The sequence below is a fragment of the Capricornis sumatraensis genome, chromosome 9 (genome assembly GCF_032405125.1).
Source record: "Capricornis sumatraensis isolate serow.1 chromosome 9, serow.2, whole genome shotgun sequence".
NCBI lineage: Eukaryota > Metazoa > Chordata > Mammalia > Artiodactyla > Bovidae > Capricornis > Capricornis sumatraensis.
Genome location: NC_091077.1, coordinates 68,185,392 through 68,255,409, shown reverse-complemented (window position 1 = coordinate 68,255,409; position 70,018 = coordinate 68,185,392). Strand labels below are relative to the sequence as shown.

At 39.3% G+C, this 70,018-nt stretch overlaps 1 protein-coding gene and 1 pseudogene across 1 annotated transcript; both read left to right on the top strand.

The window, feature by feature from the left end:
* Positions 1-12,185: 12,185 nt before the first annotated feature.
* On the top strand, positions 12,186-26,144 carry HAVCR2 (hepatitis A virus cellular receptor 2). Its single transcript, XM_068981430.1, has 7 exons — positions 12,186-12,240; positions 13,200-13,538; positions 14,390-14,473; positions 19,892-19,932; positions 21,344-21,470; positions 25,047-25,083; positions 25,985-26,144. Exons 1-7 carry the CDS (start codon positions 12,186-12,188, stop codon positions 26,142-26,144), a joined length of 843 nt encoding a protein of 280 aa, XP_068837531.1.
* Positions 26,145-30,276: 4,132 nt separating this feature from the next.
* On the top strand, positions 30,277-37,049 carry LOC138086340 (plexin-A1 pseudogene; annotated as a pseudogene).
* The last annotated feature ends 32,969 nt before the right edge of the window (positions 37,050-70,018 follow it).

The following is a 70,018-nucleotide window of genomic DNA, read 5'->3' as shown; positions in this document are numbered from 1 at the left end:
AAATGGCAACCCACTCCAGTATTCCTGCCTGGAAAATTCCATGGGCAGAGGAGCCTGAAGGGCTACAGTCTGTGGCGTTGTAAAGAGTTGAACATGACAGCACAATATAGCACACAGGGTATTTACCCTCTGAAGTCGAAAATGAAGGCCCATGCTAATTCTTTCTGAACCTTGTTCGTCCCCAAGCAACATACTCAGGTTTTAGGCTTGCTAGTCATCTGTGAAGAAGCATCTGATCTGGAAGGGCTGAGTGGGTGTCAGAAAGGCTTCAGTGGTGCATAAGCCTGGGGTTCTGACTCATTACTACCTAAAAGGAAGAGTGGCTAAAAAAGAGGAAGCCATAAATAATGAGCAGAAATGAAAAAGGGACATCACTATAGATTTGATAGACAATAAGACAATAAAATACGGATAACTTTATACCAACAAATTTGATAATTTAGGTAAAATGGATAAATTCTTATAAAACTATCCGGGCTTAAGAGTAGGAAACTTGAATAGCTTTCTAATGATTAAGAACAAAGTTGTCAAAATCTTAGAAAACTTTAAGTTCAAATAGTTTTGCTGACAAGTCCTATCAAACACTGTTAGAAAAAAATAAATACAGACTTGGAATAGAAAAAAGGGAAATAGAAGAGTCCCCAGTTATTTTTATGAGACCACAATAAGTAAAACTAAAATGTGATCTTTATGGTCAATCCATGTTTATTTTAAAAACGTAGAATAGAAAATGTAGTCTGTCGCAAAAAATATATAAAATTTAGTATCCATTCATGAGAAAGAAAAAACTTAGAACACTTAGGAATAGAAGAGAACTTTCTTAATGTAATAAATAGTAGCTGTATAAAATCTACAGCATGTATTATACCCAAGGTGAAAGGTGAAACTTTTTCTTTAAGAGCTGTAATGAAACAGGGATGTCTGCTATCAAAACTTCCATTAAATATGTACACATTGCCTAACATTTGGTAAGAAAAATGTAGGGTTGAAGAAAAAACTGAACTGTCATTATTTGCAGAAAATTTGATTGGCTACATAGAGAATTCAGTATAATTTACAGATAGTTGTTCAGTCGCTCAGTTGTGTCTGACTTTTTGTGACTCCATGGACTACAGCACACCAGGCTTCTCTGTCCTTCAACATCTGGAGCTTGCTCAAACTCATGTCCATTGAGTCAGTGATGCCATCCAACCATCTCATCCTCTGTCATCCCCTTCTCCTCCCACTTTCAGTCTTTCCCATCATCAGCGTCTTTTCCAGTGAGTCAGTTCTTCGCATCAGGTGGCCAAAGTATTGGAGCTTCAGCTTCAGCGTCAGTCCTTCCAATGAATATTCAGGACTGATTTCCTTTAGGATGGACTGGTTGGATCTCCTTGTAATCCAAGGGACTCTCAAGAGTTTTCTCCAACACCACAGTTCAAAAGCATCAATTCTTTGGCACTCAGCCTTCTGTGTGGTCCATCTCACATAGCTTAGACTATGGTTTTATTAATAAATTATCTACATGTAAATTATTAATTGCCAACAAAGGTCCATCTAGTCAAAGCTATGGTTTTTCCAGTAGTCATGTATGGATGTGAGAGTTGGACTATAAAGAAAGCTGAACACTGAGGAATTGATGCTTTTGAACTGTGGTATTGGATAAGACTCTTGAGAGTCCCTTGGACAGCAAGGAGATACAACCAGTCCATCCTAAGGGAAATCAGTCCTGAATATTTATTGGAAGGACTGATGCTGAAGCTGAAACACCAATACTTTGGCTAGCTGATGTGAAGAACTGACTCATTGGAAAAGACCCTGATGCTGTGAAAGATTGAAGGCAGGAGGAGAAGGGGATGACAGAAGATGAGAGGGTTGGATGGCATCACTGATTCAATTTTTCTAGTAAGCTCAGAGAGTTGGTGATGGACAGGGAAGCCTGGCGTGCTGCAGTCCATGGGCTCACAAAGAGTTGGACACAACTGGGTGACTGAACTGAACTAGTCATTAATAAAAAAGTTCATTGGTTGGAAGAAAAAAGCATTCAAAAATAAAGTGCATTTCAGAATACCAGCAACAAACAAAAGTTTTAAATTAACACAACATTGTAAGTTCATTATGTGTCAATAAAATTTAAAGATTAACATAGAAAAAAGAAGATACTATGAAAAACAGCATCTATTGATAATAAATGCCCAGGAGAAAACATTAAGAAATCAGCTGAAGACCACTAGGGAGAATATTTTAAATTTTTATTGAGGCATTAAAGAAAATCTAAATGTAAGCAGAGATAAAGCATGTTTATGGAATGGAACACTCAATGTAAAGAGATCAAATTTCCTCCACATTGATCTGCAGAGTCAATGCAAGCTAGTCAAATTTTTACCAGTTTTTTTTTTTTTATTTTGTTTTGTTTTAATTTGATGTGTGTGATGGTTCTAAAATGTGTAGGAGAAAAGTACAAGAGACCCAGATAGCCAAGATACTCTTGATAAAAGAACTAGGTGGAGGATTTGCCTTATGGGACATCAACATGTCCCATAACGCTGCAATAGTTAAAATAATGCTTTATACTGACAGAAGGAAAGACAGATATACTATTGGAACAGACTTGAAAACCAAAAACCAGATTCATGCCTATATGATTTTTCAAATATAACAGAGATGGCATTGCAAAGTAGTGGGAAAATGCTGGAATTTTCAATTAATGGGGCTAGGACAAAAATATACAAATCAATTCTGGCAAAATTAAAGGTCTACCAGTAAAAAACAAAACTATAAAGTTAGGCGAACATTTTCATCATCTCTGGATAAGAGAAGTCTTCTTATATAAAATACAGGAAACATAACCCACCAAAGAAAAAGCTAGTAAATTTTGCTACATTTGAATTAAGAAATTGTATTCAAAAAGCATACCATTAATAAGTGAAAAGCCACAAAGTGGGAGAACATTAATACAGATTAAACCAGCAGAGAACTGGTATCCTGAGTATATAAATTACTCATATGCATCAATAAAAAACTGAGAAACCCAACAGAAAAAATAGGCAAAGACCCACATAATCATTTGTGCCCCTCCACTCCCTAGATCCATGTGGTTCATAAACCAAAGAAAAAATGCTCATTAACCTTGTTAGTGACTATTTCTCTGGTGGCTCAGATGGTAAAGCGTCTGCCTGCAATGCAGGATACCCAGGTTTGATCCCTGGGTCTGGTAGATCCCCTGGAGAAGGAAATGGCAACCCACTCCAGTATTCTTGCCTGGAAAACCCTGTGATTGGAGGAGCCTGATAGGTTACAGTCCATGGGGTCCCAAAGAGTTGGACCCGACTAAGCAACTTCACTTTTCACTCACAACCTTGTTAGTAATGAGTATAATGCAGAGTAAAGCTCTAGTGAGAGGCCATCATATCCTTTACCAGTTTGGCTAAAAAAAAAATCTCTCAATACCAACTGTTGAGAAGGATATGGAATAGGAGAAACTCATACACTACTGGTAGATGTCTTGGAAACAGGCCTTATCTAGTATGGCTCAAAACATATATACCCTCTGACCTACTAATTCCACTGTCAGAAGAATGCTCCAGAGAAGCTCCTGTGTGTCCACCATGAATTCATAAATGAGAATGTACAGGGTGACATTGTTCCTGAAAACTGAAACAAGATGAAATGTTCATTTTGAAATTAATAAACAATTTGAGACATATCCAGTTCCAGGAAAACTATTCAGTAATAACACCCCACAGAGATACAAAGCAGCATGAATGGATCTCACAAGTACACTGTTAAATGAAAAAAGCAAGATGCAAAACCTATAGACAATTTGATTTCACTATATGATGTTCAAAAACAAACAAAATTATACATAAAACTTTAGGATGCATTACCTAAATGGTAAAGCTATTAAAAACAAGCAATTACTGAAAAATTTCGAGTAGCAGTTACCTATAGGACAGGAGGAAGGTTTTGTGCTTGGGAAATGAGTAGAGGTCAGAGGACTTAGGAGATTGGCTATGTTTTATTTTTTGTTTTGGGTCCTGGTTACTTGTGTGTTTGCTTTCTAAGTATTGGTAAACTGTAAATTTAAGTTTATGCAGTGTTCTATACATCTTTACTGTTTTCCATTAAACAGAGCAGTTTAACCTTAAAGCCATACTGTGACATCATCATACACTCAGGAAAAAATTAAAAAGTGTGACAGTCCTGATATTGTCAAAGACGTAGGGCGTTAAGAGTTCTCACTGCCAGTAAGAATGTAAACTGGAATAAATACTTCAGAAAACTGTTCAACATTCTTGTGTGAAGTGGATGCCCATGAGATGAAAGAAATGTGATTGTGAGTCAGAGACAAAGTGGGGAAATAGTGAAATAAAATAAGAGAGAATCCTCACTGGGACTGATGAAGAGTATGTCTGTTAAACTGAGAAGTATGATTAGCTTTAGTGTCTGAACCTGGAGCAAAAAAATAGTGAACACAAAGAATTGCCATATTGGAGAACATGCTTGGGGTGAGCAACCACTCACCACTCCCCCACCAGCATCACACTGGAGGAGACTGGGACTGGCATTTTCAAGTTGAAACCTCAGATAAGAGTTCCCACAGTGACTCACACGTAGCTCAATAGAATTTTCTTGATGGTTTTCATGCTTTTCAGTTTCGTCACTGGGGGCCTTGATGAGTTATCAAGGGTTAATTATTTCACACCCCTCCCATTTCCTCCTCTCTGAAGAGGTTTGATTACCTGCGCAGGAGCAGCACTGAGCTGACTGACATTAGTTTGAGTGTGACCGCAAAATCTCTCTGGCACTCATCCAGTTACTAAATATAAAAACTCTAGAGACAAGAGAGCTCTTTAGCATCTCCCTGGGGTCGTGAAGAATGTGTCCTTCTTAAGTTAAAAAACACTAGAAAGTGAAGTCGCTCAGTACTGTCCAACTCTTTGCGACCCCATGGATTTTAGCCTACCATGTTCCTCCGTCCATGGGATTTTCCAGGCAAGAGTACTGGAGTGGGGTGCCATTTCCTTCTCCAGGGGATCTTCCCGACCCAGGGATCAAACCCAGGTCTCCCGCATTGTAGGCAGATGCTTTACCACCTGAGCCACCAGGGAAGTCCTTAAAAAGCACTATGTTATTAAAATACCCTTTTTGTAAGAAAAAGAGCCATCCACATTTGGAGGATCAAGGTTTCTTTCCCCATCTCCCCACCACCCCATCTCTTTCTGGGAAGCATTTGCTTCTGCTATAGTGGATATTTGCTTCTGCTGCCCAGCATCCATTTCTCCTGTTAAAATGCACCACACTTTTTTCTTTAGGGTCACCACCCTTCTCTCACTTTCAGAGCATGAGATTTGGTGACCCAGGCCTTACCCAATTAGTCCTTTTTGACCCTATGGACACAGATTGTTCAAGAATGAGTCTGTAACCCAGTTTTGGTGTTTGAAGGAATGTGCATCCGTGGGCTTGTGGGAGAGTGGCCAAGAGATGTTCTTGGTGTGCAGATATGTGCTCTGAAGGGACAGGAGAGGGACACTGTAGGATCTGCAGAAGGCACCAATGCCAGGACAGCTAGAAATGAGGTCCCTGATGTTTTCACTGGGGCCATCGAGCCAAGCATTGCCTGAAGTTAGACTTTTCAGTAACATCAGTCAATAAATCTATAGTTTAAGCTAATTTGAGTTGCATTTTCAGTCATCTGCAACATAAGTAAAGTATAGGGTCTTTGGTGAAAGAAGTCTTTGTTGGCAAAAGAACACCAAGATCATGCTTTGAGAGGTGGGCAGTAGCAAGGAAGAAATTTGCCTTGTAGCTAACCCTAAGAGACCTGGATGAGAGAGATGAAGTAGCTCTGTCAGTGCTGGGACCAGGTGCAGAAGGCAATATTGAAAGCACTTTGATGTGAGTGAAAGCACTAAGACCACACAAATAAAAGTAAAATAAAAAGGCTTTCATCGATGCAGTTTGTAGACTGCATCTCAGATGATGCAGTCTACAAACAGATAGGTGATTTAATGGGGAGTTTTGTACCTTTTCCTGGCTCCCAGTGAATTCAGGATATTCACAATTGTCCATGAGTAAGACTTTCTGAGTGGTGATAGACCTACCAGAGGTACGGCATTAACACATTGTATATATAGAAAGAGAAATTTATAAAAAATATATGAAAGGAGAAAAACATTACTGTTATGGTGATAGTGGATATTTCAAGGTACCGGGGTCTGGCCTTTATTTTATTTATTCTTATTTTTCACAGTTTTCTACAGTGACTATGACTTATATAATAAAAGTTTTTCAAGTATTGTACAGACACATAAGGTTATAGTCCCTTTAAAAGGAAGTCACATGGCTAGCTGTAATCTGTAGGTCAAGATCAAGTTCAGAGTTGCTTAACTTCTTACCCTTTATATCCAACCTTAGTGTCTGCCTTTGCAAAATTTTGGCACTAATGGTACATGGAAACTAACTGAGATGCTGTGATTTAAATGAGAGGATTTTTGATTCAAACTCAGTATGTATAGGATTCCAGTTCTCGTGGGCATTACTATCTCCCCATTATCTAGTCAATTGCAGTTCTCCCATTGTATAGGGTAGATTCTAAGTGAACTGAGTTTTCCAGGTTTATCTCTCTCACCCATGTTTTCCTGTCTTCTGACCTGAGTAAAATTCTCTCATTTCCATTTTATAAATTTTGTCAAGTGGCCCCTTGTCTCTTGTCATATGTCTGATTCTTTTGCAACTCTATCAATTGTAGCCCACCAGGCTCCTCTGTTCATGGGATTTCCCAGGCAAGAATACTGGAGTGGGTTGCCATTTCCTTCTCTAAGGGATCTTCCTGACTCAGGGATCAAATCCATGTCTTCTGTTTTGACAGGTGGATTCTTTACCACTGAGTCATCTGGAAAGCCCATCAAGTGGCCCCTTAGTTGTCTATAAATGTGTAATTCTAATTACACATAATTCCAGTGTTTCCATTTAGTGTTTGGAGGATATCTTCAAGGAGTCTGAGATTTTCTGCCACGTTTCCTGCTGATAGAGGGAGAAAACAGAACACTTCTACAGTAGTATCATATGTAGTAGTTTTATTTTGTAGTTATCCCTCCATGTAATTATAGCCAACTCTCAACAAGCCCTTAAGAAAATTCATGATATGAGTTTTTATTAATAAACAGAATATAGAAAATATTACAATATGGAAGACTTCTTTACCAAAAATACATTCAATGGCTCCTTTCAAAAAGCAAACTTCTCTTGTACATAATTAAAGAATCATAGATCTTCATGGGTCTTTTATGGTCATCTTTATAAATAAATTGAGACATGCTGTATTCCTTTCAAAAGAATAATCATTATTTCCACCCAGTGTTTTCACCTGATAAGATCTATGTTGCCATAATAAAGAACAAGAACATTCTATATGAGCTGAAATGGAGAAATGCTCAGAATATAACATGAAGTTGAAAAAGAAAGATACAAGCTAATTGATCTTAGCATCTCTAGATGTGGCACAACCAGACAATTGTGATGGAGTAGCACCAGCTGTGTGTTCTTGCCAAAGAATTAAGCCTAAATCTAACCAAATCTCTAGAGCTAAGTTACATTTATAGGAAATACAAAGAAAAGAGGAATACTTTAAAAGAAGAGACACAAGGAAACAAACCCAGAATGTGGAACAGCACATTGTTTTGTACAACTTGTCAATGGCAGGGGGAAAGGAGGGAAGACTGGCCTTAATTAAAAGAAACTTAAGTGTTATAACCTATGGAGGAGGAAATGGCAACCCACTCCAGTATTTTTTTTTAAAGGTTTTCAGGATTTATTTAAGTGTATTTTTGGGCCAGTACGTACCATTGCTGACTTATTTTTATCTTGGTGAATGACACCCTCATTCATCTTGTCACTGAAGCCTGAAACTTGAATGTTATTATCCACTCCTCCCTTTCACTCACCCCTCTGGTCCCATCTGGTCTTGCTTGTTCTACGTCTCAAATAGAGCTTGGAAGCAATTTTATTCATCTTCATGACTGTGTGGACCACAATAAACTGTGGAAAATTCCTAAAGAGGTGGAAATACCAGACCACCTGACGTGCCTCTTGAGAAATCTGTATGCAGGTTAGAAAGCAATAGTTAAAACTGGACACAGAACAACAGACTGGTTCCAAATAGAGAAAGGAGTACGTCAAGGCTGTATATTGTCACCCTGATTATTTAAATTTTATGTAGAATACATCATGAGAAATGCCAGGCTTTATGAACCTCAAACTGGAATCAAGATTGCTGGGAGAAATATCGCTAACCTCAGATATGCAGATGACACCACCTTTATGGCAGAAAGTGAAGAACTAAAGAGCCTCTTGATGAAAGTGAAAGAAGAGAGTAAAAAAATTGGCTTAAAACTCAACATTCAGAAAACTAAGATCATGGCGATCTGGTCCCATCATTTCATGGCAAATAGATGGGAAACAGTGGAAACAACAGTGACAGACTTTATTTTTGGGGGCTCCAAAATCACTGCAGATGGTGACTGCAGCCATGCAATTAAAAGACGCTTGCTCCTTGGAAGAAAAGTTATGACCAACCTAGACAGCATATTAAAATTCAGAGACATTACTTTTCCAACAAAGATCTGTCTAGTCAAAGCTATGGTTTTTCCAGTGGTCATGTATGGATGTGAGAGTTGGACTATGAAGAAAGCTGAGTGCCTAAGAATTGATGCTTTTGAACTGTGGTGTTGGAGAAGGCTCTTGAGAGTCCTTTGGACAGCAAGGAGATCCACCCAGTCCATCCTAATGGAAATCAGTCCTGAATATTCATTGGAAGGACTGATGCTGAAGCTGAAACTCCAATACTTTGGCCACATGATGCAAAAAACTGACTCATTGGAAGAGACCCTGATGCTGGGAAAGATTTAAGGCAGGAGGAGAAGGGGATGACAGAGGATGAGATGGTTGGGTGGCATCACGGATTCAATGGACATGAGTCTGAGTAAACTCCAGGAGTTGGTGATGGACAGGGAGGCTTGGCGTGCTGCAGTCCATGGGGTAGCAAAGAGTGAGACACGACTGAGCGACTGAACTGAACTGTACTGCCACTCTTATTCAAGTTACTGTTATCTCTCACATGGAAATCTGTGAACACTTCTTAACTGGTTTTATAATGCAGCAGCTGAAGTGATTAAAAAAATTAGTGTATTTATTTTAATTGGAGGCTAATTACATTACAACATTGTGGGGGTTTTTGCCATACATTGACATGAATCAGCCACTGGTGTACATGTGTCCCCTATCCCAAACCCCCCTCCCACCTCCCTCCCCATCCCATCCCTCTGGGTTGTCCCAGTGTACTCCAATATTCTTTCCTGAAAATTCCCATGGATTGAGAAGCCTGGCCTACTGTAGTCGAAAGGGTTGCAAAGAGTCGGACACGACTAAGTGAGCACACAGAGCACAAGGATTATAACAACCAAATGCAGTGTAGGGTTACAGCAACCAAAAGCACAAGGGTTATAGCAACCAAATGCAGTGTTTAGATCTGGACTTAAACCTATTATAAAAGGACATTTTTGAGATAATCAGGGGAATTTGATTATGGACTGAAGAATCAGGTGCTGCTAAGACATCATTATTAATTTTGTCTTATGTGATAATGGTAATTAGCAGAATGTCAATTTTTAAAAAATAAGATGCACATTGATGTCTGTAAGGGTGAAATAACATGACATCTGGGATTTGTTTTAAAAGAAAAATTTGATAATTTTGAATATGTGTATTGAGAGTGTGTACTATTTTCTCTGCTTTTGATATGTCAGAAAATTTATATAAAATAGTAAATGGAAAATGCAAATTGTAAAATGTGTTATATGTTTTTTTGTCTGAAAAAGGAGAAATAATAATATATACTTTATTTTCTTGTGTTTGCATTGGGAGGATACACAAAAGATTTAAGAAAATAGAAACCTATAGGGTGGGTGGGGGAAACTGGTGAACTTGAAGGGGTGAGAATGAAGCTTCTCAATATAAGTTTTTTATATTGCTTTAAACTTTAGCCATTTGGATGTGTTGCCTAAACAGTTAAAACACCAAGAAATAAAAGTTAAGTGAAAATGACAATATTCAAAAAAAGTCCTGAATGTACGGCAAAACCAATACAGTATTGTAAAGTAAAGTAAAAATAAAAATTAAAAAAAAAAATCCTGTATACACAAAGAAAAAGAAAGGGGTTAGAGTAGATTTCTAGGCACCTTCATGTCTAGACTTTGATGAATTAATACATTGTTAATTATTTTTTAAAGCCTCACTAGTAAGTAATTTCATTTTAAAAATAATTTTATTTATTTATTTAGGCTGTCCTGGGTCTTTGCTGCTACATGTGGGCTTAGTCGTTCCACAGCATGTGGGATCTTCCTGGGCTATGGGGATTGAACCTGTGTTCCCTTCATTGGCAGGTGGATTCCTATGGAAGTTCCCATTGTTAAACTTTTATTAAGCTGGATCCAGTAATAATTCTAGAGATGGATAGAGGACAGAGTAATAATAATAAGAAACAAAACAAACCAAAATCAGAACATAATATGTGAGGCCTGAAACTTTTAAGAGTTTTGCTTGGACTCATGCATGCTGTTAGTAAATCTAACCTCTGACCCCATGTTTAATCAAATCTACCTTACACTTGAATATGTACATTTGCTTGTTGTTATTAGGTATGTGGGCAGACATAGTAAGGGCAAATATGAAATTTATAAAACATAGTTTACAGTGGGAAAACAATCTGGTTCTTAGGGAAACTCGTGTTCTTGCTTGAAATGAACAGTCATATACCTTTGGGCAAATTGGTCTTTTCAGGCATCAGTTTCCTTGTCTATACCATAAAGAAATTGAACATGATCTCTTGAGTCACCACTAACTTTGTGGCACTATAAAGGTACACACACAGAATAAGCTGGATATTTATAATAAATGCATTTAGTAACATTTAAAATGAATGACAAGGAAATTCAGGCAGAGAAGACAGAGGAAGACCACAGGGTTTTCAGAAACTATTCCATCTGAGAGCTCACTTCCCTTTTATAAATGGATGTTTGCTTTTAAGATTTCCAGACAAAAGTCATGCTCCCAGAGTTGAGAGTGTTTGAGATGTTAACCTCAATAATGGAGAGTGTGGATCAACACTTTCTGACAGTTGATGCCCAAAGCCCCTGAGATGGAAGGAAAGGGGACATCTAGTGTATATGAGAGGAAATAGAATATCGAGGTGCCTTCGGTTCCCCCAGCAGGAGGGGGAAAGAATCATTGCAGGAGGGAATGCAGTTTTCCTTGGCGGAAGAGTCTGAAAGTTCAGGTCAAAGTCATGTTAGAGCAGCTGTGCTTATGTCACCTAATACAGGTTCCTCATGTTATAGATTTTATAAAGCGGGAGGCCAGCCTAGGAAGCTTACATGGCATGGCTCAGTTTGTATTAGAGCAAGGCTAAGAATTAGTTTCATGATTGGAGTAGAAAGGGCACCTAAATGTGAGGATAAGGAACAGGCCAGGGATTTCCCTGGCAGTTCAGTGGTTAGGAATGCACACTTCCAGTGCAGGGGGCATGGGTTCAGACCCTGGTCAGGGAACTAAGATCCTACAAGTCACATGGCATAGCCAAAAACAAAAACAAAAAGAATCAGGCCATTCATTCATGGTGGTATTTCCCAGCTCCTAGTCCAGTTCCTGACAAATAGTAGATGCTTCATAAACATTGGTCACAGAACTCACCAGCTGACTGACTTGACTGAATGGATGTATGAGTGATATATTTCTACCTGTGTTCCCAGTGAACACTCTCCATTTCAGACAGAGGACTATTATTTCACTGGAGATAGTAGAGGGCTCACTCTACTTGCCAAGAGACACTTGACAGAGTAACACTGTTCTTCCTCTGAGTATTGCTTCCTCTTTGATGATGAGGACAGTGTAAATGTCAGTCTTCACAGGATGCGTGTGGTCTAGCATGAGAGAGAACTGGTATTTCCTTTGCTGTCATCATAGATGACAGTGTTAAGAGAGGAGTGATTGGTAGTCAAATGCCTGCTGTGCTGGGCCAGCAGTCTGGAGAGTGGCCACTGCTCCTGTGACTTGGGAGGAGAGACAATTGCAGGAAATACTCAATTTGATTGGGGAATTGAAACTGCAACCTAAACAGAGCCATTGTTTGACTTTCTTCTTCAGAACCCATGTTTTCACATCTTTTTTTTGACTGTGTCCTGCTCATGCTGCTACTGCTTACAAGTAAGTCTGGATTTTTGCCGTTGGATAGTGCAAGATAAAGTTGCAAGGATGGTCATTGTAATAAGCAAAAGTTTGGCAGCAATCTAAATGTCCACCAGCAGAGTAGTGGGTAGAGAAATTGTGATATATCCATGATACAAATAGCAAAGCTGATGAAACATAATGATATGAGATGTCTTTAAATCATAATGTTAATTGAAGAAAGCAAGGAGCATAAAAATGGATATATTGGACTTGTTTTTGTGTGTGTCACAGGGGAGTGGAAATACATGAATGCTTCTTTGGGAAAGGAAGCTGGAACATGGAAAAGAGCAGGGTATGGGAGAGTTGTCATATACTTTTTATACTGTTTGAATATGTGTTATATTAGTGTGTAGTTTATATAAAATTTAAACCTCAGAACAGCCATACATTAACTTCTTATTCAGCCAAGGGTTTTTATTCATTATGTGACTGGTGCTTGGTTAAAAAAAAAAAGGAGAAAGAGTTTTGTGTTAGGATAACTGCCCTGAGTTTGTGAATAGACGACTAGCCTAGATGGGTGAGCTCTTTTCCTGGCTGACAGTGACCGACTGCTGATTATCTGTTTCCATCAGCAGTGCCCTTCGATGTTCACAGGACCAGGCCACGATTCTCTCCTTGGGCACTGGTTCTCAAAGTGAGGTTCTAAGATGAACCATATCCTGAGCGTGTCCTGGGAACTTGTTAGAGATATAATTCTTGGGCCCCACCCGAGAACTGTTGAATGGGAAACTCTAGCAGTTGAGCCCAGCTCTCTCTGTTTGAACAAGGCTTTCTGGTGATTCTGGTGCCCCTTGAGTCTGAGAATCATTGCTATAGTGAACTGTTCTCCAAGCAGGACAGCAGCAGTGGTTTCCTCTTTATTCTGCAAAGCATTGCTTGCAGTTTTCTTGAAATGGACCAACCTCTTTCACTGCTCTCTTTTCCTCTTTATGCAGGTTCTTTGAAAGGGGCATATGTGTCTCAGGTGGGTCAGAATGCTGATCTGCCCTGCACCTACTCTCCAGCTACCACTGAGAATCTCGTGCCTGTGTGCTGGGGCAAGGGACCCTGCCCTGTGTTTGAATGTTACAGATTGGTGCTCAGGACTGATGGAAGGAACGTGACCTATCAGACATCCAGCAGATACCTACTAAAGAGGGATTTGCACAAAGGAGACGTGACCTTAACCATAAAGAATGTGACTTTAGCTGACGGTGGTACCTATTGCTGCCGGATCCAATTCCCAGGTCTAATGAATGATCAAAAATCAAACCTGGAGTTGATCATCAAACCGGGTGAGTAGACTTTTGCATACCTTCTTTCTGAATGAGATTTGCCTGTAGATCATATTAAATACACTGACTGATCTCACCTTTGGTCTTCCCAATTACAGCCCTCCAGTTGGGTCCCTAAGACCTAAAGTTTAACGGGTACAACTGTGTTTAATTCCCTCCATCTATTTTGAACCTCATGGCCATAGAATGAAGGAAAGTGCTAGATCAGTGGTCTGAGTACCTGACTGGTCATTGGAATCACCTGGGGAGCCTTTTGACTTCCACAGATGCTTGGGCTCCAGCCCTAAACCAGGGAAATCAGCATTTCTGAAGGTGGATGGAGCCTGAGCATGGGAGTTTTACAAAGTCTACTCCCAATGATTCTCCCCCATCTGTAGCCAGGATTGAGAACCACTGGACTCTGCGTGTGTGGGGAAGAGGGGGCATGTATGCATTCATGTTTTAATGCTTATAGAGTGTGTGCTTAGTGGTTGATGGAGCTAAGTTCAAATTTGACACTGCTTCTTACCAGCTGTGTAATCTTGGTCAAGTTATTTAAACTCTGTGACCTCTTCCTCTATAAAATATAATACTACCTACCCTAGAGGCCACTGGAAGGATTTTATGAGATGTTTTGTGGAAAGCATTTATTGTGCCTGTAAGTTTTATTATTAACAATTAGACTGTGATAATAATGATGTAACACAGCTCTGTCAGACATCCTGAGTGTCATATACTGTCAACGAAGGTGTTCAGGTAGGTTTGGAAGTTTAGCATGTGTTTCTCTTCTATTGTTGTGTTTACAATTTTTTTCTGTTGCCACTTTTCTGCTGTCAGAGAAGCCTCATCCTTACGTTGGTTTCTGACTTTAGCCAAGGTCACCCCAGCTTGGACTCCATGGAGGGACATCACTACAGCCTTTCCAAAGATGCTCACCACAAAGGGACCTGTCTCAGGTAATTACATATGGTGTATAGGAGGAAACCTTTAGTTGGTTTCTTAGTTCAGAGGATTTAAAATATGGGGGAAATATGAGAAAATAGTTTGAGTGGAGGCATGAATATTTCTGTGCACCCAAGATAGTGACAGGGGTAAGGAAGGTGTGAAGGTAAATTTATGCTGGGAAAAAAGAGCCCTAAGCTAGGATTCTGAATTAGTCATGAGTAGACCTCTACCTGAGCCAAAACCTTTCACTTCTGATAGCATCTTCTTCTTCTGTCTGAGGAATGAGTTCAGAGACTTGGATTTCACCACCCAATAATTCCTGACTCCTGAAAAAGATTTCTGATGAGCTTCGTATTTTGCCAAACAAGGGAAAAAAAGATTTCTATATTGACATCCCTGTGTGTTTTTTTTTTTTAAAGAGGATACTCTTATATAAGTTTAATGAAAAACTCATTATGTTTCCTTATTATTTTCTGACTTATACTCCTGTACTGATGATGTTTTGTCATGTATTGGCCCCAGTCCATGTTTGGGATAATTTGGATTAGGCTATTTCAAGAGTTCCTTCTAATTGGAATAAAGTCCATCATCTTCCTCAGATTCTTACCTTAGAAGGAGCAGCTAAATCCTTCAAGTATTTCAACAAGTATTTTTCACAGTGCTCTAGAAAGAAGATAAGGTTGACAGAGCAGACCTCAAGTCACATTGATCATGGAGGAGTCCTGGTCTCTCTAAACTCTCCAAAGCATAGTCTTTGATTCCGTAAAATGAGGTTGTTATTGTTGTTTAGTTGCTAAGTCATGTTTGACTCTTTTGCAACCACATGGACTGTAACCCATCAAGCTCCTGTCCATGAGATTTCCCAAGCAAGAATACTAGAGTGGGTTGCCGTTTTCTTCAAGGGAATCTTCCAGACCGAGGAACTGAACTCACGTATTCTGAATTGGCAGGTGGACTCTTTACCGCTGAGCAATCAGGAAAGCCCTAAAATTTAATAATAGGTAAATTCCAATCCTAATCTATTAAATCTCTCAGGTTTAAATAAGGAAGTGTGTCTAAAGTGCTTAGCCCAGAGTCTGATCATGGTACATACTCAGTACATGTTAGTTATTGTCATTTTCAGTAAGATCTAGAGGCAGAATGAGATTGCAGTTAAGTACTACTTCAGTGATGGGTTTCCCAGGTGACTCTGTGGGTAAAGAACCTGACTGAAATTCAGGAGACACAAGAGATGAAGCTTCAATCCCTGGGTCAGGAAGATCCCCTGGAGAAGGACATGGCAACCCACTTCAGTATTCTTGCCTGGAGAATCTCATGGACAGAGGAGCCCGGCAGGCTATGGTCCATACGGTTGCAGAGTTGGACACGACTGAAACAACTGAGCAGAGCACAGCACTTCAGTGATAGGCAGAATGGGTTCTAATGTCAGCTTTTTGTGTTAGTTTTATAAACTCACTTTTGTTGCTCAAACTCTGTGAGGCTCAATCTCCTTACCTCTATAATGAGGTTAATTTCCGGTGCCTATGTCATAAGACTATTGTAAAGATCATTGTGACGGCATATGTACTAAGCATAATGCATAATGCCCTGCCCAGAGAAAGCACTCAAATGTTAGTTATTTTAAATATTAATGTCAGTTCTCTAGAGGTTGAATCGTTTTGTTTGTTCTTTAGTCACTGGATACCAACATCTCTCATGCAGTTAGTAAGGAAGTTAAATATGGTAGAAACAGATGATCACCCAAATAGTGAGCTAATCAAATCATACCAAGTGTTTATCATATGTTATTGTTATATTTTAAAGAATCCCACGACCGTAGACCTTGAAGGGAATGGTGGGAATCCCACTTACCCATCATCGGTTTCAGTGCTCTTTACATCATGCCCAAGTGGACATTTGCTGTGTGACCACATACCTTCCCAGATAGAGAAGGGGCTTCCTCACAAGGCAGTGCACATTTTTTGAGGTGTCTGTTCCATAACCAGAAGTGGACTTCATTTCAGATTTTACTTGTTTGTTCCTTCCCTTTAGGGCAACAGAATGGGGCCATCTTTTGTACCTGGGAATATAGGCAGAGTGCCTACAGTCTCTGAGCTTTTCAAAGGCCTAAGAAAATACTTAAACAAAAAAAGGCAATGGCTCCAAACTACAGAAATAACATGAAAAGTTGAAATTAATTAGTAAAATTAGTTAATTAATTAGTATTTAATGGTATGACTATAATATGTAACATTATACCAGTTAATTACCTGCAAGTCAACTTGTGTGTAGTTGTACACACCCTTTCTTTAATGTGGAATGTGGGTACATATAATATGCTTGCTATGAAGTGGAGAGGAGCCTTTACAAGTAAGACTTCCAAGGGTCTTTGAGATTCCTAAACCAACTTTGAACATTAGACAAGTGAAATCTCTCTTCCACCTGAAGAAGGCAGGACTGGATCACGGATGAGTCCTTAGCTCTGGAAGTAGACTTGATTTGAATCTTGGGTTCTCCAGTTAATAGCTCTGTGATCTTGGACAAAATATGTCTCTGAGACTTCTTCATTTGAAAAATAGGAAAATAATAGTACTTTGCACACAGTGACTGCAGCCATGGAATTAAAAGATGCTTGCTTCTTCAAAGAAAAACAATGACAGCTCTAGACAGTGTATTAAAAAGCAGAGACATACTTTGCTGACAAAGGTCTGTATAGTCAAAATGGTTTTTCCAGTAGTCATGTATGGATGTGAGAGTTGGACCATGCAGAAGGCTGAGCACTGAAGACCTAACTGATGCTTTCAAACTGTAATATTGGAGAAGACTCTTGAGAATCCTTTGGATAGCAAGGAAATCAAACCAGTCAATCCTAAAGGAAATCAACCCTGCATTTTCATTGGATAACTGGTGCTGAAGCTGAAGCTCCAATACTTTGGCCACCTGAAGTGAAGAGCTGACTCATTGGAAAGACTCTGATGTTGGAAAATATTGAGGACAAGAGAAGGGGTTACAGAGGATGAGATGGTTGGATGGCGTCACTTACTCAATGAGTTTGAGCAATCTCACAGAGATAGTAAAGGACAGGGAAGCCTGACGTGCTGCAGTTTATGGGGTTGCAGAGTTGGACATGACTTAGTGACTGAGTCAGAACAGCATTGTGGTGAAGGTGAAAAGATATTGTGCATGTAGAGTACTAAGCATTGTGTCAGGCACGTAAAACATGCTAGATGGTAAATGTTAAGTTTGTAAACCTTCAAGATCATTAACCTGCTCCACCAGTCTTGGGTCCTCTAGGAAACACACTGTAACTTCCTCCATATGTCCCACCCACAGATTGGTTGATGTCAATCTGTGTGAAAATAAGCTGTGATAACCCAGTAGTGCTCTAGTTTATTGATCATTTTCACTGTAAAATGAAGTTAAAAAAAAGTTAGAAGTCAGACAGTCTTATCATTTAAGCCAAGAAAAGTAATTATATGGAAGCAGAAACTAGATTTACAGTAGAAAATATTGTATGTGTAGTTTACTCAGTAGTTCCACCAGTGTGGTTTTTAAATTCCTTTTTGTAATAGGAGCAAAGGTAAATGGGAGATAACGTCTTTCCTTTTCTTAAAAAATAAACAAAACTTTAGGCTGAGAATATGCTTTTATATTAAAATCAGAGTCTGTATGCCAGGAGTTTTGCATTAAAAGGCTTAGACTTTGAAGCTTGCAGAAAGTGACCATGGCATTTAGGAAGTTTCAGAGCCTCTGACTCAACCAGAAAAATGAGTTTGCATGCTTAATCTTCCCAAGGCTGACGATTTGTTGGTTTTTAAAATGCATTGTTTATGAGATAAGGGCCTGCGCCCATCTTGTTCACTGTTCTGTCCTCTGTGCCTGGCATAGTGTGGGGATGTAATATATGTTCATTGAATGGATAAGCAGATAAATAAATAAGTGCCTAAAAAGGAAAGAAAGTGAGCTGGGATCTGGGCAACATGATGAGCTTAGTAATCACAGGGCTGATGTGAGCATTGTTGGAGGCAGCATAGTTAAGACTGTGTACTTTAAGGCCACGCAGACCTAAATTGGAAGCCCATTTCTGTTATTCGCTAAGCTGTATGACCTTGTATAAATCATTTAGCTTCCTAATTCTCAGCTTCTTCCTCTGCGTAATGGGACAGATAGTCCCTACTTTAAGATAGTTGTTTTGAGTGCTAAATGAGATACTTCACTTGAAGAATTTAACACAATGCCTATTCATAGTAAATTATAGTTATAGTTATTATTATTTTCATTTTTTAGGGAATAAAATACCCTCTCTCTTAATGAGTAGATGTTAAATGGTTTTGAGAAAATCAACTTTCCTTACCTTTCAGAGTCTAATCATGCCACATCTTTATTTGTTGATGGACATGTATATAATGGAATATTACTTAGTTATAAAAATGAAATAATGCCATTTGCAGCAACATGGGCGGACTTTGAGACTATCATACTAAGTGAAGTAAGCCAGACAGAGAAAGGCAAATGTCATATCATACTGCTTATATGTGGAATCTAAAAAAGATTGTACATATGAACTTACTTACAAAACAGAAATAGACTCATAGACATAAGAAACAAACTTATGGCTACCAAAAGGGAAAAGGGTGAAGGAGGGATAAATTAGCAGTTTGGGATTAACATATAAGAGGCATCCCAGTTGGCCCTAGTAGTAAAGAATCCACCTGCTAATGCATGAGATTCAAGAGATGGGGTCCAATCCCTGGATCAGGAAGATCCCCTGGAGTAAGAAATGACAACCCACTCTGGTCTTCTTGCCTGGAAAAGTTCCATGAACAGAGAAGCCTGGCAGGCTACAGTCCATGGGGTCTCAAAGAGTTGAACATGATTGAGCGACTGAGCACACAGATATATAAAATAGATAACCAACAAAGATCTATTGTATAGCACAGGGAACTATACTCAATAAGTTGTAATAACCTGTAAGGGAAAAGAATCTGAAAAAGAATATATATATTCTGAATCACTTTACTGTATACCTGAAACTAACACAACATTGTAAATCAACTATATGTCAATTAAAAAATGAACAAAGTAAATATTAAAGAGCAGTCATTTGATCTAAAAAAAGTCTAATTATAATGCCTGCTTGTGTATTGTCAATTTTGCGGACTGTTTTAGGTCCTACGAACACAACAAACCACGTATTCAAAATATGTCTTCCCAGAAGAAGTCTCCATTTCGTAGAACATAGGTAGTTTGGTTTGTTATCTGGGTGAGAAAACGTCATCCTAGAGTTGATTTGTAACTGTTCAATAAATTCTGTTGGTTTCTCAGTTAATTTTTGTGGAGTATGAAGTAGAATTAATTTCAAATAGAATTATAGGCAGCTTAAAAAAAAAAAAAACCTCATATAAAAGAGAGTTCCTAACTGTTTTGGCTATTTTTCTTCTTTGTGGTAGAGACACAGACACTGGAGGCCCTCCACGATAAAAATCAGACAGTAAGTAACTGTGTGTGTGAGCTGAGCTCGTGCTCAACTCAAAGGAAAAAAGCATGGCTTTAGACTTCCTTCCTGTCCACTCTTTCCTTGGGGAAAAATACCTAATCTCCCTTGGCTTTGGATTCCTTGACTATAACATGTTGCTGATAACAATTGAAACTGCAGAGGCCTGTTGTAAGGATGGAATGAGATGATGCATATAAAAGTGCCTGGCACATAGTAGGTGCTGGAAAACCTAAAGGAAGAAGCACTAGCATTTTGTTCTGATCCTGAAATTTCATAACTGTATACCACTGTGGCGGGTTCAGACACCCTGCATCTCCTGAGAGTAGTGTTTTTCCTTGTTAACATTTCTACCCTAATGAGAAAGATTGTTTGTTTGTTTAAATTTATTTATTTATGACAAGTCACCAGTCAGGAATATTCTAAGGTAAGAACTTACATATCTAACCAAAAACAAAGCAGTATTTCAATCAACCACCATTTTAATGTCTCCCACCTTCTCAGAATGGAAGGGAAAACCACTAGAAAACAATCTGATAGCAGTGACTGGGAAATTGTTTGAGGACATACCCGGGAGTCTGCATTCATTTGACTCAGTCTGATTCACTCTCAAGTATTTTGTGTTTGTCCTGTGGTCTTTGCAATCCAGGACTGCCTTTTAAATACATCTTTGTGCCACACTGCTTAGGGCACATTTGCACAGTGCACTTGCAGTAAATGTGTGTTGAATAAATGGAGGACTTAATTACTTAATGTTGTTTTAAAAGTGTTCACTGTTACTATTTTTAAAGGGGGAACATGAACTGAAATTTTAGAAGCAGGATGTAGAGCAATAGCAATAAAAGCTACCACTGACTGAACATTTATCCTGTACCAGGCTCTTGCCAAGCGTTTTCTGTTTTTTGTCACTTAATTTTCTCAATAACTTTACAAGATGACTCTGCTGTTTGGTGACAGAACTGGGATTTGAACCCAAGACTGTCAGGCTGCAAATTCCTAGCTTTTAAATCACTATCTTTCTGTGGAAATTGGGGTTTCATGGTACAACACAAAATTTAGACCTCTCTGAAACTCCCTCCGGACACACGAGGGAATCTTATATAAGTAGGGTTCCACTTTAATGTTCATTTTTTGTTGGGGAAATTGGGAGTCCATTTACTAAGGCTACTTCTCCACCCACAGCACAGACAAGCATATCTTATTCTCTTGCTAAGTCCAAAACTTCAGCTAATCTCTTTCTTTGGGTGCTTTGAAGCTTGTCTAGAAGGGGACAGATCATGAGTCATTTCAAGGTCCCTGCATTCCTGGGACACTGTGAAAGGGCTGTTCTGATGCATAAGTCGTGAGATTACCTGGGCAGACAATGGGTTTCTGGCCATTTGCTGTAATTCTGTTTGCGTTTCCACAGGAAATATCCACACTGGCTACTGAGTTACAAGACATGGGTGCCACCACCAGAACAGGCCTCTACATAGGAGCAGGAGTCTCTGCTGGGCTGGCTCTGATTCTTATCTCCGGTGGTTTAATTCTCAAATGTAGGTCATTTGATGGTGCTTCTCTCTCCCTCTGATAAGGAACTGTTGATATAAGAATCAACCCTAACCTAGACATTATAATTATAAGGTTATATTGATTAGAATGAATACTCTTTAGTCCTTTCAAATCACAGGATTAATAATAGCTTGTTTTTATTTAGTGCTTACCATGTAACACACTTGTTTTTATATTTATCGTTGTCATCCATCTTATAAGGTAGGTAGTACTGTTATCCCCATTTTTTATAGCAGAGAAGAGTAACACTTAGAGATGGTAAACTTTCAAGGTTTTCTCAAGGTTTCAGAATCGGTAAGTGGCAAAGCTGGAATTTAGATTCAGGCAGATTAGATTCTAATCTAATTAGATTAGATTTTGATTCTAGTACCTATTTTCTTATTTTGTAAAGAACATAAATATTTTAAATTCATGAATCAGCAATCTCTTCCTTCTAAGCATTTTCTATCTTATTTATCTCTTAGGTGTGGTTCTTTAAAGAGGGATAGCAGGTTCCTTTAACACTGGGTCATGGTCAAGGTTGCAGCATTTGTTATTTTCCTCCATTGTGGCACTCAGCAAATGTTTTACTTCTAAGTTGCTTATGTTTATTAAAAAAATAAGTATAATTTATATGCGATAAACTGTATATGTAAAATGTGTTCAGCTTAATGAATTTTTGTAGATGATTTCACTCAGGAAACCATCACCACAATCAATATCCAAAAACTTCCATCACTCCAAAAGCCTCACGTACTTTAATAATTGTGATATATTCTCTTCTCTTTGGGGCAGAGGCCAAGGCCTTATACCTCTATTATTTTAGTAGCCTTTCTTATTCATCTGTAAACATCAACTGTGTGTAGGATTATAAACCATTCCGAAACTTCCCAGGACTGAAGTGGTGGTGGGGGGGAGGTCCGAATATGTGGGTTTTCAGTGCTAACACTGGGACAGTCCAGGGAAAACTGGGATGAGCTGCTCATCCTGTGTGGCTTAAAGCTTTCAAGTGCTTTATGTGCATTAAATCCTCATAATTACCCTGTTGAAAAAGGTACCAATATTATTCTCATTTACCAATTGGAGAGCCATCGTGTTGAAAGGTTAAGTAACTTTTAGTCCAACGTGACACTGTTAAGTGATAGAGGATTTGAAACCAGGGCTATTCTGCTTACCTTTTTGTTATTCTGGTAAATGAGTTGTTCAGAGGAAGAAGATACTCACTCCCACTTACCCGAGTTTATGGAGAGGTAGCAGTGGAGTTTGGGAATTGACCACATGAATATGGAGTCTACAGGTTGACAAGGAGCAATGATAGCACCCACATTTTTAGTTCTGCCAAGGCCTGGATATTAGGGACCACTATGGTTTGTGAAAAAGGGTGTGGAAAGAGGTTGAGGAGGAGTGGGAGAAGTCATGTTTTGTACACACATATGATTACTGCCAAAACTCCAAACATGACTACTTAGAAGAATAGATGGGAAAGTTGTGTACAGTTTGCAGTCTTTTCCCTAGAACCTGCTAGAGAAAATCACACAATGAGGGTGACAGGTTTTTAATCATGACATCAAAGCCATAAATTGGCACTCAGAAGTGTGCAGCAATCTTGTATCTTCCTGGTGCAGTGTCTGAGATGAGCATCACATATTTCACTGCTGCTCAAGCCTCCCTCCCTTCTCACTGCACTGATGAAGTATTAAAAGCCTGTTTCAACTACTTTGCCATAGCCATGACTTCCTTCTTCCTTTGATTGCTTTCTCCAGAATCATCCCTTTCTCCATTCCTATTTACGCTTTTTCTATTAGCATAAAAATAAGATCTGGTTCACACATTTCTCTCCAGCTACTCCCGTTTCTCTCCTCTCCTTCACAGGCATATTTCAGATGAGTTATTCCTACATTTCATTCCTCTGTACTCGTCAAACACCCCCAGCCCCATTTAGCTTCTACACCTGAATTGCCATGAAAGTAGTTTTAGTTCAAGCTCAGTGATCTCCATTCTGACAAACCCAGTAGATGCCTCTGTCTTCATTGCAGTACATCTATCTTTCAGTAACATTCAACTAAGCTGACCCTCAGTCATTCCAAAAATGTCTTCCTTCTCTTGACTTCTGAAACACCACTCTCATCTGACCACTCCTTTTCAGTCATTTTTATTATTTTCTCTTCTTCAGCATGATCTTTAGGTGTTGAGATTCCCAGAGCTGATGTTTTTTCTCTCTCCATACCCCCTGGATGATGATAACCTATACTTCCATAGACTTCGATGTCATTCTTACTTTCTGTCTTTAGCACTAAAGGGTGTTGGTACTGACTGTCCAGCTCTTCAGGTGTTATCTCCACTTGCTTGTCTTCCACCTTGCTGTGTCCAAAAAGGAGCTCTAGAGACTATATTCCACCTTTTAAAACCCTACCCCACCTCGCTGGGTCTTCATCCTAGTGTTTCACTACCATCCAACTGGTTGCCTGAGCTAGAAGCCATCCTTGAATTCTCTCGTTCTTCACTCCTAACACACAATCCCAACTACACACAATCCAGCTTCACTTCCTGCACTTTTCCCAAAACATATCTAAAATCCATTCATGAGTCTGTGCCTCTCTGTCACTACCTTATTCTGAGGCAGCTCATGCCTTACCTGCTCTTTTTTTCATACCTCCTTTTAGTTTATTCTCCACATAGGAACAAAGTGATTTTCTTGAGACCCAGTTATATCATATTTCTGGCCTTCAATTATTTCTTATGTCTTAGGATAAAACCCAAGCTCCTAATTATGACTTCTAGGGTCCTATAGTATCTAGCCCAGGCTCCGCTTCAGATCTTATCTTGTGCCACTCTTTTATTCCAGTCATGCTTTCAGTTTCAGCCACTTATCACCATCTTTACCAGGGCTCTACTCAATCCAGAATGCTCACCCTGGTTCTTCATTTGGCTGAGTCATTCTCTTCTTCAGAACTGAGCTTAAAGATCATCTTAGTGGTATCTATCGGTTCGTTCCATACTCCTAATTTATGTCTCCTCCCCTCTCCCCTTTGGCAACCATAAGTTTGTTTTCTGTGTCTGTGAGTCTGTTTCTGTTTTGTAAATAAAGATATCGGTGTAATGTTTTTATCTTTCACATATAAATGATACCATATTTGTCTTTCTCTGTCTTATTTCACTCAGTATGATAATCTCTAGGTTAATCTATTTTGCTGTAGTACTTTTCTTTCTGTCCCATCAGAGTTTGAAGTTATTTTATTTTTTCTATTTACTTTTTTTTCTTAAATGCCTCCCCACTGGAAGATAAGCTTAATGATGTCAGGGCTCATAATTCATTTTTTGTGTCCCTGGTGCTTAGCATACTACCAGATATGTAGTAGGCACTCCCTATAATTGTTAAATATGAAAATACATCTTTATTACTTTCTACCACAGTTTATGTAATAAACCAAGACACATATCAGTGGTTTGATGTAATTCAGTCTTAACCAGTAGACCAGATTTCCCTAAACAATCTTTGCCTCCAGTTAGCCCGTTTTGTTTTTTATCTCATTTATTTTATTAAAGCATTTTAAATGGACTTTTTTTGCCTTTCTACTTAGGGTATTCTGATAGGAAAAAGAAGATACAAAATTCAAGGTAAGAATCATGAGTAGGGTAGGAGAAGGTGGGGATTTTGGGTGACCCTTCAGCTGATTGAGCACCTACTCTACCCAGGCTCTAGGTGGCCATTGGTTACAGAAGTGAACAATAAGCTCAGCATCTACTCTCAGAGCTTTTCATAACCCAGCCTGGTTCTCCTGAACTCTGATTGCCTGGTAGAATCACCTCGGGCACTTAAACATATTTGTCTACCCCAGAGCAAATGATTAGAATCTTTGGGGATGAGATCTCATCATAGTGAAAAAGTGAAAGAGTTAGTTGCTCAGTTGTGTCCGACTCTTTGTGACCCCATGAACTGTAGCCCGCCAGGCTCCTCTGTCCATGGGATTTTCCAGGAAGGAATACTGGCATGGGTGGCCATTCCCTTCTCCAGGGGATCTTTCTGACTTAGGTCTCTTGCATTGCAGGTGGATTCTTTACTATCTGAGCCACCAGGGAAGCCCTTATTCTTATAAAAAGTTTCTAGGTAATTGTAATGTACAGAGTTGAAAACTGCTTGCCTGTCATATTGCAGAATTAGTCTCCATTCCTAATTCCACTACACTACACACACACAAAGCCTATATAACTTTTACTGGGTTTCTATGACCTTTGGGACATGGGCAGAATGAAATATATTTTAAGAAAAAAATGATTCTGTCCACTGAATACTATCTGAACCACTAATAATTTTAGACTAAGTCTGGGTGGTGCTAGTGGTGAAGAACCTGCCTGCCAGTGCAGGAGACATAAGAGAAGCAGGTTCACTGTGGGTCGGGAAGATCCCCTGGAAGAGGGCATGGCTGGTTGCTAACTCTTCAGCAAAGCCCGTTCTCTCAGCTCTATTACATGATGTCCAGAAAATGCTTAACTCAACTGCTATACTTTATTTCCACAGCCTCATCACTTTGGCCAACCTTTCTCCTTCAGGGTTGGCAAATACAGCAGCAGAGGGGATGCACCCAGAGGAAAACATCTATATCATTGAGGAAAACGTATATGAAGTGGAGGATCCCTACGAGTATTACTGCTCCGTCAACGGTGGGCAGCAATCCTAACAACCTCTGGGCTGCTGTCACCTTTCAACGCCACCAGATTCAACCACTTCATTTTGGGGCTTGGTGTTGTCTTCTTTGAAAACATGAGATGGCTCAGCTGACTGATTTGAGAAATTCTGTCCTTGGCCACCGAGCAGAGTTTTTCCATATTTTAAAGGTAACTAGCTCACTCGAGGATTGAGCTGGGACCTGTGTGGTAATACACAGGCACTACATTGCCTCTGCGTTCCATCCACCCAACTCAGAGACTGCTAACTGGGACATTAGAGCTCAAGTAGGCTTTTATAGAGAGTAAGAATTCTTAATATGGGATCTCAGGAATTCTAGATATTCGATTACATCGTGTGTCCATGAAACTCCTGAAAACACAGGGGAAATTATGTGCTGAGATACATGTGTGTCTTTTTCAATACAGGAAGTTTAAAGGGGTCACTGATTCTCAAAGAGCTCCGTGATACACAGAACAGGTTAGGAAACTACTGGGGTAGGACTAGATGGTCTTGATTCCCTAAAAGCCTCAAGGTTTATACTTCTTTGAATGTTGAGTTTGCAACAGTAAGTGCCAATGCCCAGCTCTCCTTGGCCTCAGTTAAGAAGATGGCCCAGCAAGGCCTGTGGTGTGGCAGATGCTCCTGGAGAAAAAGGAAGTATGCTCAGTGTGTGTTGACCAGTTTTGCTTGGGGTGTACTCAAAGGGAAAGATCTCTAACCGACTTCTCCATTCATGGAAAGAAATGGAGCAGTGTTTTTCATAAAAGAAGAAGCAGTGACTGGGACACAAATTCTGTTCCCTGGTGGAAAGTAGGTGAAAGTCTCTAGCCATCTTTATTTTTCAGAGTCAGATTCCTTCGTGCCTTGACAATGGTCCTTAAGCTTCAGTGCCAAGATGGTGAAGAGTAGGTCCATCTTGCCTATTTTTTCCCTCCCCAGTTATGGCACAACTCTGACACATAATAGAGATTTACTTAATGTCTTTGGAGTGAAAAAATTAAACAAGCAGAAAGGTAAATTTCTGGGAAAACTTTTCCATTGGAGAGTTCAGATAGAGCTCTGTACCTTCACCTTGTGGGGAACTCAAAAATACTCTTAATCCTCTGTTTCTGGTCTTGTCTAGCTCTTAGTTTCTCAGCATCTTCTTCCAGCTCAGGCCCTGGAAGTCTATTACTCTCCTGTCTTCTTTCTCCTTTCTGCTGGATGAACCAACAGTAGAGACTTGCCTGACACGGCCTTCTCTGGGTGATGACTAAAGTGCTACTGTGTTGCATGCAGGAGTTGTTGGTCACTGAGGATGCTGGCAGCTGGTTTGTTACACAGTTCAGGCTGCATCTAGACAGGATTGGGAAGCATTGGTTTTCTACTGGAGATTTGAAAGGGAGATCATTTTGGAGAGTTCCAGGCAGTGGCTTTTAAACTAATTGAAAAATTAATCTTAAGTGTTTTTAATTTATGAAATTCTAGAGGGAAGAGGTTTCAAACACGTTTAAACCAGGTCAATGATTGCCCCACAAAAGGGATTCTTATCCTAAAAAAATCTTTAAATAGGATATATATATAAGAACAACTATTGCAACAGTGTTTGTGAGAGACTTTTTCCATGAATTGGGGAATAGCTGGTTAGGTGGTATTGCTAACACACTGGAACAGCTAAAAAAATAAAATTAGGTGGTTTCATCATTGAGTTGTTTTGCTAGTTCAACAGATACTAAGTGCTTACCTTGTGCCAGGTACTTTGGTGCTGGGATCACAGAGACCAAATAGACACATCCCTGACCTCATGGAATTTCTCACTAATCTGACAGGAAGGAGGATTTCATTCATTCATTCAGTGAACATTTTTTGGCACCTACTTTGTGCCAGACAGAGTTTTAGTTCCCAGAAATACAGCAGTGAAGGAAACAGACAAAATCCCTAGTCTCAGAGAGCTTGTGTTACTTGTCAAAGGAGAAATCTATGTTGCTAATAAAAAAAAAAAAAAAGGTTCTAGAATAGTATGATTTTCTTATTTTACTGTAAAATATTCCAGAAGCATATTCTAAATATAGTTATTTCACAGGGACAAATAGTGAAAAGAGTTTCACTTTTTCCTTTTATGTGCTTCTATAACTGTTTTAATCATTTTTCCATATTTTTGTAATAAAGAAATTTAAGTATGATCGCAATGTTTTCTTGTCCACCCTCCTTGTCATAGAGAGAAATGAAGACTTTGGATAAGTTCAGGGTCACAGCCAGTGCTAGTGTGTAGCATCACTCTAGATGTGTCAGGAGTGGTTCCAGCAGGGATTGGGACCCTGGTTTTCAGGGTAGGATCAACTCTGTATCAGTGATTTGTAATGAGGAAGATGGCAGAAAGATAACAAACTATCAAGGAACCCCCAAAGTGTCTGGGTGATGACAAGTGGTAACTTAATTAAAAACAATATAGAAAGATTGGATGTGTTAGAAGTGCCTTAGAAATTTTCCTAGATCTCTGCCATAGACAGCCACAGGGTCCGAAGAGGTTCCCTGATCTTTTCAGACTGAAAATTTAAGATCTTGCCACGTTTTATCTGCCTGTCACTTTTAGTGTTAGAATTCCCAAGGCAGAAATTCCAAGTGGTTTGACTTGTCATTCATTTATTTGGGAACATCCCCTTATGCTTATTCCCATTTAAATTTGACTTTCATATAAGTTTGCATTTTTTTAACTGAATACAAATTAATTTTGTCCCCAGATTTCTATTGAGAAAGTCTTTCCAGAGGTAAGTAGAGATGCCCTAGATCTGTAATTTTAAAGATTTTCATCATTCTTTTCTGGAACGCAGCTGGAAAGGGGAAAAGGAGAGAGGCAGCTGGGAGACTGGGTTGGAGAGTTCTCAAGCTTAAGGGAGCTCAGATTTTAGCCAGTTTTCAGTGGAAAAGCTGTGTAGCAGAGAATGCGTTAGAAATGTGACTTTCAAGATTCTAGATCCTCTACATCTTTTTTTCAGTTGTATTGCCTGTAATTATAAAGGTCACTCATTTACATAGTAGCAGTTTTCTTTCATAATTCTTAGTCAAGCTCCTTCTGCTTATGGTGTGACTCTTTTTCCAGAGAAAGTAGTGATGTTTAAAAAAATTATTTAAGTTTTTCAGGTGTGGTTGTGATGGTAGAATGTCTGTTTAAATATCCACATTATTTTTAATATAATTGTTTTGTGGGTGGGTCACCTTTGGAAAATATTTTGTTACAGCTTTATAGTCTATACTTAACAAGATGCTTTATGACAATCTGACATGTTGTCTTTTGTGATGTCTACATTTCATGCCTTTTAAACCTACTTCATAAAATGAAAGTATTTTACACTCCAATGCAGTGTTTAAATTTATCTTCATTTGGCCAGTTCTTAAATAACCATATACCTATATATCTATATCAAATCTGTTTTAAATTTTGTTATCTAGTTTTACCTGCCATTCCTACTCATTTGCATGCTGAGTTTAGTTCTTGTTCTAGAAACGTTTAAGTATAAAGTAACACCTGTATAAATATAGGTGAAGGTTGTTATACTAATAATACTGATTTTTGATTCATTTTTTAAATCTCAAAGTTCATGATGAGATCTTAGCAAAAATCTTTTGACCTTAGTGTTCGTTTAGTCTGAGGGCTGAAGCAAAGGAGCCGATGAGGGAGCAAGGAGCAAGCGAAGGGGCTTTGAAAACTTCTAGCTGCTCAGGCCTCAGTGAATTCCTTGGAGAGGTGGCACTTTTCCTGTTCTCTGAGCAAGCCTCCTACTCCAGCAAAAATTCCTGGTACCTAAGCAGCAGCCTGGTACCTAGTCACCAAAGGAGAAGGGAGTTTTCTGAACTGATGGAATTTCAGGTGGGAGCTAAGGAATATGATATTTAGTAATCCTAGCTGCCTTGTTTCAAGCAAAGCTGTTTACAAGGAACTGTGGGTAGGTGAGTTACTTTATAGTAAGTACTTTGAGACTCCAAGTAAGAACCTCTAAGCAGAAGATACATCTTGTTAGAGTGCTTGTTTCCCTCATTTTTTTCTTTTAGGTTTTTATTTTGAAATAATTTGAGATTTCCAGAAAAATTGCAATGATAGTACAGAATTCCTGTATTCAGCAGATTTTTGCTTTTTGTTTTTTTGGTTACCAGCTTACATAACCATGGTACCATTTGTGAAAAGTAAGAAATTAAGACTGACCCATAATATTGACTAAACTATAAAGTTTGCTTGGATTCCTACTGTGATTTTTAAAATTTTAAATTAAGTGCTTTCTGAAAGTAATTAAAAGTGGAAATGCCTATTTCCTGTCCTCTCCATCAAAAATTTTCCCCAGTCCTACTTCCCAGGAATAGTCCTAGGTCAGCACTGTCCAGTAGAAATGCAGTGTTTTGTTTTTTTTTTTTTTCCCTTCATTATAGGTCTTCACAGTTCAGTGAGTATTTTCCATTTAGAGGACATCTACATTCTGACCAGTTACTTTTTAAGTGCTCAATAGCCACATGTGGATAGTGGCTCTAGATTTACCAAAGTTCTGGGTTATTCTCTTATTTTCTGTCTCTCTCACTCATGCACACACATGGTAACCTAATTTTTTCCGTTACTTACAGAGGCTCATTCCCTGTGAGAATGGGACAGCAGCCTTTACTTAGACAGCTATGTAGTATTACATAGAACAAATGTGCTTAATCTATTAAGTCACTTCCCCACACATAGATGTTTAGTGTTTTTTTTTTCTTCTGCATTTCAAATATACCAAAACCTATGTGCATTTGTATACTTCCAACATTTATGATTGTGGACATGGAATTGTTGTGTCAAAGGATGTGATTGTATTTTAAGTATCATGACAATAGAACAATAGTATATTTTTAAAGAAATATACCATTCAGCATATTACTAAATGTATGTTTTTTTCTCAAGGCAGTCATTTTTGAAAGCAATTTATTTCAATAGTGTTCCTTTCACTCAAAATAATTCATTTTTGATTTTTGACATTTGAAGTTTTGAAATTTTAAAATGTCAACATTCTTTAGCAACATAGGTAGTTACCAAACAGAGGGTTCTGTTGTCAGTGTGGTAAGTCCCAATGCTCACTGCAAATGCAGTGCCTTGACAAAACTTTTGACAACGCTCAGCATACATTTTGAATAACTTCTACTAGCACGGGAGTTCAACTGGTGCCCGAGTCTTGCTGTGGGCTTGGTTTGGAAGAGTACTGAGTCCTTCAGAAAATTCCCTTAACTTTATCTGATGAAAGCCCAGTGCTATCATGTATTTTTGTTTTCTGATCCACCCATCTTCCCTAAAATGGATGCAGAGGAAATGACTTACAATCATGTGACAATGCAGCAAGGCACATAGCTAAAAGTGAAATTTTTATCCCCAAACAAATTTCTGATGTCAGTGTTTTTAAGTAGAAAACATTGTTTTGGTTTTGGGGAGGAAGAAAAAGGACACATCATCTCATAACTTGGGGAGATGGTCTGTTTTACACTAGGCAGTGCCCTCTAGCAGTGTGAGCAGGAGCTCACTTAGCTCACATTCCATTTTCTGACATCCTCTCACTCACAACTTCAAAAACTGGAACATCTATGGACATGGCATTATATGTGAGAGAGGTATATAAATTATATTGGGGCACAATGTAACTTGACGCCTTTATTTTAATTGAAGGACAGTTGATTTACAGTATTATGTTAGTTTCAGGTTTATAGCAAAGTGATTCACATGTATGTGTGTGGATGTATTTCAGATTATTTTCCATTATAGTTTATTGCAAAATAATGAATATAGTTCCCTATAGTGTGAAATGTAAGTCACTGAGTCTTGTCTGCCTCTTTGCAGCTCCATGGACTGTGGCCTGACAGGCTCTTCTGTCCATGGGAAGAATACTGAGAGTGGGTAGCCATTCCCTTCTCCAGGCAATCTTCCCAAGGCAGGTATCTGCCCTGGCTCTCTTGCTTGCAGGCGAATTCTTTACCATCTAAGTTACCAGTTTCCTATGCTATACAGTAAATCTTTGTTGCCTGTCTATTTTATGTATAGTAGTGTGTATCTGTTAAACACACACACACACACACACACACACACACACACACACTACTATAAAAACAAAAGAGTCTGAAATGCAGTATTTGGATGCAATCTCAAAAACGATAGAATGATCTCTGTTTGTTTCCAAGTCAAACCATTCAATATCACAGTAATTCAAGCTTATGCCCCAACCAGAAATGCTGAAGAAGCTGAAGTTGAATGGTTCTATGAAGACCTACAAGACCTTTTAGTACTAACACCCAAAAAAGATGTCCTTTTCATTATAGGGGACTAGAATGCAAAAGTAGGAAGTCAGGAAACACCTGGAGTAACAGGCAAATTTGGCCTTGGAGTACGGAATGAGGCAGGGCAAAGGCTAATAGAGTTTTGCCAAGAGAACACACTGGTCATAGCAAACACCATCTTCCAAGAACACAAGAGAAGACTCTACCCATGGACATCACCAGATGGTCAACACTGAAATCAGATTGATTATATTCTTTGCAGCCGAAGATGGAGAAACTCTATACAGTCAGCAAAAACAAGACTGGGAGCTGACTGAGGCTCAGATCACGAACTCCTTATTGTCAAATTCAGACTTAAATTGAAGAAAGTGAAGAGAACCACTAGATTATTCAAGTATGACCTAAGTCAAATCCCTTATGATATACAGTGGAAGTGAGAAATAGATTTAAGGGACTAGATATGATAGAATGCCTGATGAACTATAGATGGAGGTTCATGACATTGTACAGGAGACAGGGATCAGACCATCCCCATGGAAAAGAAATGCAAAAAAGCAAAAAAGGTGTCTGAGGAGGCCTTACAAATAGCTGTGAAAAGAAGACAAGCGAAAAGCAAAGGAGAAAAGGAAAGATATAAGCATCTGAATGCAGAGTTCCAAAGAATAGCAAGAAAATATAAGAAAGCCTTCAGCGATCAATGCAAAGAAGTAGAGGAATACAACAGAATGGGAAAGACTAGAGATCTCTTCCCGAGAAGACAATGGCACCCCTCTCCAGTACTCTTGCCTGGAAAATCCAATGGATGGAGGAGCCTGGTGGGCTGCAGTCCATGTGGTCGCTAAGAGTTGGGCACGACTGAGCGACTTCACTTTCCCTTTTCACTTTCATGCATTGGATAAGGAAATGGCAACCCACTCCAGTGTTCTTGCCAGGAGAATCCCAGGGATTGGGGAGCCTGGTGGGCTGCCATCTGTGGGGTCACACAGAGTCAGACACGACTGAAGCAACTTAGCAGCAGTAGCAGCAGCAGAGAGCTCTTCAAGAAAATCAGAGATACCAAGGGAACATTTCATGCAAAAATGGGCTCCATAAAGGACAGAAATAGTATGGACCTAACAGATGCAGAAGATAGTAAGAAAAGGTGGCAAGAATACACAGAAGAACTGTACAAAAAAGAGCTTCACAACCAAGATAATCATGATGGTGTGATCACTCACCTAGATCCAGACATCCTGGAATGTGAAGTCAAGAGGGCCTTAGAAAGCATCACTACGAAAAAGCTAGTGGAGGTGATGGAATTTCAGTTGAGCTATTTAAAATACTGAAAGATGCTGTGAAAGTGCTGCACTCAATATGCCAGGAAATTTGGAATACTCAGCAGTGGCCACAGGACTGGAAAAGGTCAGTTTTCATTCCAATCCCAAAGAAAGGCAATGCCAAAGAATGCTCAAACTACCACACAATTGCACTCATCTCACACACTAGTAAAGTAATGCTCAAAATTCTCCAAGCCAGGCTTCAGCAATACGTGAACAATGAACTTCCAGGTGTTCAAGCTGGTTTTAGAAAAGGCAGAGGAACCAGAGATCAAATTGCCAACATCCGCTGGATCATGGAAAAAGCAAGAGAGTTCCAGAAAAACATCTTTCTGCTTTATTGACTGTGCCAAAGCCTTTGACTGTGTGGATCACACGAAACTGGAAAATTCTGGAAGAGATGGGAATACCAGACCACCTGCCCTGCCTCTTGAGAAATCTATGCAGGTCAGGAAAAAACAGTTAGAACTGGACATGGAACAACAGACTGTTTCCAAATAGGAAAAGGAGTATATCAAGGCTGTATATTATCAACCTGATTATTTAACTTATATGCAGAGTACCTCATGAGAAACCGTGGGCTGGAAGAAGCACAAGCTGGAATCAAGATTGCTGGGAGAAATCTCAATAACCTCAGATACTCAGATGACACCACCTTTTTGGCAGAAAGTGAAGAGGAACTAAAAAGTCTCTTGATGAAAGTGAAAGAGGAGAGTGAAAAAGTTGGCTTGAAGCTCAACATTCAGAACTATAAGATCATGGCATCTGGTCCCATCACTTCATGGGAAATAGATGGGGAAACAGTGGAAGCAGTGTCAGACTTCATTTTTTTGGGCTCCAAAATCACTACAGACGATGACTCCAGCCATGAAATTAAAAGACACTTACTCGTTGTAAGAAAAGTTATGACCAACCTAGATAGCATATTGAAAAGCAGAGATATTACTTTGCCAACAAAGGTCCATCTAGTCAAGGCTGTGGTTTTTCCTGTGGTCATGTATGGATGTGAGAATTGGACTGTGAAGAAGGCTGAGTGCCGAAGAATTGATGCTTTTGAACTATGGTGCTTGAGAAGACTCTTGAGAGTCCCTTGGACTCAAGGAGATCCAACCAGTCCATCCTAATGGAGATCAGTCCTAGGTGTTCATTGGAAGGACTGATGCTGAAGCTGAAACTCCAATACTTTGGCTACCTCATGTGAAGAGTTTACTCATTGGAAAAGACCTTGATGCTGGGAGGAATTGGGGGCAGGAGGAGAAGGGGACGACAGAGAATGAGATGGCTGGATGGCATTACTGACTCGATGGACATGAGTTTGAGTGAACTCTAGGAGTTGGTGATGGATAGGGCAGCCTGGCATGCTGTGATTCATGGGGTTGCAAAGAGTTGGACACAACTGAGCAACTGAACTGACTGAGTGTGTATCTAACTTTATACTCGTAGTTTATCTCCCACCTTCCCCTTTGGTAACCAGCAGCTTGTTTCCTATGATGACTTCATTCATACTGAAAGTAGGCTTGTTTTCCTAAACTTTCAAAGGTGGAGATTGTGGGTTTGCTTTATCTACTTAAAATGTTCCATTGCTTAGTATGGGATGCTTGATGAATATTTGGTGAAATAAATGCGAATTCCCTGGCAGTCCACTGGTTAGGACTCTGAGCTTTGATTGCAGAGGCTGTGGGTTTATATCCCTGGTTGGTGAACTAAGATCTTACAAGCTGAGTGTTTCAAACAACAACAACAAAAAACATTGGTGAAATACTGTTTGTTGAGGAAGAGGAACAGTGGAATAGGGGTAACTGAACCTGGCTTTCACTTCTGCATTGGTCCCGAGTGACTTCTGTGGGTCCTCTCGTCTATTTCTTTCTGGTCCTCAGTTTATTCACATATGTATCAAGAGGATTGGCCCCAGACAGCTAAAGTCCCTTCTTGTATAAACAGTCTCAAAGTTCATATGACTTTTCAGGCCTAAAGTCTGACCCTAAATCAAGACCTGTACTGAATCTTTTAAAAACAGCGTACCTCAGAAAGAATAAAATTCCTAGAATATTTATGTGGAAATTTATGTAGAAATACAAAAGACCCAAAAGGCCAAAACAATATTGAGAAAGAGAACAGAGGTGGAGAAATCCCATTCCCCAACTTCAGACTATATTACAAAAGCTACAATGATCAAAACATTATGGTACTCACTCAATAGAAACACAGATCAATGGACGAGGATGGAGAATTCAGAATCATATACTTTTGGTCAATTAATCCATGACAAAAGAGGCAAGAATAGACAATGGAGAAAAGACAGTCTTCAAAAAATGGTGCTGGGAAAACTGGACAGCTTCAGGTAGAAGAATGATAGCTCAGCTGGTAAAGAATCTGCCTGCAATGTGGGAGATCTGGGTTCAATCCCTGGGTTGGGAAGATCCCCAGAAAAGGGAGAGGCTACCCACTGCAGTGTTCTGGCCTGGGGAATTCCATGGACTATACAGTCTACGGGATCGCAAAGAGTTGGACACGACTGAGTGACTTTCACTCACTCACTCACTCAATATCACATACAAAAATGGGTTAAAGACATACATAGACCAGAAACCATAGAACTGCCAGAGGGAAACATGGGCAGAGCACTCTTCGATATAAAAAGTAGCAGTGTTCCTGGTCAACAACCATGACCACCTGGAACAGCTGAGTGGCGACTGGGGCAGCAAGACAGTCTTCAAGAACTTCCTGATGTGGCTTCTGGCCATCCAGGGCATGCTACAGAAGTTCATGGATGCCCTGTTCCAAACCATCTTCAGCATCACTGGGGCTCAGCCCTGCTGCTGGCCATCGAGTACATGTTTGATTTCCTGGACGAGCAGGCCGCTCAGCACCAGATACACGATGCAGATATGCATCACACCTGGAAGAAAAACTGCCTGCTCCCGTGCCCCTGGTTGAACATGATCAAGAACCAACAGGTCCTATTCAACATCTACAAGAGCAGCAGCACTGACACCTGCCTGTCAGTGGTGGCCTAGGCCTTCATGGACTCCTGGTCCACATCTGAGCACAAGCTGGGCAAGGACTTTTCCTCCCAGAAGCTGCTCTACACCAAGGACATCCTTAGCTTCGAGAGCTAGGTGGAGATTTACTATGCCTACATCACCAAGATGACCTGCCATCAGCTACCAGGACACAGTGCATATCTCACCTTGGACCTGAGTCAATTCAATAGCGTGAGTGTCCTGCATGAGATCGACTCTTACATCACCAAGTACAAGGGCGAGACCCCGACACAGCCCTGGAGAAGGATAAGCAGACCTGGTGGCAGCTGCTGTGGAGCAAGCTGGAGCAAGTAGTAGACACTGTACCCCTGAGTAGCTGAGTCATTGGCATATGACCATCTGACCAGGGGGACTTGAGTGAATTTGGGGCTGGCCCTTATTTAGTAGCCAGAGCTGGGAGATCTGTAGAAGAGGCCTGGTCCCAACTGTGCCAGGTGCCCTGTGCTAGGGGCCATGTGTCCAGTCCTGGTCCCCTTGGCACTAGCCCCGTTGGAGCCTGCCAGGGTCCCAGTTCTTAATTGGTGTGGATGAGATGATGCATGAAGCACCCTCCATGCCCAGAATTGCTTGCCATGGGGTTGGGGAAACCAGGTGTGACCAGGGGCCTTCTTGGGACAATAAGGTGTCTTCTCTGGTGGCTCAGATGGTAAAGCGTCTGTCTACAATGCTGGAGAACCGGGTTTGATCCTTGGGTTGGGAAGATCCCCTGGAGGAGGAAATGGCAATCCACTCTAGTACTATTGTCTGGAAAATTGCATGTACAGAGGAGCCTCATAGCCTCATAGGTCACAAAGATTGAATATGACTGAGTGACTTCACCTTACTTAAGGCTCTGGAGGTGAGGCTGGACCTTCTGGGAGGGAGAGACCAGGTTGCCAATGCCAGGGCTAGGCCCATGGACTTGGAGGGTTCAGCTGTGCATGGCTTCCTGGGCAGAGTCTGAGGACGGGGGCCACACTGGTGGCCCAGGTGAGGAGAGTGAATGCCCAGGGCTCATGATGAGCTAAAGTCTGTCTGGGCCATCACCCCCCACCTGCTATGTTTCAGCACCCCTATGCTCACTGCTACACACCCACAACCACCATCCTCTTGATTCAACACATGCTGTCCATGGCTAAAGTTGGAGTGACACATCGACCTCACCCAGAGAGAGGCCCGGGATGCATCCTATGGACCGGTTGCAGGATGACTCCACCCAGGGCCCAAGTGACTTCCTGTTCTGTCCTCGGGGTTGTGCCTCTGGGAGCTATTGGGGCCTGGGCCTCCTGGTCATGAGTGTAAGTTTATCTCATTTATTCCCCCTCACCATCCCCCACCAGCCCTGCCTCAGGCTGAGCTCTCAGCTGTAAAGGTCCCAGGAGTAGTCATGACCACCCTCCTCCCCACTCCCTGACCCAGCCCTAACTTTCAGAGGCTTCACTCTGGCTCCCCAACAGCATGCTGGCCCCTTGCATCAAGGGAACATCTGGGGGCCATTGCTCATTTTTTAGGGAAATAATGGACTCCTGCTTAGTTTGCTCAGGCAGCTGGGAGCGTCGAGGTCTCAGGTCATACCCAATGGCCTGGTTGGCAACAGGATGCAGTGACCAGAGGGTCTGGAGGTTGGGTCTTCCCATGTTGCAGTCAGCAAGGAAGAGAATACATGTTGAATTAGAAAACCTGTACATTAAAAAAAAAAAAGTAGCTATGTTTTCTTGCATCTGCTCCTTTTAAAGCAAGAGAAATAAAAACAAAAATAAATTGGAGCCAATTAAAATTAAAAGCTTTTGCACAACAAAGGAAACCATCACAAAACCAAAAGGCATCATAATGAGAGGTAGAAATTATTTGCAAATGATATGACTAATAAAGGGCTAATATCCAAAATATATAAACAGTTCATACAACTCAACATCAAAAGAACAACCATGTTACAAGATGGACAGAAGACCTGAGTAGACATTTTTCCAAAGGGGTCATGCAGATGGCCAACAGGCACATGTTTGACATTGCTTCTCTTCAGGGAAATGCAAATCGAAACGTCAAAACCACAATGAGGTATCACCTGACACCTGTCAGAATGGCTTTCATAAAAAAGAAAACCAAATGTTGGCAAGGATATGGGGAAAAGAGAACCCTTGTACACTGTTGGTGGGAATGTAAATTAGTGCAGCCTTAGTGGAAAACAGTATGGAGGTTCATAAGAAAACTAAAAATGGGACTATGGTATGACCTAGCAATTCCACTCCTGGTTATATATCCCCCCCCCATGAAAAAGCAATAATTCAAAAAGATATATGCACCCCAATATTCATAGCAGCTTTATTTACAGTTGCCAAGATCGGAAATCAACCTAATTGTCCATAAACATGATAGGATAAAGAAGTTACAGTGTGTATATATACATGCACAGTGTTGCCATTTGCAACAGCTTGGGTGGATTTGGAGGGTATAATCCCAAAGAAAGACAATGCCAAAGAATGCTCAAACTACCACACAATTGCACTCATCTCACACGCTAGTAAAGTAATGCTCAAAATTCTCCAAGTCAGGCTTCAGCAATATGTGAACTGTGAACTTCCTGATGTTCAAGCTGGTTTTAGAAAAGGCAGAGGAACCAGAGATCAAATTGCCAACGTCTGCTGGATCATTGAAAAAGCAAGAGAGTTTCAGAAAAACATCTATTTCTGCATTATTGACTGTGCCAAAGCCTTTGACTGTGTGGGTCACAATAAACCGTGGAAAATTCTGAAAGAGATGGGAATACCAGACCACCTGACCGGCTTCTTGTGAAACCTATATGCAGGTCAGGAAGCAACAGGCAGAACTGGACATGGAACAACAGACTGGTTCCAAATAGGAAAAGGAGTACATCAAGGCTGTATATTATCACCCTGCTTATTGAACTTATATGCAGAGTACATCATGAGAAACGCTGGACTGGAAGAAACATAAGCTGGAATCAAGATTGCTGGGAGAAATATCAATAACCTCAGATACTTAGATGACACCACCTTTATGGCAGAAAGTGAAAAGGAACTAAAAAGCTCTTGATGAAAGTGAAAGAGGAGAGTGAAAAAGTTGGCTTAAAGCTCAACATTCAGAAAATGAAGATCATGGCATCTGGTCCCATCACTTCATGGGAAATAGATGGGGAAAAGTGGAAACAGTGTCAGACTTTATTTTTCTGGGCTCCAAAATCACTGCAGATGGTGATTGCAGCCATGAAATTAAAAGATGCTTACTCGTTGGAAGAAAAGTTATGACCAACCTAGATAGCATATTGAGAAGCAGAGACATTACTTTGCCAACAAAGGTCTGTCTAGTCAAGGCTATGGTTTTTCCTGTGGTCATGTATGGATGTGAGAGTTGGACTGTGAAGAAAGCTGAGCGCCAAAGAATTGATGCTTTTGAACTGTGGTGTTGGAGAAGACTCTTGAGAGTCCCTTGGACTGCAAGGAGATCCAACCAGTCCTTTCTAAAGGAGATCAGCCTTGGGTGTTCTTTGGGAGGAATGATGCTAAAGCTGAAATTCCAGTACTTTGGCCACTTCATGTGAAGAGTTGACTCATTGGAAAAGACTCTGATGCTGGGAGGGATTGGGGCAGGAGGTAAGGGGACAACAGAGGATGAGATGGCTGGATGGCATCACCAACTCAATGGACATGAGTTTGGGTGAACTCCGGGAGTTGGTGGTGAACAGGGAGGCCTGGTGTGCTGCAGTTCAACGCAGAGTCGGACACGACTGAGCGACTGAAGTGAACTGAACTTATTCTTAGAATGTCAGCATTCACTCTTGCCATCTCCTGTTTGACATCTTTGGATTTGCTTTGATTCATGGACCTAACATTCCAGGTTCCTATGCAATATTGCTCTTTACAGCATTGAACCTTGCTTCTATCACCAGTCACATCCACAACTAGGCTTATATCCTATGTTAAACTGCATGTGGAAGGCTTCCCAGGTGGCTCAGAGGTTAAAGTGTCTGCCTGCAATGTGGGTGACCTGGGTTCAATTCCTGGGTCAGGAAGATACCCTGGAGAAGGAAATGACAACCCACTGCAGTATTCTTGCCCGGAGAATCCCAAAGATGGAGAAGACTGGTGGGCTACCGTCCGGGGGGTTCACAAAAAGTCGGATACGATGGAGCAATTTCATTTTCACTTCAAACTACATGGGAAGCATTTCAAATGGATGGTGATAAACATCCTTAGGCTCTATTGTACAGGGGTGGGCCAGAAATGTTTTAGATACTCTGGAAATTATTGGAATTCCTAAGAATCTGGTATGTCATAATAAAATGTTATTAGTCTTAATTCTGATGATTATCTTAAAATGTTCTGTCACAGCAGGAAAGAAGTTTCTTTTTTAATTGCATCACAATCGGATCTTTAACCATGTATTTAAAAATCTTTGTTGTTCATTGACAGTTATTGTTTGATCCTGATGCCTTTGCAAAAATGCTTCGTTTTCAAGAAATTTCACAGAAAGGATTTTTGACAAGTGCAGGCTTTTAAAAGCTTTATAAAACTGTTAACAAAAGATCAAGAATTAGTTATGTAGGACTGAGTGAACTGATGAACATGGATATAGATTTTATGGGGTTTTTTGGTCTGAAATATTACTGTTTTAAATCTGTTTTCCAGATATAAGGAAACCTTTCCCCTTAAACTAATTATTACTTACAGCAATTTGGTTGTGATACCTTTGTAAGAAAAATTGAAACATGTATCTTTTCTTTCTACTTGATCTCTCTAAAATTGTAAACCCTTAGGTTGCTAGCAGACTTATGAAGTAAATGAGAAAGTCCACCTCCTGACAGTTGCAGGAATCTGAAGACACTTTGGAACTCTGAGAAGAGAGAAATTAATTCAGATCTTTAGGTATCACAGGTGGGATCTTATGGCATACCGTTAGGATGACTTTTCTCGCCTTGAGAAAGAAGCCTTTTAAAAATTCAATCTGAGATTCTTTATAAAAATTTCCACCGAAACCAATTTTTAAAAGGACTGTATGATCAATTACACTTATATAAGTAATCAGGCCAAGTTTACTGAAAGCAGACTTATTTTTGCAAACAAATTACTCTTAATTTGATTATATTTGATAGAAGTCAGCATAATTTTAGAGAGAAATTACACATATGGATATTAAATTCTAGTATTGTTAATTTAGGTCTGTATTTACTGCCCAAGACTCACTTCCGAGATAGACCCCTGTTGTTAGGTTACATTATTATTAAGTTTAATTGAATTATTAAAAGGACACTCTATGTTTGTTTCTGAAGCTTATTACTGTATATTCGATGCCCCATGACCTATAACCAGAAGATTATGCATTTTGGAAAGGCATCATTCAAAGGACTGTCTCCAACCTACATCAAAGGACGCTTGTCAGATAACCTTGATTAGCTCATGCACAGAACAAATGAAGAAATTGACTTTTGGATTTGCATTTTCCACTTTTAGAAAGAGTTCTTGCACTGGAGCCCTTAGACTCACCTTAAAACAAAGTTCAAACAGAGGAGAAACTTCACTCCTACCAAGATAAAGAGAAGACAACATCAGAAGTGGACAGCTATCCCTAGATTACTTATAGTGTTTTCAGCATAACAGTTACATTAGATAATAATGTCATATAATTATAGAATTATGGATATAATCACATATTATAATTATTTTTGATAATTTCTTGGACTTTTCATAAACCCATGTGTTTTTTTTTATCATGGTGTAAGTCTTACACAGAGTTTTAAAATTAATCTAATTGTTAGGGTTATGATCAGTTACCTATATATAGTACTTCTGGGTTATCTTGGTGGATTTCTCCTCTCCACAGGTCTAATTGGATGACCCTTAGGAAATTTATTCCAGAAGAAAGCTATAGTTCTGTCTGAGCAGATATTGTATTGATATTACTAGATTGGACTCCCTCACTTGGCCAATCAATGGTGCTTTCTCTGTCCATGGCTATAATATGAATTTTCTTTTAATTTTACTCAAGCTCAAAAATAAATTTCAGTCAGCAAATACAACTTCCTGATTATTAGGAGGGACCCACCTTCAGTTACAGGGTGGATTTATATGACTCCCACAAGATTATTTAAATCATTTAAGTTTAAAAGCTCCCTTACATTGGGAACAGTTAAACTAAGGATTATCAGCCTAATAACACTAGGGAATTAGGCTGGATGCCTTGTGAACAATCCAAGTTTTTCATTACCTTTAAGATAGTGATTTGTACAGGACAGATTGAGTCAGATGAGCTGGTAATATATTGGATCACACCTAATGGAAACTCTTGGCTTAAATATTTACTTATGACCCTATTAATGCTACTAGCTATGTTACTTGTATTCGGCCTATTTTACAAGATTGTGATTTCTCGCATTACTAAATGTGCGACTAAGCCTCTGATAAAAATGATGCCTAGGCAACTTGAACAGGTATAGTTGTTTAAGAGCTATACATGTATATATTTATTTATGAACTCAAGATTGTAATAGTGTAGCTCTACATATGGGAAGAAGCAACACAGGGGATTTTGCTTGGACCAAAACAGATTTGAAAGACTTGTGGTCCAAAGACTTTTGGCTACTATTAGCAGTGCCTAGTCCAGTAAGAGCACACTGAAGATCATCAAAATATTGGCCTGACTGAGAAAAAGGTATTCTCTGCACTATGAGATAAAGTGGTCATGAACTGCCTCCTAAGTGATGATTGAATTTATAGCCATGAGGGGGCACTGGCAGCTAAGGAGTGTCCCTAGCCATCTGGTCTGTAAGAATTAAGTCACTAGCCATTGTAGTCACTGACACTCAATATACCCTGAAAGGAATTCAGTGCAGTGATCCAAAATGAAGTACTCTGTGCTCTGGGAAAACTGGTCAAACAGGCCTTCAGATAGTTAGATGTTTACAGGAGAAGTTTTTATGAATCCAAGTTTCATCTTCTGTACTTAGAAAAATGCTAAAGGTATTAATCGAAGTATTTGTTTCTTGTATCTAGTGGGGACCTTCTATTGAGATGTTTGATTGTACTTCTCCAAAATCACATATAAGCTTATCTCTCCACCCCTCTTGGGCGTGGTTCCTCAGAGCTATCTGAGAGGCAGTCTCCTGAGCCATAAGTGAAACTCACAGCTCTCAGTTCTTAGCTCAGTGGACATTTGATAATTTGACTAAGGCTGAGGACTTGCCATTGTGACCACAAAGGAAGAAGTACCCTCCTCTAGCCAGAAAGCCAGGTGATTCATCTTCAAGGCTAAGGATAAGTGTACCTTTGCTGTGGGAAGTCTGGTCTTTGATCTGGTGTTCCCTGCTAAGCCTTCCTCTCATTTCCTTCACGTTTGCTCCCTTTTCTTCTCTGTTTGGACTTTAAGTGTAGGAAAGGAGCTGGCTAAGTAGGGACTGTTTCAGAGGAGCAGACAAAGAGCTGAAGCCTTTGTAAGTGTGTTCTTGCTTCCAGCAGGCAGGCTTATGTGATTCACCCTGTAAGGGTGAAAGGAGAAGTTGCAATCTGAGAATTAAGACTTGTTCTGATACCATCTGGTTGAGGGCCACACCAAGCAGTCTGCTTTCTCTTTCCTTCAGGCCAATAGCATCATGCATCCTTGGGTAGCCATCCTGGGCCTCCTACTCCTGCCCGGTAAGTGAATAGGTGGATTGTGCTTTGGAACCCCAAGGAAGTAGGGGATGTTTAGGGGGTGTGTGGGCGTGGTGGAGAGGCGCTTTGTCAAAGGCAATGGGAGAAGGCAATGACACCCTACTCCAGTACTTTGCCTGGAGAATCCCATGGATGGAGGAGCCTGGTAGGCTGCAGTCCATGGGGTTGCAAAGAGTCGGATACAACTGAATGACTTCACTTTCACTTTTCACTTTCATGCATTGGAGAAGGAAATGGCAACCCACTCCAGTATTCTTGCCTGGAGAATCCCAGGGATGTGGGAGCCTGGTGGGCTGCCGTCTATGGGGTCACACAGAGTTGGATACGACTGAAGCAACTTAGCAGCAGCAGCAGCAGCAATGGGATCAACTAGTGAGCAAAGAACCAAGCTGAAAACTTAAGCCAAAGGAATTGCTTAAATTCTAAGAATTAAAAAATCTATGGGTAGGTGAATAAGGCATGCTACAGTACAGAACAGCTTATGGTGCCATTTATGTTTAAGTTAAAAAAAAAATAGTAGGTAGATGGATGTGTATGCATGAACTACTCAAGTGTATGTAAGAAAGAGTAACCATGGACGAGGGTGGGAAGAAGAAATGGGGATGGGTAGGAAGGAGACGAGTCCTTTATTGTACCATTTTGTATTTTTTGATATTTTTAACCATGTGTAACTCTTTCTTTTAAGAAGAAAATATTTTAACTTCCCTGGTTTTCTAGTGGTTAAAACTTTGTGTTTGCAATGCAGGAATCATGAGTTCTATCCCTGTCTGGGGAACTAAGATCCCACATACGGTGCCATGTGGCCAAAAATTTTTTTAAGTCAGTAAACAAAAAAATTAAATTTTTAATAAAATAATTTAATTGATCTCATATTTTAACATTCTATGAGATAGGGGAAATTTTTAGGAATAGACATAATCCTAAATTAAAAAAATCTCTAGAGGTAGGAATATGAGGAAAAGTACATTTTTAAATTATATTCTGTAACAATTTGTATAATCAGCATAAATTACCTTTATAGTTCAAAAATGATATTAAGCAAAATTAAATATAATCAGAATTCCAGTATTAAAAACTAGACTTATTTTATGTAACAATGAGTGTTTTATTCCCAGAGCATTTCCCAGACTTACAGCCCAGTTCTAACTATGACTGGTTGTTGAATCTCAGATTTCTTTTAAGGACCACTCAGACTTCATTTGGCAATACAGTTTTTTAAACCACTGCTGCAGGAGAGAGTTTTCCTGCTGGTTTGTTTTTAAGAGGTAAAGTTTAATATTTGATTGAATATTGTCCAATTTTTTGGTTTCACCTGGCTAACTGGACAGTGCTCCATTGCAGGACAGTCATCAACTCACAAGAAGGGATCCCTGCTTGAATTTTTTTTTTAATGGATCCTAAATCCCATGATGGGCTTCCCAGGTGGCTCATTGTTAAAGACCTACCAATGCAGGAGACATGGGTTTGATCCCAGAGTCAGGAAGATCCCCTGGAGAAGGAAATGGCAACCTACTCCAGAATTCTTGCCTGGGAAATTCCATGAACAGAGGACTCTGGTGGGCTACAGTCCGTGGGGTTGCCAAGAGTCTAATATAACTTAGCAACTAAACAAAAACAGCAAAGCCCATTATAAGCCTCAGTTCCTTCTGAGAGTATTATAAACCCTTTTTTCTAAAAACTCATTTCTAAAGAGTTTACTAGGCTTCTGCCTTCTAGCCAATGATGCTGTAAGTAGGATATTAGCTGTTTTTTCTTTAACTTAGAGATTTGTGAGGTGAAATTTTTTGTATAGCCATTTAGAAAATTGCAGTAAAATTGAAAATCAAAATTATAAATGCAACACAGTTTTAAAATCAGATTTCAACTGAGACAGTAATTGAATCTAGGGGAGAGGAATAGCTACCTGTATGTATTAACATTTAGTAAGCAGATACCTGTCAAACACAGGATAAAATGCACACACACTGATGCATTGCTCAAGTGTCATTTGTTTCAAAGCTTTTGGAGAAGAATTTGAATCATATTCACCAAAAGACTGAAAATATTTCTGCTTTTTATCTTGATACTTTCTCTCATAAATCTGTCCTATTAGGAAGTAATGCTGAATACAGAAAAATATTTATCTGATCTTTCATCCTCAAATATCAGTTCAGTTCAGTTCAGTTCAGTCGCTCAGTTGGGTCTGATGCTTTGCGACCCCATGAATCGCAGCACACCAGGCCTCCCTGTCCATCACCAACTCCTGAGTTTACTCAGACTCACATCCATAGAGTCAGTGATGCCATCCAGACATCTCATCCTCTGTCGTCCCCTTCTCCTGCCCCCAATCCCTCCCAGCATCTGAGTCTTTTCAAATGAGTCAGCTCTTTGCATAAGTTGGCCAAAGTACTGGAATTTCACCTTTAGCATCATTCCTTCCAAAGAAAACCCAGGGCTGATCTCCTTCAGAATGGACTGGTTGGACCTCCTTGCAGTCCAAGGGACTCTCAAGAGTCTTCTCCAACACCACAGTTCAAAAGCATCAATTCTTCAGCGCTCAGCTTTCTTCACAGTCCAACTCTCACATCCGTACATGACCAAAGGAAAAACCATAGCCTTGACTAGACGGACCTTAGTCGGCAAAGTAATGTCTCTGCTTTTGAATATGCTGTCTAGGTTGGTCGTAACTTTTCTTCCAAGGAGTAAGCATCTTTTAATTTCATGGCTCCAGTCACCATCTGCAGTGATTTTGGAGCCCCAAAAATAAAGTCTGACACTGTTTCCACTGTTTCCCCATCTATCTCCCATGAAGTGATGGAACTGGATGCCATGATCTTCATTTTCTGAATGTTGAGCTTTAAGCCAACTTTTTCACTCTCCTCTTTCACTTTCATCTCGAGGCTTTTTAGTTCATCTTCACTTTCTGCCATAAAGGTGGTGTCATCTGCATATCTGAGGTTATTGTTATATCTGGTTAATAATAATACTGCTAAAGTATATAATTTACCATAAAAATGCATATATTAAACTTAAAAACTCAAGATATAGTTAGATAATTTCAAACAACATAAGCTATACAAAGAAGAAAATGAAAATAAAATTAAAGTTAAAATTTTGAGACCTCATGCTCTGGTTTCTCTTTATTTACAGATGGTGTAACCACTTACTATCAAGTGACTGGAGTGGCAGGTCAGAACGTCACTCTACCCTGCTACTATAATGGAGAAGTCACAAAAATGTGTTGGGGCCGAGGGGCATGTCGTTGGTCTCATTGTGGAACTAACATCATCTGGACTGATGGATACAGAGTCACATATCAGAGCGATGGACGTTATCAGCTAAATGGAAATATTCCTGGAAGGGATGTGTCTTTGACCATAAACAATGCTGCCGTGTCTGACACTGGCTTGTATTGTTGCCGAATTGAGATGAGAAGGCGGATCAATGACATAAAAACCACCCTAGAGTTGAGGGTCAATCCAGGTGAGCTTGTCTTCCTACTTCTTTGATCACTTCCTGTGGGTTCCCAGAAATAAGAGTTTTCTGTTTGATACTAACTTTCTTTTCCTTTAGTAGGCAAAGAAAACTTTCCTATGATCTTGTTTTCTAATAACTCTTGAACTGAATACCTTGTATTTGTGTAGAGTGAAGTGTTAAGACTAACCTTGATTCAAGACCATAGGCTAGAGGATCTTCCCAGTCAGCAAACTGTCTCCTGAAGCAGTGCTTCAGGAATACTAGTTGGTTCATGAAAAAGCATTCACTGTTCCACACTGAGATATAGTGAGTATTTTTATGGAGCTGAATTTCTTCTTCTTGAAAATCTGACCTTTTCTCTGAGGTCATTTCTTTGGAGAATTTTCAAATGTTCTTTCTTAACATTTTAAGACTCATAGAGAGTTTCACACATATAAAACAGATAATATAAGGTCCTGTCAAATAGATGTATCATTTGGTTTAGACAACTGTCAACTCAATTTTGTTGCATATACATTGAAAGAGTCTATATAGTTTCATCCCCTCCCTCTACCCTTGGATTTTTTGAAGCAGAATTCACACCATATCATGGCTCAGCTGGTAAAGAATCAGCCTGCAATGCAGGAGACCTGGGTTTGATCCCTGAGTTGGGAAGATCCCCTAGAGAAGCGAATGGTTACCCTGTCCAGTATTATGGCCTGGAAAATCCCATGAACTCTATAGTCCCTGGTGTCGCAAAGAGTTGCACACAACTGAGTGACTTTCACTTTCACTCACATCGTATCACTAAATTGCTTGTTTAAAAATTAAAATCACCCTATTGCAATATGAGAACATTTTCATCTCAATAACTATTTCTTTTGGCTTTTAAGAATTGTGTGGAATCCAAAAGTCTAGGAAGTTTATGTTTTTCTATCTTAATATAGACATTTTAATTTTTCTTACCACTTGGTGAAAGGAGCAGGTTCTAAAGGATTTCCTGGTTTCTAGTGCTCTAGCATAGTAGTATTTTCCCACTAAAGTTTCTAATGAAAACACAACCCAATACTCAGAGCCTTTATAAGCTAGTTCTCTTTTTTAGTTTAAATGAACTTGATATTTCAATTTCATAATTTTTCCTACTTCATCAAGGACACTTAGCTTATTTTATGAAGGCAAGTAAAATAAAGTCAATTCTGATACAGAAAATAGCTGACTCTGGGAAAACATCTAGGAGGCAATTTAAGAAAGCCCAAAGATGCTGGTACTATACACATGTGGCATGAGGCTGTGTGTGGAGAAGAGATTATTTTGGAGTTGCAAAATTATATGATTGGCCTGGAGGAAGAAAGAAAAGAATAGCGGACATTTATAGTGCTTATAAATTCTTTAATAGATGAATATTTGTAAAGCCACTGCTCTGTCCAGTGGAAAACAGGTTCATAACTGAGCCAAAGTGACTCTCTGCCTCCAACCTGATACTTTACTTAAGTTTTCTTGAACTTTTCACAGAATAAGCTTACCTTCAACCCCTCTTAGGGCTCTTCCTCAGCAGCTTTTCCTAGCCATAGTGTCCTAGCTCCTTCCTTAGGAAATATTTATTGCTGAGCAAGACACATTAGTGTAACAAGCTGATTAAATTTCCTCCTTGCTATACTCCTTTGATCAGATGTTTTTCTTGCTTCCTCTTTTTCTTAGGTTTCATTTCAAACTGAAGGGAGGGGATTGAGACTGCACTGTTCTTCAGCATCTTTAACTACACTGTTAGACCCAGGTCAGCAAACTATAGCCATAGGACCAGATCAGATTATAAAAGAAGCTCACCAACAGTTTTTTTTTTTTAATGAATAAAGGTTTATTAGAACACAGCCCCATCCATTCATGTGTATACTATTTATGACTGTTTTCAGGGCTTCCCAGGTGGCATATGGCATCTGTGTTATCCAGCGTATGTTAATGATGTGAATTAATCCACATTTAGGATGCAGATATGTTGGGAGGGTACCCTTAGAAGTGACAGAAGTGAATGCTATTTATTTGGTCAATATTGTGGTTCTTGGGAACTAGTATTTGGGTTCTAGTCATGTACTGCTGAGAGGACAAAGACAGCTTCAGGCTCTAGACACTTTTCCCTCCCTCACAGATGTTTATGAAGATATGTGAATCTGATATGTATGACTAGTCTTTACAAAGTGCTTCAACACAAATCCCATGTGTCATCTTTTAATAGCAACACCTCCCGAAATATCATCCTTTAAATGCCGCTGTTGCCTTGTTGTGACCATGTGTTCACTCCCTCCTCAGTCACAGATTCTAGTTGAACAGTGACAAGAACTTGGAGTTTCTGGGAGATAAGTGCTGAGTTCTGCTGGGGATAGTCTCCTTGGTTGTGTTGGTGCACAGGCCCAGCACGAGTCTCTTGTTTCCTGCTGCTTGATGAATCCCTGCTTTCATGTTGATTTCTAGCTCCACCTACAACAACGACCACCACCACTACTACTACAACAACAACCACCACCACTACTCCAACAACCACCACTACAAGAAGGACAACTCCCACCACTACTCGGAGAACAACCACCACTACAAGAAGGACAACTCCCACCACTACTCGGAGAACAACCACCACTACAAGAAGGACAACTCCCACCACTACTCGGAGAACAACCACCACTACAAGAAGGACAACTCCCACCACTACTCGGAGAACAACCACCACTACAAGAAGGACAACTCCCACCACTACTCAGAGGACAACCACCACTACTCCAACAACCACCACCACTACTCCAACAACCACCACCACTACTCCAAGAAGAACCACTACAAGAAGGACTGCAAGGAGAACCACTACAAGAAGGACTGCAAGGAGAACCACTACAAGAAGGACTGCAAGGAGAACCACTACAAGAAGGACTGCAAGGAGAACCACTACAAGAAGGACTGCAAGGAGAACCACTACAAGAAGGACAACTACCACCCCTAATCGAAGAAGAACCACTACAAGAGAGACAACTGCCATCACTACTCGAAGAAGAATCACTACAAGAAAGACACGTGCCACCACTACCCCAAGAAGTACCACTACAAGAAAGACAACTGCAATCACTACTCCAAGAAGAGCCACTACAAGAAGGATTCCAAGAAGAACCACTACAAGAAGGACAACTGCCACCACTACTCCAAGAATACCCACTACAAGAAAGACAACCTCCACCGCTACTCCAGGAAGAACCACCGCTACAAGAAAGACAACCACCACCACTACTCCAGGAAGAACCACCACTACAAGAAAGACAACTACCACCTCTACTCCAAGAAGAACCACTACAAGAAAGACAACTGCCACCACTACTCCAACCACAATGGTCACCACTGCTCCAACAACCACCACCACTGTTATGCCAACAACAATCAACACCATTACTCCAACCATGACAGTCCCCACTGCTCCAGTGACAGCGAGGTCCTCTACTTTTGGTCTTCCAGTGCCAGCACCCAAAAAGGACATCCAGCCAGGTAAGCAAAAGTACTGCTAAGTGCAGAAGTTTTTAAAGTAAGGATACACACCATCCAGGGCACTGTGTTAATGCAGATGTACAATCTAGGGTAGGGATTCTTAACAGATTTCCAAAACAGAATCTGTGAACCACTTGTACCCTCTTATATTCATCTTTTATATCTTTAAGCATTTTAAGAGTGAGAGGGACCTATGGTTTTTATTAGATTCTCAAAGGAATCATTAATAGCAAAAAAAAAAAAAGCCAGACCACTGGTCATGGACATCTTAGAAGGATGGTGCATTCGGCCCAGTTTAACACAGAATTATGAGGAAAATCTGAATAGAGATCATTTAATACATTTTGAAGCATAACCCAACACTTGAGGATAAGATTTCAGTGAAGCTAATGCTTACTCTGTTTGCTATGTCAGGAAACATGCTAACTGCTTTATAAGTATTAAGCCCCTTAATTCTAATGACCACCCCAGGACTGATGCTAAAGCTGAAGCTCCAATACTTTGCCTACCTTATGCAAACAGCTGACTCACTAGAAAAGACCCTGATGCTGGGAAAGACTGAAGGCAAAAGGAGAAGAAGGTGGGAGAGAATGAGATGGGCAGACAGTATTGCTGACTCAATGGACATGAGTTTGAGCAAACTCCAGGACACAGAGAAGGACAGGGAAGCATGGCATGCTGCAGTCATGGGGCTGGAAAGAGTTGGACACGACTTAGCAACTGAACAACAAAAGAAGTATAGAAAGTGGAATAATTCTGTTGTTAGGCTCTCAGATCATTATCTAAATCAGATTTGTTCATGACAATGAAATGCCTACATAGCGGGGTAAGATGTCCATACCTCAAGGACATCTATTAATACATTTCTAAGAAAGAGTCAAAGAGTAATTTCTGATTTAGTTTTGTTTGTTCTTTCTGCTGGGGGTGTAAACTTTCCTCCACTAATTGAACACTATTTTTCTGTTCTTGTCATTCCTATAGCTTCTTTATCTTCTCCAACTCAGACAGCAGAAACCCAGCCTGCTACCCTGTATGAGACAAACATAACCAGCTCCCCATGGCACTCTTGTTCAACAGGTAACTTCAGTTTCTTTTCTGAACACCTGGGAGCATTCAAATTTTGATAAATATTAGCACATTGTTCAGAGCACATATTCTGAAATAAGACAAGCGTGAGTTGAATGCCAACAATGGCTATTCCACTCAGCTATGCAACTTGAACAAATGTCTTATTACCCTCTTTGAATCTGTTTTTATCCTTTGGCAAATGGAGGAAATATTACTTATTCTTACAAGTGTTATTTAAGATAAAGATCTGGGGACACAGTTACAAGGTACGTGATAGAGTGGCAACGATGACTGTTACTTAGAATGTCCAGAAATATGTACATTTGAGTGACATAGGCAGTTTGTATGATTTGGGACCATCCACATGCATATCCACATTTTTCTAAATAAAATGAATCAGCCTGGTCTTTAAACTTATTTCTAGGCATACTTCCCTGGATAGAGCCTTAAAACAATTAAATCGAAACTGGTCCAGACCAAACTGGTCACCTCTAAGCGCCAGAAACTACACAGAGCCAGGAGTCTCCCCTGCTGCCTTGTTGAGCTTTCATTTCACATGGATACTTTGAGTTTGGTTGAGAACGTGGACACCAGAACCAAAGAGGCACGGCTTACTAGGATTGTGCTATTCTACTCCAAAAGTCTCCCAGTTCTCCCTAGTTTTGGAAAGTCCATATTCTTTTGAGATGTAAGATTAGTCTGTTTTTCCTGTAATGGAGAAAGATGATATTGAATTGTCATCTTTCCCAGCTAACTCTGTTAACCATGGTGGTAAATTTGGAGAGTGCTACATGTGAACTCCTTTGTAATGCAGAACTGGTTTATTTGTCCATGTGCCTGTGAAGCATCCAAACAAGGTCAGATTTTGTATGATTTTGAAGACTTGTGTGTATGATTCATCATGCTCAGGAGTTGCTATTCTGTAGCAAACACCCAGGATGGCCTACTTTGCCAATCATTCAAGGAAGCTCTTAACTGAAAATGGACATGCAGTAAGACTCAGAGAGGGACCAATTTAATTGAAATTAGCTAATAGTGATATTTGGTTTTGAAAGTGGAGTCCTTGGTGGGAACTGTTTCTTGGCACAGAAACAAAGAGAAAGCAGATAAAAATACAGGTAAGAGCAGTTGGAGCAACTGCACCCCACACTTTTAGGCTAAGAGGAAGAACAAAGTAGAAAATGGGAAATTGTTCTTTAAAATATGTCACTAAAACCTGGTCAAGTAGTCTTGCCAGCATGGAACAGACATTGGAGCAGCTGTGTCCCCACAACTTCTCTGACTGCTGCCGTCTTGGCAGCATCTCTGAGGCCCTTCAGCCAAATCCTCACCGTGCCCGAGTCGCACTTCAGTGGGTTACAGCCTCACAAAGCAAAGAATGTTAGTCCAGAAGGAATCTTGGTTTTCGCAGGGCCTGCACCTACCTTTCCAGATGCATGTGCCTGCAAATTGTTGTGCGTTATCTCATTTAATTCTTTCAAGGCAGGTTTATTTCTTGCCATTGCCAGACTGAGGAGGACATTTAGTTCTACTTTGGAGACAAACAGCTTCCAGTTCTCCTGCCCGCCAATGGCAGTTTCAAGCTGCACGCCCATGGGCGAGTTGTTTCATTCCTCACTACATGTTTGTAAGGAATGAAGGACGTGATATTTGGAAAATCCGTTGCATGGTGTCCCTTGCCCATTGCTCCTATTGTTATATAGCAACATAATTGTGATACCTGATATTTGTTTAATATGGTGTTAAGCACCTTACATGCATCATCTAAAGTGATAACTTTATGAGACGGGTGCTATCAACAGCTTGTAGTTCAAGGTTACCCCAGCTGGAAATGTAAATACATACATTTACATGCATATATATGTAATGTGTATGTAAAGGACATTGATCGAGGTCACATTGGTAAGCGACATGTCAGCACTGAAGTCAAGTTTCATCTGACTCAAGTCCTTGCTATTTTTTTTTTTTACAACATCACTCATTCATAGCTTAACAATTTAAGGTTATAACATAAATCATACACAGAGACTAGAGACACGGTAGACACTGTCTTTGTCTCTTGAAGAAGCAGTGTCGGAATGTTTAATTTGTAGATACAGTAGTGTAAAGTTTGAAACTTAGGGGGAGTAAGATTACTTCATTTTTACTACCATTAGAAAATGATGGTTTTATAGCTCTGTCAGTAGTATGTGAATCTCTGAGACCTGCAGTATTTTCATTGAATGGAAACATAACGTGTGCAGTTATTATGAGCTGAGGCTCTTGTCCTTTAGTAGAGCTGGAAACTTCAACCATTTCAGCACCTCATCTAAAATTTTGGATTAAGAAAATTTGTATAAGGATGTAAAATGCTTGTATATAATAGATACTCAGTAAAGAGAGAGTCCTGTATTTGACCTATAGTTGCTGAGAAGGGCCAACAGTATATGTTCTGTGGGACAAAAGAGATATTTCAAAACACTATTAAAATTTGGACATTGAAAACTTTTAAGGCATAGTATCCTTTTATATTGGGAGTTTAGGTAGTATAAGGTACACTGGCCTTGGGAGTGTTGTAACATATTTTCTAAAGCACTTTTAGATCAGTATCTGGGCACACTGGCATATAATATAGGAGTTGGATGCCACCTGTTTGACGTATCTTAGTGCATTTCACTCACATTTAGAATGTAAAACCAATATAATGTTCATTTTGAACAGAGTGGTTCTGCTCTTTGGATGTGTAATGACCTCTGAGCACTCATTGGAAGTTTCTGAGCTGCCATGAAAATATTGATCATTTATCTGTAAGTGGTAATTTTTAACCTAGTTCTGAGAATGGGTCACTCTGTCTTGTCTAAATTGTCAGTAAATTTTCTGTGAGCATGCATTTTTCGCCCCCATAGGGAGAAAAAAAAAGGTTCATCTTCAAAGGGTCCATGACAAAATGGTTAAGAAACACGTTACTACTTAAAGTAACAAATTTTATTAACTTGGTATTATTCTTGGGATGCCTACAGCATTAGGCCATATGATTATTCAACTTTCCCTTCATTACCAGAAGGCAGTGTGAATATATTTGATGTTTGCATGACAGTTCAATATCTTTTTGTAATTCTTATTAATTTTCTTTCTTTTTGAGCAGAGGGAAATGGCACTGTGACCCAGTCTCCAGATCCCCATTGGCATAACAATCAAACTGTAAGCATATTCCTTCCTATTTTATTAGCCTGCTTCACTTATATGTCTCTTCTGGAATCAAGTTACATTTAGAGATTATTATTGTCAGACTAGTCCAAAGACTGATTCTTTCTAATTTAAAAAATAAAGGAAGAAAAGAATTTGTCTCTTAAATAGGGATAGTTTAATTAATTTTAAAAGTCTATATAGATGTACTACTTTGTTAGAAATACCTGAAAAGTGATATTTTACTCTAGACACACATATACACCTAAGACAGAATTTCTCCCAACCAGAAAATAAGAAAAAAAGAGTGAATTAATTCAGGCATAGTGACTTAACATTACATAACAAGAAAGACTTAGATCATTGTTAGAGAAATAATATGCCTTGAATTGATGTAGTGGAATGGGGGCTATCCCCACCAAAAATATTATGTCAATAAAAGTGTGGTTCCTTAAACATAGGCCCCCTAGTATCCTTTTCCAATCCAATTTTCCTCCTATAGAAAGATTTTGAGGCCACTGCTGAGTCTCTCTATATATAATCCTCCCCATATGATGACATATTAAGGTCCTATGGTCTTCAACAACTTTGTGATTCTGTAACTTGTTCTTGTACTTTTCCCACAATTGGCTTGGGAAAAATCCAAGGGACTAGTCTTATGATACTCATCAAAGCCTCATCTTTGTGTGTAAGTTAGAAGAATTTATCAGTGAGTTTTTACTTTTGGCTCCCTTGGGTGAAACAACTTTCCTTGCACTATGTGCAAATAACCCTTAGAAGCAAAAAACATGAACAGATTCAGGTATGAGAGTAATCTTGATTACAAGTGATGAGAAATTGAAGCATGGACATTGTAAGAGAAATTCAAGTTCAAGCGAAGTGGGGTTAATGTGATGTCAAATGGCCTTATGTTGCATAACTTAGTGATATGAGAACACTACCACGTAGGAATGATATTAAATATTAATCACCCTGATGATATGGGTACTGATTGATCTGATGGATATGGGCTGAATTTGTTGTGCTTGTTAAATAGCAGAACTGCCACCATGTAATGTCATGTCAGTCAGACTTATGCTAGTTTTAAGAAAAGAAACAAACTGAATGAGAAGATTGTTTTTGACCTCAGTTACCTGCAGGACAGGTATATTCAGTAGCAATTAATCTCTTCTATATAATGTAAGCAATATAGAAGCAAGTTCACAATAGGTGGTAGCACAATCATGGGATTTATGTGTCTTGACCATGAAGATGTCAAGGTGTCTTTCAGGTATCTTGAAACCAAGCAGCATATATATCTACCCTGTAGGTCAACTTCTTGAGCTGTATCTTAAGAGGAGAATGAACATATACATAAAGATGTATAAAACAAGATATACATTGCTGCTGTTTATAATCATGAAAATGTTATAAACAATCTAAATGTTCAATAATAAGAGATTAATAACATCAATTACGCATGCCAATTTATTCCCATTTATTGCCATTGAAAATGTTGTCACTGCAGTGTACTTACTGTCATGAGAAGACAGTGTCAATTGTTAAATGAAAAAACTAACTTTTCAGATAGCATTGGGACCTCCCTGACAGTCCAATGATTAAGACTTCATGCCTCCGATGAAGTAAGTAGAGGATCGATGGCTGATTAGGGAACTAAGATCCACATGCCATGTAGCACTGCCAAAAATGAAAAAAAAAATATATATATTTATTATACATAGGTTATAGATACAAAATAAAATGATGTATATACTGTAGTATACATTGGATACAGTAACTGTGTCTGTTAAGAAAAGTACTAGAAAGATAAAATACTAGAAGAGTATGTAATGAAAAATGGTAATAGTAACTATCTCTGGCTATTGAAATTATGGTTGATTTTTGTTTTCCTTTCTTTATCCTGAGCTGCACACTCTAAAATAAACTTCCAGTTTTATGTAACATAATATTTTTTAAAAAGCAAGTGAAGACTGCTTCCTGTAACCCTGTGTTCCATCTAACTGCTTTCCCTCCCACAAATAAGGTGATAACACAGCTTTTCCCTCCCAAGGCACTGACTGTTTTCCGTTTAGGCTAGGACAGCTCAGAGGCTAGGTCACCCCCCTCTGTATTCCTCAGAGTGTTTATCAGGAGGTACCTGAAGTACCTTTCCCAAGAACCCTATTTAATCTGCATTTGACAGAAAAAGAGGTTTGGAGAGGCTAAATAACTTGAGAGGGCCACAGAGCAGCTAAATAAAAGTTAATCTGGGACTCTGACTCCAGAGATTAAACTCTTATGCAGGAGGAGGCTTGAGAGTTAATCTTTTTCTCTGATTTTCCACTTCCTTTCTTTTAAAATACCTACGTGGTGGGACATCTTTAGAATTAGAATTAAGCTATGTAAAGGAGACAAGCATGATGGCCTGGTATATTTTGGGTTTACTCTAGGAAGTGATGATCTCTCACACTAGAAATTTTTTTCCCAATTGCACAGCATTTTAATTGTTAAGCAGAGCCATGAATCTGAGCAGCTACTTTCATGCCCATTTATAAAGATATAGAATCTTGAATTCTAGGTCAAAAAAAGTATTTAAATTAATGGCCAGTTTCAGTAACTGAGCACATTCATAGCACATTCCTATGGCAACTTACATAGGAACCAAAATTGTTTTTTATAAGTAAATAAGAGGATTATTTATGCAAAGAGCTTATTTTTTTTGCAATGTGTAGAAATTATAATAATAAAGCACATTCATTTGAAGCATACAGTGTGAGTTTTAGCAAATCTGTACCCTTCTCTAAATACCACCGCAAGTAAAATGTAAACATTTCCACCAATCCCAAATACATTTTGAATTTTGAGTTGTCTTAGAATTTCATCATAAGGCTTTAACTCTACATCATTTGGTATTACCCCTCATGATCCAGAACTAGCCAGGGGCCAATAAACCATAATGTGTCTGCATATATTATTTTCTGAAATGTTTTCTTCTATAACTCTAACAAGATTGTTTTATTTTTCTGTTTTGTGTTTGATCTGCTGATGTTTCTGTAGGTTGTGGCGCTGGCACAAGAAACATGGATGAGCACCAGCAAGGGAGTCTACATTGGAATCTCGGTTACTATTTTGGCACTGTTGGTCATGTTTGTGGTTTTCTGGATTAGTAGAAGTAAGTCACCTCAGGACTGAAATATTCAGAAATATTCTTGAGCCCACGGGAGTATTCTTGAACCAAATGCATGTAGCTGTACATTCCATAAGATATCTGTTTCACGTAACTTCCTTGGTTCTTACCTTGTTCTTTTTTAATTTTTTAATTTATCTTAAATTTATTGTTCCATAAACATGATACTTAAATTCTCCATAGGTGAAATTAAATATGGAAAAATAAGCACTGCTTGTGTAAAGTTGAGATTTGGAAGTCAAAAGCCGCTGTAAAATACAAGATTTGTTCCCTCCCATTTTGTTCTTTTCCCATTCCCTCAATAACAAATTTTTATTCCTATCGGTGGTAAAACTGTTCATGGTTTTATAACACCCACTTAATAGAAGAAGCACAAGAGACATTTGAGGGTACATCATTTCAGAGCTAGGAGAAGAACAAAGGGTTTCAAATGACAGTCATCCAACACCTCCTAGTCTCCTTCCACCAGCTGTGTGAGTATGTGTGTGTAAAAGCTGTCTTCTATGGGAGAAGCGCAATATTCAGGGTTTTTTTTTTCATTGAATATAATGGCATTAAAGTAAGCTAGGGAATGTAGGTCAATACACTAAACTTATGAATCACAAGATACACTATACCAAGGGGCTTACTTGTCTCCTAGAGATTCAAGAGAAGTTACCTGGAGTTATCAGATTAGGGTCCAGATTGATTTTTTTTCTCCTTCTTTTAAAAAATATTCTTTCTTCAAAATTAATTATTTTTTAGACTCTGAAAGCTGTACTGATTTTGCTCATATTAAAGTAATAATCATAATAATATACTGGTTTGGAAAAAAAATCTCATGAACTCTTTGGCTTGCATGTTTAATTTTTCTTCATTTTCCCCTCAATTTAGGATATTTTTGCCTGGGTAGCAAGGCGGAGCTGCTACGGTAAGTTTGAAATGGTTTGTGTTAATAGGCCTTTTGATGTTCTTCCTCTAGTAAACATAAGGAAAATTTCTCTGTCCCTCTCCTCTTTTCTTTCCAGTTCTCTATTTTAAACTCTGGATCCTGGAAAATCTAGTATATAGAGCACCTCCATTGCTGTTCAATCTTTCAGTGATGATTTTAGCATCTCTATGCTGCTGCTGCTGCTGCTAAGTCACTTCGGTCGTGTCCGACTCTGTGCGACCCCATAGATGGCAGCCCACCAGGCTCCTCCTTCCCTGGGATTCTCCAGGCAAGAATACTGGAGTGGGTTGCCATTTCCTTCTCCAAGCATCTCTATATTTCTCTGGAATTATGTCATAACTGCTACAGAGATAACACTTCAAACCTTATCTCTTAGAGCAAGAGAACTAAATTGCAGATATTGTTTCAGGGATCATTTGAATGGGTTGTTTAGTTTGTTATTTGATTTCATTCAGTGCTTTGTTTATTGCATGTCTATTGAATCTCTATTATATTCCATAAAGATGAGCAGAACAGACAGAAAACATATAAATGAATCAGCAGGCCCTTATAGAACTTCCAGAGAAATACCACGGGAAGTACTGGAGCAGCGCAGTAGGCTATGTGAGTGAGCCCCAAAGAAGCAGAAGGCAGCTCTGCAAAACTCTGGAGGAAGACACCTCCAGGCTGAAGACTGCAAAGGCAGGGCTAGGGACATGCCTCCAGCTCCCCATGGTTCCCACCATCCCCTATTATTCCATACCCAGCCTGCTCTGTTCATTTACATTAGTTGTCTGGCCTCACAGGCATTTCAATTTACAGTTTTTGCAAATTTACCCCTTCACCCAATAAAAAATTAAATCTTTGTATGCATCCCTGGGGTCAGTTTCCCAAGCATCTGTAAAGGTAGGAAACCACTACCTACTTCCAACAAAATAAACTGCTTCATCTGGTCCAGCTTGGGCTTTAAGCCAAGTCTTTCTTTGATTCTGAATTTGTCCCTCTTTAACTGCCATCCATTATTCTTAGTTCTCTTTCATTGGATGTTTGTACCCAATCTTTCCTATATCTGAGTTAATCACATGAGCCAGTCCACAAAATACGCCTTGAATAATCTCCAGCATATTGCAAGTGTTCCATAGATGGTGGATTTTATTATTGAGACATGCCCTTCACAGCAATAAACCTGTGAGACAGGCAGTAGTAGTATTCTCAGTTTACTAATTAGAAAACAGGTTTAGAGATGTTAAGTGACATCCAAGGTCACATCACACAGCAGGTCTCTTAGAGGCCAAAACCAGACTTTTAGGAGTTTTTGATGTCAGCTTCCAAGAGTGGAAAATAAAAAAGTACTCCCTACAGACAAAACCACAAATGATCACATCCTTTTAGTTCATTTTTGTTCTTTCAATGTTTTCTTTTTTAAAGTTTCAGTTTTAATCACCTAATTAGAAAAGAAAATATTTATTGTAGAAGATGCTGTATAATATAGAAAAGCAAACAAACAAAAACAAAAAGGTGTATTTCCTCATGATGTTATTTTTGGGGCAGCTATATCATGTTAACTCATTGTGAGCTACTGACCCCTAACCTGTTTCCATACATGTATGACTAATCTGTTTAAAGATCAGAGCTGAGTGAAGATTCAGTGCATTTCATATCATTTCTGGGCAGGCTCAGGTAATAAAAATAGTGCCTACAGACAACCTGTAAAAAAGCATTGATATCAAAACTCCACAAATGACCTTTGTGTACACTTGATGTGTGAGCATTCATGTCATAAAACTCACCTAACCCATGGCTTCTAATTTTGACTGTTAAGGCAGGGTGTTATTTTTGACTCTGGGATCTAGAACATGCTTAGGTGAAGCAATGCTATTTTGCTACATCTGATATGCTCTGATATTTTGTATACTTATATATATTGATCTTAAATACAGGATACATACCACTAAATACCATTCAGTAAAGGGTCACAGTCCTCGGATAGAAAAACACCAGCCAAACCATTTCCTGGCCATCTTTGAGACTGTGCATCCTGGTTTAATACTTCAATTTGATGTGTGGTATTTGTCTTGTTAGACTATAAATTTTTTGTGTTCTATTGCACAAGTGTCTTGAAAGAGACCAGTGTGAGATTTTTGAAACCAAAAGGTGTGCCTTTCTACCTCCTTATTAAAAATAATTTCCTGTAACTTCATATTCACAATTCTGGAAGCTTCTGTTCATTTCATAGGATGTTTGAATGGGGCTCTGAGAAATGCAAATACTCAGGCTTGAATGAACATAAACAAATATGCTGCTCATACTTGAGAAGGGATCTTCTCTTTTCTTACTCATGTTATTCTTTCCACAGTATGATTCCATTGAAAGATTCTCGCATTGGAGCTTTTAAAAATGCAGCTCTGAAGCCTATCCAAGCAGAAGACAATGTGTACATTATAGATGACTATCACTAAGCCCTGGATCCAGATTCTAAGGTTTTATGGTCTCGACTGTAGAAGACAGTAACCAAATACCGTGTCAGAGTCCTGTCAATCAGCTGCTGAATTTTTCAGTCAGTTTCTCATGGCATTCCTATGAGTCAGGGACACTGGGTAGAGTGATGCTAGGTCGACTGTGAAAAGTCAACCTCTGTCACAGAGTCCTAATTTTTTATGCTAAATTGGCTCAAACTTTCTGATCATTGCAGAGGTCTCTTCAAAACATGAAACATAATTCTTCGAATTGTACATTCTCTTTAGACCTCATGAATCTTGTTTTCCATCAAGAATTCTCATTGGGAAGATAGAAAAAAACACTTCTACCTCAGTTACCAACGCTGTCAAGAATACCTGAATACAACTTAGAATCAGCACATCTAAACTGGGACTTTGAGGACTTAACACACAAGCATTTCATGATTGTCCCCCCACCACCTTTTTTTTTAAATAAAGTGACTCTGAATGTCATATTGCTTAGGTTCCCCAAAGTTTCAAATCATGGTGTGCACAGGTTTTTATTTACCCGATAGAAAAACGGAGGTGAGTGTGATTTTTCCATTATAGACAAATTTGTTTTCTCAGGGTTCTGGAAATACAAGGCATTAAGTACTTTCTTTGGGAGGAGGATGGTATTTTAGCAGTTAGAAGAAGCAATGATATTGAGTAGACCATGAAGACACCAGGAAAAGAAAATCAATAGCCATATAATTTATGACATTTTTGCTACCTCAGTGCCACAGTTCTAGGTGTTTATGTTGACAACTGACAGGCTCTGATTTTTAGAACGAGGCAGGGCAGAAATAAATACAAGGAAAAAAGAGGGAAAGAGTAGCAAAAAAGGCTTTCTTTTTTAGAAAAGAGTTTGCAAATATAATAGTATTGTTTGATAGTGTTACCAATTTCTACAAAATGCTAAATTGTCCTCAAACCACTTTGATTTTTAAAATTGTTTTGGAAGGATAAAAGGTCTTTTTCATATTGAATCAATACCTGTGTTATATTTCTTTTCACAACTCAGTTAAATGTTGGTTTGCCCAGAAGAATTAGACAAAGGCTAAATGTAAGTATAATTTTAATCATTTAGAAGCATTTCTACATGAACAGTAAAAAGACTGGAGATTAATTTCACTTTGAGTAAACCCTAAAATAACTCATGCTTAAGTAATTTGGGGGACATTCAAAGCTACTCAACCAAAGTGGTCCATGAGGGCTGGATGCTTGTTTTTTTTTTAAATATAAATTTATTTATTTTAATTGGAGGCTAATTACTTCACAATATTGTAGTGGTTTTGCCATACATTGACATGAATCTGCCATGGGTATACATGTGTTCCCCATCCTGAACCCCCCTCCCACCTTCCTTCCCATCCCATCCTTCTGGGTCATCCCAGTGCACCAGCCCTGAGCATCCTGTATCATACATCGAACCTGGACTGGTGATTCATTTCACATATGATAATATACATGGTTCAATGCCATTCTCCCAAATCATCCCACCCTTGCCCTCTACCACAGAGTCCAAAAGACTGTTCTATACATCTGTGTCTCTTTTGCTCTCTCGCATACAGGGTCATCATTACCATCTTTCTAAATTCCTTATATATGCGTTAGTATACTATATTGGTGTTTTTCTTTCTGGCTTACTTCACTCTGTATAATAGGCTCTAGTTTCATCCACCCAATCAGAACTGATTCAAATGTATTTTTTTAATGGCTGAGTAATACTCCATTGTGTATACGTACCACAGCTTTCTTATCCATTCATCTGCTGATGGACATTGAGGTTTATTCCCTGTCCTGGCAATTACAAACATTGCTGCGATGAACATTGGGGTACATGTGTCTCTTTCAATTCTGGTTTCCTCAGTGTGTATGCCCAGCAGTGGGATTGCTGATCATATGGTAATTTCCAGTTTTTAAAGGAATCTCCACACTATTCTCCATAGTGGCTATACTAGTTTGCATTCCCACCAACAGTGTAAGTGGGTTCCCTTTTCTCCACACCCTCTCCAGCATTTATTGCTTGAAGATTTTGATAGCAGCCATTCTGACTGGCATGAAATGGTACCTCATTGTGGTTTTGATTTGCATTTCTCTGATAATGAGTGATGTTAGGCATCTTTTCATGTGTTAGCCATCTGTGTGTCTTCTTTGGAGAAATGTCTGTTTAGTTCTTTGGCCGATTTTTTGATTCAGCTCAGTTCAGTTCAGTCACTCATTCGTGTCTGACTCTTTGCGACCCCATGAATCGCAGTACCCCAGGCCTCCCTGTCCATCACCAACTCCCGGAGTTCACTCAGACTCACGTCCATCGAGTCAGTGATGCCATCCAATCATCTCATCCTCTGTCATCCCCTTCTCCTCCTGCCCCCAATCCCTCCCAGCATGAAGATCTTTTCCAATGAGTCAACTCTTCGCATGAGATGGCCAAAATACTGGAGTTTCAGCTTTAGCATCATTCCTTCTAAAGAAATCTCAGGGCTGATCGCCTTCAGAATGGATTGGTTGGATCTCTTTGCAGTCCAAGGGACTCTCAAGAGTCTTCTCCAACACCACAGTCCAAAAGCATCAATTCTTCAGCACTCAGCTTTCTTCACAGTCCAACTCTCACATCCATACATGACCAAAGGAAAAACCATAGCCTTGACTAGACGGACCTTAGTCAGCAAAGTAATGTCTCTGCTTTTGAATATGGTATCTAGGTTGGTCATAACTTTTCTTCCAAGCAGTAAGCGTCTTTCAATTTCATGGCTGCAGTCACCATCTGCAGTGATTTTGGAGCCCAAAAAAATAAAGTCTGACACTGTTTCCACTGTTTCCCCATTTATCCGACATGAAGTGATGGGACCAGATGCTATGATCTTCATTTTTTGAATGTTGAGCTTTAAGCCATCTTTTTCACTCTCTACTTTCACTTTCATCAAGAGGCTTTTTGGTCATTTATATTCCTGGAATTGAGCTGCAGGAATTGCTTATATATTTTTGAGATTAATTATTTGTAAGTTGCTTTATTTGTTATTATTTTCTCAAATTCTGAAGGCTGTCTTTTCACCTTGCTTATAGTTTCCTTTGTTGTGCAAAAGCTTTTTATTTTAATTAGGTCCCATTTGTTTATTTTTGTTTTTATTTCCAATACTCTGGGAGTGGGTCATATAGGATCCTGCTGTGATTTATGTCAGAGAGTGTTTTGCCTATGTTTTCCTCTAGGAGTTTTATAGTTTCTGGTCTTACGTTTAGATATTTAATCCATTTTGAGTTTATTTTTATGTATGGTGTTAGAAAGTGTTCTAGTTTCATTCTTTTACAAGTGGTTGACCAGTTTTCCCAGCACCACTTGTTAAAGAGATGATCTTTTCTGCATTGTATATTCTTGCCTCCTTTGTCAAAGACAAGGTGTCCATAGGTGCGTGGATTTATCTCTGGGCTTTCTATTTTGTTCCATTGATCTATATTTCTGTCTTTGTGCCAGTACCACACTGTCTTGATGACTGTAGCTTTGTAGTAGGGCCTGAAGTCAGGCAGGTTGATTCCTCCAGTTCTATTTTTGTTTCTCAAGATTGCTTTGGCTCTTCAAGGTTTTTTGTATTTCCAAACAAACTGTGAAATTATTTGTTCTAGTTCTGTGAAAAGTACCGTTGGTAGCTTGATAGGAATTGCATTGAATCTATAGATTGCTTTGGGTAGTGTACTCATTTTCACTATATTGATTCTTCCAATCCATGAACATGATATATTTCTCCATCTATTTGTGTCCTCTTTGATTTCTTTTGTCAGTGTTTTATAGTTTTCTGTATGTAAGTCTTTTGTTTCTTTAGGCAGATATATTCCTAAGTATTTATTCTTTTCATTGCAATGGTGAATGGAATTGTTTCCTTAATTTCTCTTTCTGTCTTTTCATTGTTAGTGTATAGGAATGCAAGGGATTTCTGTGTGTTGATTTTATATCCTGAAATTACTATATTCATTGATTAGCTCTAGTAATTTTTGGTGGAGTCTTTAGGGTTTTCTAAGTAGAAGATCATGTCATCTGCAACCAGTGAGAGTTTTACTTCTTTTCCAATCTGGATTCCTTTTATTTTTTTTCTGCTCTGATTGCTGTGGCCAAAACTTCCAAAACTATGTTAAATAGTAGTGGTGAGAGTGGGCATCCTTGTCTCATTCCTGACTTTAGGGGAAATGCTTTCAATTTTTCACCTTTGAGGATAATGTTTGCTGTGGGTTTGTCATATATAGATTTTATTATGCTGAGGTATGTTCCTTCCATTCCTGCTTTCTGGAGGGTTTTTTTTTTTTTTTAATCATAAATGGATGTTAAATTTTCTCAAAGGCTTTCTCTGCATCTATTGAGATAATCATATAATTTTTATCTTTCAATTTGTTAATGTGGTGTATTATGTTGATTGATTTGTGGATATTGAAGAATCCTTGCATCCTTGGGATAAAGCCCACTTGGTCATGATGTATGATCTTTTTAATATGTTGTAGGATTCTGTTTGCTAGAATTTTTTTAAAGGATTTTTACATCTATGTTCATCAGTGATATTGGCCTGTAGTTTTCTTTTTTTGTGGCATGTTTGTCTGGTTTTGGTATTAGGGTGATGGTGGCCTCATAGAATGAGTTTGGAAGTTTACCTTCCTCTGCAATTTTCTGGAAGAGTTTGAGTAGGATAGGTGTTAGCTCTGCTCTAAATTTTTGGTAGAATTCAGCTGTGAGGCCTTCTGGCCCTCGGTTTTTGTTTGCTGGAAGATTTCTGATTACAGTTTCAATTTCCGTGCTTGTGATGGGTCTGTTAAGATTTTCTATTTCTTCCTGGTTCAGTTTTGGAAAGTTGTACTTTTCTAAAATTTATCCACTTCTTCCAAGTTGTCCATTTTATTGGCATATAGTTGCTAATAGTAGTCTCTTATGATCCTTTGTATTTCTGTGTTGTCTGTTTTGATCTCTCCATTTCCATTTCTAATTTTGTTGATTTGATTCTTCTGCCTTTGTTTCCTGATTAGTCTGGCTAATGGTTTGTCAATTTTATTTATCTTCTCAAAGAATCAGCTTTTGGCTTTGTTGATTTTTGCTATGGTTTCTTTTGTTTCTTTTGCATTTATTTCTTCCCTAATTTTTAAGATTTCTTTCCTTCTACTAACCCTGGGGTTCTTCATCTCTTCCTTTTCTAGTTGCTTTAGGTGTAGAGTTATGTTATTTATTTGACCTTTTTCTTGTTCCTTGAGGTAAGCCTGTATTGCTATGAACCTTCCCCTTAGCACTGCTTTTACAGTGTCCCATAGGTTTTGCATTGTTGTTTTTTCATTTTCATTTATTTCTATGTATATTTTTATTTCTTCTTTGATTTGCTCATTATTCAGCAGTGTGTTGTTCCGCCTCCATATGTTGGAATTTTTACTAGTTTTTATCCTGTAATTGACATCTAATCTTAGTGCATTGTGGTCAGAAAAGATGCTTGAAATTGTTTAAATTTTTTTGAATTTACCTAGGCTAGACTTATGGCCCAGGATGTGATCTATCCTAGAGAAGGTTCCATGTGCACTTGAGAAAAGGGTGAAATTCATCGTTTTGCGGTGAAATGTCCTATGGATATCAGTTAGGTCTATCTTGTGCATTGTATCATTTAAAGTTTGTGTTTCCTTGCTAATTCTCTGTTTAGTTGATCTATCCATAGGTGTGAGTGGGGTGTTAAAGTCTCTCACTATTATTGTGTTACTGTTAAATTCCCCTTTCATACTTGTTAGCATTTGTCTTACATAATGCGGTGCTCCTATGTTGGTTGCATATATATTTATAATTGTTATATCTTCTTGGATTGGTCTTTTGATCATTATGAAGTGTCCTTCTTTGTCTCTTTTCACAGCTTTTGTTTTAAAGTCTGTTTTATCTGATATGAGTATTGCTACTCCTGCTTTCTTTTGGTCTCTATTTGCATGGACTATCTTTTTCCAGCTCTTCACTTTCAGCCTGTATGTGTCCCTTGTTTTGAGGTGGGTCTCTTGTAGACAACATATATAGGGGTCTTGTTTTTGTATCCATTCAGCCAGTCTTTGTCTTTTGGTTGGGGCATTCAACCCATTTACATTTAAGGTAATTATTGATAAGTATGATCCCAGTGCAATTTACTTTGTTGTTTTGGGTTCGAGTTTATACACCCTTCCTGTGTTTCCTGTCTAGAGAAGATCCTTTAGCATTTGTTGGAGAGCTGGTTTGGTGGTGCTGAATTCTCTCAGCTTTTGCTTGTCTGTAAAGCTTTTGATTTCTCATTCATATTTGAATGAGATCCTTGCTGGGTACAGTAATGTGGGCTTTAGGTTTTTCTCTTTCATCACTATAAGTATGTCCTGCCATTCCCATCTAGCCTGAAGAGTTTGTACTGAAAGATCAGCTGTTATCCTTACAGGAATCCTCTTTTGTGTTATTTGTTGTTTTTCCCTTGCTGCTTTTAATATATGTTCCCTTTGTTTGATCTTTGTTAATTTGAATAATATGTGTTGGAGTGTTTCACCTTGGTTTTATCCTGTTTGGGACTCTCTGGGTTTCTTGGACTTGGGTGACTATTTCCTTCCCCATTTTAGGGAAGTTTTCAACTATTATCTCCTGAAGTATTTTCTCATGGTCTTTCTTTTTGTCTTCTTCTTCTGGGACTCCTATGATTTAAATGTTGGGGTGTTTAACATTGTCCCAGAGGTCTCTGAGTTTGTCGTCATTTCTTTTAATTCTTTTTTCCTTTTTCCTCTCTGTTTCACTTATTTCTAACATTCTATCTTCTACCTCACTTATCCTATCCTCTGCCTGCATTATTCCACTGTGATTCCCTTCAGAGGGCTTTTGATCTCATTTATTGCATTATTCGTTATATATTGACTCTTTTATTTCTTCCAAGTCCTTGTTAAACATTTCTTGCATCTTCTGAATCCTTGTCTCCAGGCTAGTTATCTGTGACTCCATTTTATTTTCAAGATTTTGGATCATTTTCACTATCATTATTTGGAATTCTATATCAGGTTAACTGATTAACACCCATTAACTCTAACGAACTCATTAACTCTTCTTCTTTGTTTAGTTTGATGGGCATTTATCCTGTTCCTTTATCTGCTGAGTATTTCTCTGCCTTTTCATCTTGTTTATATCGGTGTGTTTGGGGAGGCCTTTCCATATTCTGGCAGTTTGTGGTTCTTCTTTATTGTGGAAGTTCCTTGCTGTGGGTGGGGTTGGATGGGTGGCTTGTCAAGGTTTCCTGGTTAGGGAAGCTTATGTCAGTGTTCTGGTGGGTGGAGCTGGCTTTCTTCTCTCTGGAGTGCAATGTAGTGTCCCATAGTGAGTTTTGAGATGTCAGTGGGTTTGGTGTGACTTTCGGTAGCCTGTATATTGAAGCTCAGGTCTATGTTCCTGTGTTGCTGAAGAATTTGCATGGTATGTCTTTCTCTGGAGCTTGTTGACCCTTGGGTGGTGCTTGGTTTCTGTGTAGGTATGGAGGCTTTTGATGAGCTCTTATTGATTAATGTTCCCTGGAGTTAGGAGTTCTCTGGTGTTCTCAGGATTTGGACTTCAGCCTCCTGCCTCTGGTTTTCAGCCTTATTTTTACAGTAGCCTCAAGACTTCTCCATCTACACAGAACTGCTGATAAAACATCTAGGTTAATGATGAAAGGTTTCTCCACAGTGAGGGACACCCAGAGAGGTACACAGAGTTACATGGAGAAGAGAAGAGGGAGGAGGGAGATAGAGGTGACCAGGAGGAGAAGAGAGGGAATCAAAAGGGGAGAGAGAAAGCTAGCCAGTAATCACTTCTCATGTGCTCTCCACAGTCTGGATCCCTCAGAGATATTCATGGACTTACACAGAGAAGAGAAGAGGGAGGAAGGAGACAGAGG

Bases quoted from the DNA above. Each gene is read 5' to 3' on its own strand.
- HAVCR2 (XM_068981430.1), top strand. From the start codon at position 12,186: ATGTTTTCACATCTTTTTTTTGACTGTGTCCTGCTCATGCTGCTACTG. The intron at 19,933-21,343 runs GTAAGTAACTGT...GCGTTTCCACAG, and splicing joins TCCACGATAAAAATCAGACA to GAAATATCCACACTGGCTAC. The intron at 25,084-25,984 runs GTAAGAATCATG...TTATTTCCACAG, and splicing joins AAGAAGATACAAAATTCAAG to CCTCATCACTTTGGCCAACC.